Source organism: Eulemur rufifrons, chromosome 8 (assembly GCF_041146395.1).
Source record: "Eulemur rufifrons isolate Redbay chromosome 8, OSU_ERuf_1, whole genome shotgun sequence".
Taxonomy (NCBI): domain Eukaryota; kingdom Metazoa; phylum Chordata; class Mammalia; order Primates; family Lemuridae; genus Eulemur; species Eulemur rufifrons.
Genome location: NC_090990.1, coordinates 21,523,854 through 21,592,108, shown reverse-complemented (window position 1 = coordinate 21,592,108; position 68,255 = coordinate 21,523,854). Strand labels below are relative to the sequence as shown.

Genomic DNA, 68,255 nt, shown 5'->3' with positions numbered 1-68,255 from the left:
CCAGAGTCCGTGTGTGTGTCGTTGGTAGGCCTGTCAGCCCCTCGTGTGGACTGTGTACGGAAGAGGAGCCAAGGATGACGCTCGGACTTCTGTCCCATATACCTGCCTGGACAACCATGCCATTGGCTTAGGGGCACAGAAAGAGGACCAACTTTGGGGGAGACCATCATGAATTTGGCCTTGGGCATTGTCTTAGTCTGGTTTGTATTGCTATAACAGAATACCAGAGGCTGGGTAATTTATAAAGAACAGAGATTTATTTCTTACAGTTCTAGATGCTGAGAAGTCCAAGGTCAAGGGCCTGCCTCTGGTGAGGACCTTCTCACTGTGTCATCTTATGGCAGAAGGTGAAGGGCAAGAGAGCACAAGAGACCGAACGCACGGCCTTGAGAACTTTTACAATCAGCATTAATCCATTTGTGAGGGTGGAGCCCTCATGACCTAAACACCTCCATCAGGCCCCGCCTCCCAACACTGTTCCATCGGGGATCAAATTTCCAACACGTGCGTCTGGGGGGACACATGCCAACCATAGCAGGCATCCTAACTTTGACACGGTCAAGGGGAGACATCAAGGAGAAGGTAGGCGGTTGGACACACAGGGCTGGAACCCAGGAGAGGGGGCTGGGCTAGAGTCATTAACACGGCAGGAAGCCAGGTTGAAGTGGGCTGTAGACTGGGTGGGAGGTGAAGAAATGCAGGCCGTGTAGACAATTCTTGACATGAAGCTCTGAAAGGAGGAGGGAACGCTCAGGGTCTACCGTAGTCTCTGTACTGAATTAGCTGAAGAGGACAGTGGAAGGTCTCCAGGAATGGAGAGGCTGTCCTTACCCTCACCCCAAGATCCTACATAATGACAGACCAAAAATAACCAGCCCTGCCGCCCTGGAGGCAGGGTCCTGAGACCCAGTAATGGACATCATCACACAGACTGACTCTGCTGGTTTGCTGGGCTGCAGGCCAGCCACAGTTCCTGGAGGTGGGGTGGGAGGGTATTGGGGGTGGGGACCCTCAACACCTGGACTCTAAGACCTTCTGGGAGGAGAGGAGTTGACTCCATGGGGAAGATGGAGATGCAGGAACCGTACCCAGGCCCCTGCAGCCCTCGCCCTGCTCCTCCTTTCCCCCTGGCCTCAGCTTCCCACTGGGCCTGCTCCAGGCTGGTATGTCCCCATCTCCTGTGGTGGCACAGCACAGCCCCAGCCATCAATCCAAGTGTCCCTAGAGTCAACCAAGAAAGTCAATATTTAATTTGGGCACCATGTTAATGCCATTGATCGCCAGCTCCCCCCACCCCCCCATCCTCAGGCTCATTTGTCACTTCCCACTCTCTGGGGGTGGGGTGGGGTGGGGTGCTGGAACCTGGTGGAGGCGGAGCTCAGCCTGACGTGGCTTGGGAAGGCTGGCCTGCCTGTGGGGGTGCCACCCTGGGCCACCAGCTTCCCCTTGCCCCTGAGAATCTCTGATCTGCTTGTCTGAGTTTCCTGAGCCCCACCCTGGGGAGGGCGGTGAGGTAAGGAGGGGAGGTCAGCTTCTCTCCCAGGCAGGGACTGAGTCTGGTTCCCTGTGGGGCCCCTACACAGAGCGGGTGTAGCTGGGGGCTGAATGGGTGGGGGAGGCTGGAACCTGTGGAAGGTGCTGCTGTGAGAGAGAAGTGACAGCAGATCCCGAGACCCAGCGCCTGTCTTCTGTCCAGGCCCTGGTGTCTGTGTGATGCTGCGGAACCCACACGTGGCCCCTGAGCTAAGGGTTCATCTCCAGTTCCCAGAGAGGGGCTTGGGGGAGCATTGAGCTTAGAGGCTTAGGCCCCACCTGGGCAGGCAGGCTGGGGGAAGGGCAGGGCCCACTTCCAGGCTGGGTTGGGTCCAGCCCGCTGTTTGCTCCCATCAGCTCTGTGGATCCGGGTGGGGCAGATGGGCTGTGCCCTCAGCCTTACTCCCCAGCCAGGCCCACCACCCTCGAGGGAAGGGGGTCTGCTTTGGGGGCCAGGCTTGGGCTCTGGTTGCAACTCTACCCCCAAATTGCTGAGTGCCCTTGGGCAAATTAAGTAACCTCTCCAAGACTTAGATGCCTCCTCTGAGAGGTCTCTTAGGCCTTGGTCACTTTGTACAGTTTTTAGAGAGTCAAGGATGGGCAAGGGCAAGCCTTGTTCATCCAAGGGGGTGTCCCCAGAGTTCTCACATTGAGCAGCTGCCAAACCTGGTGTGATCTCGAGAAGCTGCCAAAATGCTACTGTCTTTTTCCTGCCTTTGGGGCCGCTTGCTACCAGTCAGGCCTGGGCCACAACGGCCTCATTATCTCAAGCCCACAAGCCATGACCATGTCTCTATGGGGACGTTAGGCAAGCCCTGCCATCTAGCACTGGGTGACCCAATGGGCAGACCGACTCCAGCTTGGGACACCAGCAAGGCAGTAACAACACATGTGCACAACACACACGCACAGAAAGAAATTCTGCTTCAAGGAACTTAACCTGAATTTTGCAATTGAGAATCCAAAGGGAAGTTGTTTTCATTTCAGCATGCGTGCCAGTGTTATGCTTCATGGATTAGTATTATTTCTATTATGAATTATGGGATGCCAGACTCTTTTCAATGGGCAGGACATGTAAACATCTTAATCTGGCCCAGATGACTGTTATCCTGAGCTGCCCAACGACTCCTCAGCAGCCTTGCTGAGCCACTCTGAGCCACCGAGTCAAGCCTCGAGCCAGGAGAACTTGGTCATTTATTTATTCAGCAAACATCTGATGCCAGCCCTGTGCTGGGACTCGGGCTGGGCACCGACCACGTGAGAGTGAGGAAGACAGTCTGTGAGCAGGACGCCAGGGTGGAGAAGCTGAGGGAAGGGATGGATTTTGTCTCCAGGGGCCTCCGGTTGCTCTTTGACTAAAGTGAAGGCGCCTCACTGTGACCCGGCTTGCTCTGGTCCCTGCACACTGCTCCAGGTCTCCTGCACCCTCTCCCTCAGGGAGCGAGCTCCAGCCGGGGCCTCCCGTCTGCTCCTCCAGCCCCAAGGCCTTTGCATTTGCTGTCCCCTCCCCTTGAAAGGCTCTCTGCTTTGCTGGCTCCTCAAGCTTTGATTACTGCTCCAATGCCACCTCCTCAGAAAGGCTTTCCTTGACTACTCTTTGCCACCTCTGAGTCACTTTTTATCACATCACCTTAATCCGTGCATGGTACTATTTCTCCTGATCTAAACTTATATCATCTGTTTCCCATTTACTGTCTGTCTCCCCCACTGGACTGTGAGCCCCTGAGGGCAGGACAGGGTCATACTCACGTATATACTGTCGCCTGGCACATGACAGGAACTTACTAGACATCGCTGAATGAATGAGCGGACATCGGGAGGGGGGTGTCCAGGAAGCAGTAAGAGCTGAAGGTCTGGGCCTCGGCGCCCTGCCACAGGCAGGCTGTGTCTGGGTCTGTGCCTCTGGTGGGGTGGGGTGGGGAGGGCGTTGCATGCGTAGGCCTGGGAAGGGGAGAGCCCCATAGGACACCAGCCTCAGGGCATGCATATTGCAGAAGGCTCATTCCTTGAATATTAACTTGCTGCTGGACTGGCATCTCTGACTCCTGCTGAATTTTTTGCTGTCAGGGCCAGTGGTTGATTGGGGATGGGGGTTGGGAGGACAGAGCAGCCAGAAGGCTACATACACTTTCGTGTGAGGGGGCTATGTGCAGTTGTTTAGGCAGGGGTTTGCTCCCAGGTGGCCGTGCATGGGTGTAACATGTGCACCTCAATATCTGAGCATGTTCTGCCCTTAGCTGGCCTGCACACAGGTGAACTGTGTTTTACATGCCAACACTTCCAAGCTCAGCTGAGGGAAGAAAGGGCCCTTAGAGACCATTCAGTTCTACTCCCCCCATTGTGCAGAGAGGCAAACTGAGGCCCAGAAGGGAGAGGTTGCTTGAGGTCACACCATGAGTCCACGGAGGATCAGAGCTAAAGCCCAGTGAACAGTGAGCATTTATTGAGAACCCATGGTGTACCTGGCTCTATGCTGGGCACTGGGGACTCGCTGTACTGGAGAAGCCCACGTCCAGGAAGCCGGGGTTGGGGAAGAGGCAGACAGAACTGGGCCTCAGCTCCAGAGCAGGAGCGGTCTCCCCTGCCTTGCGGAGGGTGTCAGGGAAACACGTGCTCTGAGCTCCGAAGACTAATTGAAAGCTCAGCAGGCAGAGAAAGGGGAAGGGGCACCCCAGGCAGAGGGTGCGACGTAAGCAAAGGCACGAGGCATGAAACAACCTGGCAAGTTTGGGGAATTGCAAACAGTGCAGTTCAGCTGGAGAGGAGCAGGCAGGAGGACGGGCTGCAGAGATGAGGAGGGAGGCTGGCTCCGATCACAGTGGGCCATGTGGGCCATGTGGGCCATGGTAGTGGTGTGGAATTTAATCTGAGGGCCGTGGGGGGACCACTAAAGCAGATTTGGTTTTAGAAGGATCTGTAGCTACAGAGGAAAAGTGAATTCAACAAACACATTTTGAGCACTTACTATGTGCCAGGCACCATGCTGGGTCCTGAGGATGCAATTCTGAATGAGGCACACACAGGCTCAGCTCTGTACTGCAGCAGGGCTACACAGAGACAGGTGTAGCAGGTAGGAATCTTGGCACATAAACAAGAAATATCCTGTTTCCGTATTCCCTTTAAACCAACTGCAATCTGACTCACTCAACCCTTTCCTACGAGCTGGCAGAAAATTTCATCTCAACCATTACTGGGGCCCCCTGCCACCTCCTCTGTAGGCTTGAGCAAGGACCTGCTGGTCCCACCTGCACCTCGGCACGGAGGAGGTGCCCCCGTCTTTGGTCTACATTAGTCACATAGAAATGACCATTGTCCTAGCAGTCTATGTGGTCTCTTGAGGTTCAGTGACTCCGCTGTTCCCCTGCTACTTTGGGGCACTGAGGCTCATACCCTAGTGCCTGGGCACCACCCATCCCCACAGCTCCCGGTGCCTGCCAGGGGAGGGGATGCTGGACACAGGACCCCCACTTCTGCGCTCTCTGCTGCTAATTTCTGTCTCTCCTTTCTCTGTCCTCTTCTCCCCATCCCTTGGGAACACCGAGCACAGCTGCTTCCAGAAGGTTAACTTTTTCAAAAGTCAGGATGAGCCATCAGACTTCAAGCAGCTTTTGTGTTCAGCCTGCACGGTCCCCGAGGCTAGGGAAATCAAAGGGCTTGGCTCCGCTTGCAAGTGGGAGGGGAGAATACAGGGGAGCAAAGCAATTAATATCTCAATCAATTGTCTGCCACTAGCGTGAACGGGCCACCAGAGACCCAGGCAGGCACTGCTCTGAGAGGGGCACGTATGTACTGCGGGCTGTGGGAGCTCAGACGAGGGGCACCTAACTCACACCTGGGGGTCAGGAGAGGCCCCCCAAGAGGGGAATTTCGACCAGACTAAGCCCTGAAGACAGCAAGGATTAGGCCGGGAGAGGGTTCCCAGAAAAGGGACGAAGAGCTTTCAGTTGCCCTGTACGGATGGAATGTGGGAAGACCCGGTGAGAGCCACTAGGGCTGAGGGAGGCAGAGCCGGGTGGTGAAGAGCCTGAGTCCCAAGTCCAGGTCTGGAGTTTATGTGGACCATGGGAAGCCACTGAAAGATCCCACTCAAGGAAATGACACAACCGGATTCCTGTTTAGAAACACCACTTGGCTACGAAGAGCGAATGGAGTAGAGGGTGAAATCTGCAGCATTGGCAGGTGCTGCAGGGACCAGTCGCTGGGATGGACAGAAGACAGGTCCCAGAGACAATCGGGAGGAAGGAGGGAAGGGACAGGGCCTGGAGCTATGGGGAAGAGGGGAGGACAGATGTTAGAATGACTCCCGTTTCTATGTGGGCCAATCCCAGAGATGGAGCCGACTGAGCAGGATGGTGGCGTGTGGGCGCCGGGACATTCACGGAGAGGAAGGAGTCCCGGTGCAGTAGACTCCCCCTCCGCACCCCGCGATTCCCAAGCTTCCCACTAGGTGGAGGGCTGGAGCCGAGAGACTGGCTCTCCTCCCCTCTCCGCCCCTCACCCCACGCCTGGATTTGGGCCTTCGAAAACCCCGCGTCCCTGAACTCGCCATGAGAGCTTCTGTGTTTTGGACCATCAGATGCCCCCACTCTCCAGGACTGTGGCCTCAACCTCCAGGGCTCAGCGGTGGGGTATCACCGCAGAGATCTCTGCCCAGGTGCCTCCCTCCGTGTGCCCCGGTGCGTCCCTGTATACGTGCCCATGTACATAGGGTTGTTTCCGCGCTGGGGCAGCCTCAGACTCCAGCCTCCAAGACTGCCCCGCTCCAGCAGATACGTCCTGCAGCCTAGAGGCTTCCCGCCACTGTCGTCCACCCCCAAGCTCTCCTTCTCCCTGACCCCACGTGGGGTGTGTGTCCCATTCCTCTCACGCCTGTGCCAGCCCCCAGAGGGAGGCTGCCCCGCAGCTAGGCCTCTCTGGACCTACAGGTTGACCAGGGCTGCGTGGGGCCAGATGGCGGGCGGGGGGGCCTAGAGTGGAGCATAGAGTGGAGCCCGGGAAACTACCCGCCACGGGTGTAGCCCCGGGCGCGGCAGGGGCGGGGCCAAATGGGGGCGTGGCCAGAATTGCTGGCGGGGTGGGGTCGGGATCCCCTAAACCCGGCAGCTTCTTCCCGCCTGCTACCCTAGCCAGCTTTGTCGCCCCAGCCCCGCCCGCCCGGCCCTCCAGTCCAACGGGCAGACAGCGCGGCCTTGGGGAGGCTCCTGGTCCCACTTAACAGAGACCGTTTCTTGGGAGGCCGCGCCCAGTTCTCTGGAACTGCCAGGCTTTGCGGGGAGGGGACCAGGGGGACGCGTTCTCTGGGCCTGCGCCGCACCCCCTGCGCAGAGGATGACACCCACCCGACACGTGCTTCCATCCTGTTCTAGGTAGACAGCTGGAGGGCCTGGGGCTTGGGCCCGGAGAGGGAGGAGCTGGTCAGGCGCTCACGCCCCGCGAGGCCCCCCTTCCCTGCCCGTCTGCTCTCAGGCCTGGAGCCGGCTCTAAAAATAGACGGAGCCGCCTGAACGTGCCCACCCAGGAGGAGGTCAGGGAGGCCTGAGTCACTGTCAGGAGGGCGATAGCCACCCCCGGCCCTCCGCGCCATCCAGGAGCTGAGGACGCCCTGATGGCCGGGCATTACTCCGACTCCCCTGGCCGGACTCTGCGCTCTTGGCCGTGCCATGTCCCTCTCCCAGGCAGGGCGAGCGGTAGCAGCCACAGCCGGGAAGGATTAGGAGTTCCTGGGCCTGATTTATTTGGTTGTTTTTGTGTGTCTGGCGGCGGCGCCCCCGCCTGGCGGGACAGTCACGTCTGCACCTGCCCTTCTCTCCCGCCCAAGCTCAAGGGACTACTGTTCTGGATTTCAGGGTGGGGACTCAGGCTCCCAGCAGCGCAAAGTCCCAGCTTGGATCTTAGAGGTTCCCATTCTACAGATGAGAAAACTGAGTTCCAAGGGAGGAAGGGGCCCATCACACAGCAGAGTGTGCTGTGATAGCCTTGGGTTCAAATCCCAGCTCTGCCTCTTGGCAGGCCACTTGCTTAACTTCTTAGGGCCTGTTTCCTGCTATAAAGTGCCCAAGTTAAGGATGACACCCAGGTTTATGGCTCATTCACCCGTCAAATGGGAATAATGATCCATACACAGGATTGTCCTGATGATTAAAATAATTTTCTAAAAAGCAGTGGTGGCATATTGGGAGTTACACACACCTGGCTTCGATCCCAGTTCAGCAAGTTACCATCTCTGACAGCTATTTTTCTCCCCTTCCAGATGTACAGAGGAGGATTAATGAGCGGGGTGTGGTGAGTTCCTCTCCCCCAGGGGCTCAGCTAGGGTGGTGTGGGGGCTGGTCACAGGGGCACCTGGATGAATGTGGAACACCTGGTAAACTGAGGCATGTACCAGGCCTGAGGAGGGGATGTTCGGTGGCGTCCTGGGCCTCACAGACCTCGCTCACTTCACCCCATTCCCCATCCTGAGGAGTGGACATATTTGGGTCATTGCAAGTTTAAGACCCTCAGACGTGGGGAACTGAAGAGGCTGAGGAGTCCCCCAGTTCAGCCTTCCCTTGTTGCCAAAGGGCAGGAGACTGCTAAAGCCAAATAATGCATCAAGGCAGACCCTGGCCTTGAACCCAGGCCCCAGTCCCAGGCTCTTTCCCCCCACCTTTCAACCACCTGTCTTCTTTTGTTTTGAATGGTGGAAGCTGATGAATGCTCCAATTGGCTTTATTTCTTTCTTTACATATTATTAATATTACTTAGGCCACTGCATGGAAAAAACTATCTTATATCTGTCAGAAATGTTATTGATCTCATAAAGCTACATGAAAAATGAGCTATGCAAATAGTGAAGTGTGGGGGCAGGGCAAACGTCAGAGATGAACACGGACGTGAGATGCAGGCTGAGAGTCCCTGGTGAATTATAAGCTCACTCTAATAATAATACAGTTCGTGACAGCATGTCTGAGTGTTTACTACAGGCTTGGCTAAGTCTCATGCATTATCTCATTTAATTCTCACAGCAGTTCCATGTGGCTAGGTGTTTTTATTATCACCCCATTTTGTAGATAGGGGAACTAGCCTCAGAGAGGTGAAGGAATTTGTCTAAGAGAACAAAGCCAGCAAGTAGCAGAGCCGGGATCAAACCCTCGCTGACCTCTGATTTTATTTTCTGCTTTGGTGAACGAGTTGGGGTTTCACCCTGAACGTTCCCTTCTCCTGCCCCACCCTCTCAGCCCCCCCTTTCTAGCCAGGTCGGTGAAAGCCTCCCCCGCCCAGCCTGGGCCCTGCTGGGAGGAGACAGGCCTGGGCCGCAGCCAAAGTTTCTCTCCACCCAGAGATTCCAGGATTCGAAGAATTTACGAGTCCAACTGTCTGAGGCTCTTGCATGCAAAGAAAGAATCTGGGAGTCCCTGAATACTGCCCTCATCACCAAGCCTCACCCAGGAGACTCCTTGGTTTGCACTTCATGGAGAGGAGTCTGTCCGCAGAAAGAGCCGGGCCCCCTCTTTCATTCATGCAGCAAATATTTATAAAGCACTTAGTATCCTAGTCTCTGTCACAGGCTCCGGGAAGAAAGTGGTAGCACAAGCAGTTCCTTCTGTGACTTACAGTTTAACAAGGCACAGAGACACCCAAACAAATCAATACTTGATTATACCCCTCCCTCCCCCAAGCTTTTGCTCAGATCTACCCCCAGGGTGGGGGGACTGTTTCCAATTGCCTTCCCCACCCCAAGTGAAGACAGTTTCAAAACTAAATGTTGGGGGGAGGGAGGAAGGACGCCAGCCAACAACAGCAGACTGTGTGTGCGGTGGTGGTGAGGGTGACACACTCTCATTGTGGTGGTGGTGGTGGGGGTTACACACTGTCACTGTATGTCCGGAATAGCCAGTGTTCATTGAGTTCCTGGAACCACGCTCTGCACTTTAAATGTATCATCAGAAGTCACCCTCACAGCATCCTTGTGAGGTAGGGACAATTCTATTTTATCAACAAAGAAACTGAGGCTCACCCCAAGAGGTGAAGTAATTTGTCAGAAGTCACACAGCTAGCAAGTAGTAGAGGTGGGATTTGAACCCAGTTATCCTGGGGCTGAAGCCCCTACGCCTAGCCACTATGCTGAGCTCTTATTTGATTTTTAGGTAAAGAAAGTAAAGCCCAGAGAAGCCTAGGGATTGGCTCAAGGTCACACAGCACAGCAAGGCTGACTTGCATTGGTTGGTAGCCAAAGAGATCTTGGGCAAGGGTGTACAAACTATGCCACCAGGGTCTTAGGAGGGCAACTCTTGCCCCGAAAGGCTGGGATCATTAGGTTGGGACAGCGTCTGGAGGAAGGCTGGGGGCCAGGCCAGCCTGGGGATTCTCAATGCTGCCTCTGTGCCAACCCTCGCCCCTCCTCCAGGAGGCCCTGTGCCCCAGCAGATGTAGGCTGTCTCTCACTGCCCTCCTGTGCTGGTCCGAGATGTCATCTCTGGGCCGGGCACGGTGGCTCATGCCTGTAATCCTAGCACTCTGGGAGGCCGAGGCAGGAGGATCGCTTGAGCTCAGGAGCTCAAGACCAGCCCGAGCAAGAGTGAGACCCCTGTCTCTACTAAAAGTAGAAAAAATTAGCTGGGCATGGTGGCAAGCACCTGTAGTTCCAGCTACTCAGGAGGCTGAGGCAGGAGGATCGCTTGAGCCCAGGAGTTTGAGGTTGCTGTGGGCTAGGCTGACATCACGACACTCTAGCGAGACTCTGTCTCAAAAAACAAAAAAAAGAGGAAGAGATGTCATCTCTGGGCCCTGCTCTGTACAGGCCTGGGGAGGTGGCAACTAGACAGGAGAAGAAGCAGTTTTAGTCCTTTGCCCTCTGGGGGCGTCTTCTGTCTGGGGAGGGGGAGAGGAGCCTGGGTCAGGGGTCCTGGTGCTGGCAAGAATTTATGAGCGATCGCTAGGTGCTGGCACCACAGAGGGACCTGCCCTTTGTCACTATCTCCTTTAATCCTTTCAGCAACCCTAAGTGGTAGGAATCACTGCTATCTCTGCTTTCAGAGGGAAGGTTGGGTGATATCCCGAGTTAAAGCGTCTGCAAGGGCTGGAGTCAGGATTTGAATCCAGGTGCTCTATTGCAGGGGCTCTCACACGCGGCCCCCGGGTCGGCAGCCTCCGCAGAGCCTGGGAACTTGTCAGAAAAGCAAACTCTGCTGAATCAGAAACTCCGGGGGCGGCCTGACCATCTGGGGTTAACAGGTCCTCCACGCCTGCTCTCCCGCGTGACAGTACTTCGGGGGCTGCGGTGACCTGATTAAGATCATGGGCCCTGGGGTCAGGCAGAGCTGAGTTCAAATTTCTGTCCCACCACTTCCCAGCCCTGTGACATTGAGACATCTTGACTCCTCGCCGTCCTCATGAAGCGGAGGTGATAACTGAGCCTTACCTCCTAGAGTCGTTGCAGGATTTGATGAGATGGTGGATCCCATTTAGCAGATGAGAGAAAGGAGTCTCCGGGAGGGGGGAGGCCATGTCCCGGTGTCTGCCTGTGAGCTCTTTCCCAGAGGGGACCCTGCCCCATGGGCCTGTCCCAAAATGACCAGTTCAAACCCGGGCCCCAGCTGTGGCAGCTGTGTGACCTCGAGCTGATTAGTCACCTTCTTTCACCATTTCCTCGTCCTCAGAATGGGGATGGCGACAGCGCCAGGCCTGCGGTGGTTGTGACACTGTGTGTGGTGCCGGCCAGCACGTTAGAGGGCTCGGTACACGTCAGCTGCTGTTATTAAAGCCAGAGCCGGATCAAACTCTGGTGTCTCCAGTATTCTAATGCCCCCCACCCCGGTCAGAGAATAATCAGGAGTTTAAAGGAGGTCAGAGACATCTGGGGCCAGCTCATTCTTGATCGTGAGGGGCTGTCCTGTGCACCATAGGACGTTTAGTGACATCCTTGGCTTCTGCCCTCCAGACCCTGGGGGTAATCCATCCCTTATGATGACAATCGAAACTGTCTCCAGACACTGCCAAATGTCCCTCGGGGGTAAAACCGCACCCCATTGAGACCACTGGGGCAATCAGGCAATTTCATTTTTTAAATTTTCTTTTTTAGACAGAGTCTTGTTTTGCTGCCTGGGTCAGAGTGCAGTGGTGTCATCATAATTCACTGCAACCTCCAACTCCTGGGATCTAGCGATCCTCTCACCTCGGCCTCCTGAATAGTTGGGATTAGAGGCATGTGTCACTGTGCCTGGCTAATTTTTCTATTTTTAGTAGAAACGGGGTCTTGCTCTTGCTTGGGCTGGTCTTGAACTCCTGAGCTCAAGCGATCCTCCTGTCTCGGCCTCCCAGAGTGTTAGGACTACAGGTGTGAGCCTCCGTGCCCAGCCCACAAGTTTCTTTTAGATGTTTAACACACCAGGCTAGGAGGGTTAAGCTGGGGTCCCACTGTTTACCTCATGGTGCAGTGGGGGCTGGGGCCCAGGTCCCACAGTGGGCAGAGGGGAGACGGGAATCCAGGGCTTCGTGCCCGCCACCACTCTATGAGTCCCTCAGAACAGGTGAGCAGGGGGTCCCAGGATACCTGGAGGGTCTCCTTCCTGCAAGTTCAACTGCCCTGGCCATTGCCACTGCCACAGCAGTTCCCATCAGAGTCTGGACTCACCTCTCAAGAAACTCCAGGGTGGTCAAACCCAGCAGGAGCCTGGTGATGTGAACTGCTTGAAGTACGACATCCTGCCTGGGCTGGGTGGCTGGTGAAAGTTGCCAGGGCCTGGGGTGTCCTAGAGGAGCTCGCCATGGCCCTGCAGGGGAGGTGGGGCGTTAGCGGAGAGGAGCGCTGGCCCTTCCACTAGGACCATAAAGCTGCCAGCCAGAGGCGAAAGATGGGTCTCCCTGGCACAGGGACGGGGACAGCCGTGGAGACGTGGAGACGTGGTGGCAGGGCTGATTTGGGGAAGGGAGGGAGTGGGGGGAGTGAAAGACAGAGATACAGAGTCAGAGAGACGGAGACCAGATCCAGAAACAAGAGACATGGACAGACAGAGATAAAGACAGAGAGATAGAGACGGGGAGAGGAGAGATAAACACAGAAGCAGAGAGAGAGTGACAGTGAAGTCAGAGATAAAGAGAGACAGGAGATGGGGACATAAAGATGCAGAAAGTGCGAGAAAAAGACAAAGATGAGACCAAGACACAAAGAGACAGAGATGCAGAGTTAGAGACCCAGATGCAAAAACAGGGGGAACCAGAGACACAGGTGAGACAGAGCTGGAGAGAGGGACGAACAGGGGCATGGAAGGGAAAAGAGAACCAGAGAGGCTTTACACAGACGCAGAGGAAAAAAGACAGAGACAGTGAGAGAGACAGCTGGGCGCCATACAGAGAGACAGGACAGAGACACCCGGAGAGACCCTGGTCCTCTGGTCCCGGTTTCTCCTCCCTGACCCAGAAGCAGCAGGGTGTGTCTGCACGCGTGCACGTTCACGTGTGTGCTGATGGTGCACCTCCTGCAGGTGCGGGTCTGTGTCTGGGAGCTTGGACAGGGCTCGTGTGCATGGACCCACTCATTCTCTCGTGGGCGCCTGGGGGTGCCAGGCTCTGCTGTGGGGCAGTAGTGACAATGGAATGGACGGGTCACTCAGGGAGCCTTCATGCTTATTAGTGGAGAAAGACAACAAACAAATGCCCGAGCTATGCAGAGATTTAAAACAGGGTTGTGTGAGCGACTGGGGACTCCTTTAATCTGGTGGTCAGGGAGGCCAGTCTGAGGAACTGGCTTAGGAGGTGACACCTGGGTATCACAGAGCCAACCTGGCAAAGACTAGGGGCAATCCTTCCCTGCAGAGGGAAGAGTTGGTGCACACGCCTCAGGAGGAAAACCACCTTGGAGCATTCAGGGCTGAGAAAGGACGTGAGGGAGCCACAGCTTTTGGGGTCAGGTGGCTGGACAGAAAGGCAGAGGCCAGACCACGAAGGACTGGGCAAGGCCAAAGGAAAGACTCTGGGTTTTACAGAGAGCTGGAAGAAGGAAGCAAGAGAGCGAAACCAACTGACACAGGTTGGGAAAGGTCTCCCTGGCAGCCCGGCGGGAACTAAGGGTGGTGGACCCCAAGGCGGCAGGCGCATCAGCTGGGAGGCTCTTGCCACAGTGCAGGCAGAAGATGGTGTGGCTTGGGCAAGGGTGGTCGCAGCGGAGGAGCAGAGAAGTGAATGGATGTGGCCTGTATTTTGCGGGTAGAATTGACAGGGTGAGATGGGGGTGGTAGAGGAAAGGAAGTCGCCAAGCTTAGGTTTTTGGCCTGAGAATCTGAATGAATGATGGTGGCATTTACCAGGATGAGGAACAAGGAGGTGCAGATCTGTGAAGAGTAATCAATCATGTGTGGTATGTCCGTGTGTGTGCGTGCGTGTGTGTACGCGTGCACCCGTGTGCATGTGTGCGTGTGGGGGTTCCAATCTGCTGTGCAAGCCTAAGACACTCAGACCACCTCTGCTTGGATGCATGGGGGCTCCTGGGCCTGTCCTGGGACAAGGCCCTGCGTTGGCTCTTCACCCTCCCGCAGCCCCTGGGGCCGCCCCTGCCAGATGGGGGTCCCCCGTGTTCAGCTGGGGTAGTGGGAGGCCCTCAGGCGCTGTCAACATCTGGGCACACTACCCCAGGCGGCCTTGGTAGCCCCAGCCGGCAGCGGCAGGCAGGCTCCGGGGCAGCTGGTGGCGATTAGCAGCATTGATTACCTTGATGCGCTGCCATCTGGGGTGAGGGCACTGAGCCCAGCCCCACGGGATACCCAGCTTGCTGGCATGCGGGGCTTTCTGGGGCTGAAGGCCCCAGAACATGTAAATAGCTACATGTTGCATATGTGTATGTGTGTCAGTGTGTGCATGTCTGTGTGGCCACCTGTGTCTGTGTGCACACAGGTATGTGCTGCAGAACTGCAGGCTTCCCTGCTTGCATAGGAGTAATTATGCCTGTGGGTACATGTCTGTGCTTCTGTGTGTATGCTTGTCTGCTCATGCCTGTACATGCATGTGTTTGTGCGTGCACCTTCAAATACATGCAGCGCTGTATGTGTGCATTCTGAATGTCATGCACCTGTCTGTGTTTGGGTATGTCCAGGGATATATTTCTGTGGGGTCATCTGGGATCATACACATGTCTTTGTGTACCTGTTTATGTGGCGGTATATCATGTGTGTACACGTGTCTGTGTGTAAATGTGTTTGGGGTCAGCGTGTTTCAGTGTGAACATGAGTAAATACGCGTGTGCTGTCTGCATACCTGAGCAGTATGAGGGAACACAGCTGACTGCAGGTTTCTGGATGTGTGCACTTACCCGGCAGAGGGAGGAAGGGCCGTGAGCACAGTTCTAGACTGTGTCTATGACAGTGTATCCAGGAGTAGGGTGTATCCCACGAGTGGCTGTTCTTGTGAGCACCCTTAGGTGCCATGGGAGGGCATCTGGACCCCCCTCCTCAGGTTCCTCCGTCCTTGCCTTGGGCTGCTCTGGCCCAGCCATCCCCCCCTGCCTAGGGCACAAGCCGGGGGAGGGTGGGAGTTGCCAGGACAGCGCCAGGTGACGAGTCCAGGCCAGCTGGGCATGATGCCCGCTCTGCACCCACTAGCTGTGTGATCCTGGGCTCGCTGTGTCGTTCCTGTGTTCCATGTTTCCCCGTGGGTAAGATGGGGATAAGAATAGAATGCTGTCTCTTAGCGTTATTGTAAAGATTAAAGGCGTTAGTTAGCACATGTGAAGCTCTTAGAACAGAGCCTGACCTATATGTGTTTCCTATTTTTCCCAAGCTTCCACCACGGAGGCAGCACCCTTATGGGCAGGCAGCTGTGCCTGCCACCCCTCCGTCCACAGCTTGGGGAGCCCCACCCCTCCACTTCCTGCCTGCTGACTCAGCACTTCCCAGGCCCAGCCACCGCTGCCACCGCCACATCTGGGCCCGCTGCTCGCAGGGACCACAGTGGGGCGCCTCCATGGCTGGTTGGGGTTTCCACTGACTCAGCGGCTCTGGGTCTGGAGGCGGGAAATCCCAGGCCCGCCCTCCCTCCATGCCCGAGGCCGGGTTAGACGGGGCCACTGGGCCACAGCACGTCGCTTCCACAGGGAGCCCTATCAGGGCACTTCAGTTGCTCCCCCTTCAACGCCCACAGCTCAAGGGCCTCTTCCCCCGTGGGTCCTCGGCCTTGGTGCCAAGAAATTTGTTTGCAGCCTCCAGGGGGAGACCCTTGGTAGGGGGTTCACCATGATCAGCCCCCCTGCTTCTGGCTAGAACTGGAAACATTACCTGCTTTTTCCTCCTCAGAAGTCCAGTCTTTCATCCAACCTCAACTCTGCTTGCTTCCTGGGACCCTGAATATGAAGCAAGCCCCTCCCACCCGCACCCCTGCCAGGGATCACAGTGATGATGACAATAGCAGCAAATGCTCAGGGAGCTCCTCCTGGGTGCCCGACCACGGGCTAAGCACTTGACAGACGTTAACTCGTTTCCTCTCACCACACAGGTCTATGGGGCACATAGTATCACGATCCCGTCTTACAGATGAGAAGATGAAGTTATGGTTAAATATTAATAGTGAACTCCAAGCCACGAAGCTAGAGCACGGGCCAGGGATTTGCGCCCATCTGACATGGAACAAGGAGAGGGAATATACAGGCTCCCTCGGTCCTACTTCTCTGGGATTCAGGCCAGAAGGGGTTAATTTAGCAAACCGCCCCCATCCCTCCCACCCCCAGTGCAGACAGACCGAGGGACAGACTGACTGGGAATGTCAGGCCTGGGAACTGGAAAAAGCTGACCACCGAGGCTTGGGCGTCAGCCACGTCATGGGTGCCACGGAACTTGGGAGGAGGGTCCCTACCCCCCTCCCCCGCAGGCTTCTGGGGGCCCAGCCAGGGAAGTGGAAGGGGGGGCACTTCAAACCCCAGGCCTGGCTCTTAAAGGGCCCGCAGGTGCCCCCTTCCAGGGCAGCTCCAGGCACGCAGGGTCCTGCCTAGCTCCTGCTCGCTCACCTGGCGGGGAAGTGGGAGGGGCGGGCCTGGGAGCCGGGCCAGGCCAGGGGCGGGGCTGTGCGCCCTGCAGCCCGCCTGCCTCTGCCTCCCGAGCCCCCTCCCGGCCCTCCTCCTCCCCTGCCTGGCGGCTGGTCCAGCTGTGTTCCATTAGCGGCCCTGGCAGGCCCCCAGCCCCCTGGAACCGCCCCTCTTCCCCCACCCGGAGTGGCCGGCAGTCCCGGCAGGCGTGCGCCGGGCAGCACTCAGCCGGGAGAGATTCAGGGCCAGGAAGCTGGGGACCAGTGGCCGTCACGGAGAGATGGAGGACCCCCAGAGGGCCTGAGGAACCTTGGCCCTGCTTCCCTTGGATGGCTGCCAGGGCTTCCTGGATTGCTCAGTGAGTTGAGGGGATCCCAGGCCACCGGTAAGTGGAGACGCATTGGGCTGCCTCAGGGCTCTGGACTGATGGGCCCTTGCTGTGTGACCTGGGGCAAGTGGCATCCCCTCTCTGGGCCTCAGTCACTTTATAGCAGGATGAGCTCTAAATTCCATCTTGGTTCTGACTCTTCCTGCCCCTAAATCTATGCCTCTGTCTTGGGGTGGGACATCTCCTTGAAAGCTTCTCTCTCTCTATCCCTGTAGCTCTCCACTCTGGCTGGGGCCTGGGGAGTGGAGGCCAGAGATTGGGAGCCGGAAGGGGACCTGAGCACATCCATGTTCACGCCTCCACATGTACCCACATGCCTCCCGCAGTTGGCAGCCCTTCCATTGGCTGGCGGGAGGGGAAGGCTGGGATGGGGCTTGAGAGGTGGGATGTATGCACCACGAGGATAGGAGACGAGTAGGGTGGGGCATGGTTCTGTGCCAGGGAGAAAGGGGCTGGAGTCCGATATATCTCCAAATATATTGGGGTGAGGGGTCCTTTCTGTTCTCATTCCCTATCCACAACTGAGGGAGGGGCAGTAGGATTCCTTTACAGTCAGAAGGAATGAGGTCAGACTTGCTTAAAGAACTTCCCAACAAGAAGGCCTGCTGGAGGGGTGGTCATGGGCTGGCTGTGTGCATGTGTGTATGTACAAGCTGGTGTGTCTGGATATGTCTGTGAGCATGCCTGTGTGCAGGTATGTTTGTATGCATGCTGGTGCCATGTATGTGTCTGCATGTATGTATACCTGTGCATCTGAGTATGTTACGCTGACACATGCATCGCTCTGTGTTAGTGCGTGTGAGCTGCCTGTCCTGGGGGAGCCCAGATGATGTATGGCCCTGCTGGCCGCTTGCTGAGCCTGCATCGATTTATCTGCGGCCATCCATCAGGGTTTAATAAAACTAAAAGACGAGCATCCATCAGCAGGGGGCTTGGCAATGAGGTCCTGAGCCCTGGCGACCTGCTCTCCCACCCACGGTACCCATGGGGGAAGATTCCTTGGCCCACTCACAGCCCTAGGATACCTGCCAGGAGACTCAGCCCAGTCGTCAGCCCCTGCCCTTGTGGGTGCCTGGCAGGGCTGCCTGGGCTGAGCTGGGTGCAGCTAGCCAGGCACTAGGCTGGCATATACCAACACAGGGCACAAGCTGTTAAAATATTCCAACTGTCTAAATGAATAGCTTCTGCCTGAAGCTTGAGCCCCCTCACTATCCCAATTTCTCTGGCCTTCTAGGACCTTCTAGACCTCTTCTCAATCCAGCAACTATGCACTGGCACAGCCAGATGCTGCCTGGACCCTGTTTTAGTGCTCCGGCCAGAATTCTGCCCTGCCGAGTCGGTGTCTGTGCCATACCGGTGGTTAAATATTTTGAATATCACCCCTGCCCGAATCCTAGCCCAAGGCTTGTGGTTGGCCAGACTTCCTGCCACCCCAAGACTAGTGCCTGGGCCCCATGGGCTGGCCACTACTGGCCCAGGTGTGGAGGTGTGCTATGTGAACTCAGGAATCCTCCTTCCCGGTCTCTGTGGTTTTCAGGTGCTGTGGCTGTAGCTGACCTCTTTGGACCAGGATGTGGGTATCTTGGGCTCCTGGCCTGTGGCTGCTCGGTCTCTGGGCTACCTTCAGCCATGGGGCAAATGCAGGTGAGATGACACAGGAGGGTTAGAGTGCCACAGGCCTGCGGCTGGCTCCCTGGTGTGCTAGGGTCTTTGCACATATATGACCATGTATGTGCAATTATGTGGCCATTTAGGGGAGAGCCTAGGGGCTGGGCTCAGGGTGGCCTGAGGTGTTTGCACACTGGAGTATGTGCAATCATGTGACCATTTAGGGGAGAGCCTAGGGGCTAGGCTCAGGGTGGCCTGAGGTGTTTGCACACTGGAGGCTGTGCAAGGTGAGCGGGAGAGTGTGTGTGTGTGTTTCTGCATATGTTTATGTCTCTGGGCAGCTCTGTGCTTGCATTTCAGAGTCATTTGTATGAATTCCTGTGTCTCTGTGTGGGAGAGAACAGCCCCTTCCCCAACATATAAACCTATTCTGTGCTCACATCGCTGGTAGGGCCAGCGGGTGGTGGGAGCAAGCAGTGAGCTTTCCTTGCAGAAAGAAGCTGCATCCCCAAAGAGGCCCGACCCCCTCTGATCCTCTTCATGCTGGAGAGTCCATCCTCCAGCTCACGTGCTCTTCCTCCTCCAGGGCTGGCCCTGGATCTCCAATAAAGGGCCCGCCCCAAGGCCCAGACTCTGGATGAGACAGAGGGTGCAGCTTTCCAGGGCCCAAAGCCAGGGGAAGTTAACCGGGCAACTCGCCCAGCCCTGCTGGGTGCCCTCTGGGCTCCGTAGCTCAGCCACCTCGCCAAGCAGGAACAGAACTCCCAGACCCAAATCCAGCTAAAAGAGGCAGAAAACCCAAGGTGCTAAAGTGAGAGGGCTTGTGCACTGGTGTGTGACCGCCTGCCGGTTGTGTGTGCTGCATGTGTGTGTGCACGTACGTGTTTCTTCATGTGTGTGCGTGAGCTTTGCTCTCCTCTCCCTCACCAGGTCCCCTGGGGGGATGGGGCAGAGAATTTCAACATGTGTAAGGAATCTGGGCCCATTGCCAAGGGGTGAGTCACCCATTGCTGCTGTGATGCTGAAGACAGTGATGGTCTTTCTGGCCAGACCTGGGGGAGGGAGACTCCACTGGGGTCACTGGGCCCAGGGACCCAGGATTCCTTCTTCCGGCAAGGCTAGCCAGGGAGTCCAATGCCAGCTTCTAGGAGCTGTCTTCACTGTCTTGTCCTCCCTCTGCGTTGATGGGAAGGCCTTTTTGATCCTGGCTTCTGTATGTCTGGTTATAGCACCTCCTCCAACACTTTTACTCAGTCAGCCCCAGGGAGAGGGAGGCTCATGGCTGCCCACCTGTCCTTTCGGGGCTTTGGAGACCTGAGTTAAGCTATCCCCTTCTCCAGGGGCCCTTACCCCCTTAATATATCCTGCCTGGAGCTTGTGGTCTCCTCAGATCCTTGGTCTCTTCTCACTGTTTCACAGGACAGTTATTCAGGTAAAAAGACTGTTGGCTCAAACTTGAGTCTAGCATGCTTGTCTGCTTTGGATGCAGGAAATTTGACCCCACCGTTTGCTGAGAACATGTGTACCAGCGGCACATGTCATCCCCAGAGGCACGGGCATCCCCAACTCACACATATGCAATTGTACATAACACAGGGTACATGAACCTGACATTTCCTTGCCCCTGAAGTGCTCCTCATCCCCCACCTGGGTGTACATCGTGGCGGGGGCGCACGTACATACACAGCTCCCCCCCATCTGTGCACTGAGGCTGCACAGAGTTCCTTTTGTTCTCTCCCTCGCTGGCCTGGCCCCTGACTTGGAGTGTTGGGAGATTTGGGTTCCTGGAGTCTGGTCCTGCTCTGCTGTTGACTCACTTAGTGGCCTTGGGCCAGGCTTCATCTCTGGCCTCAGTCTTCCCAACTGCTTGCTGGGGGCCCTCCTGGCTGCCTGCGTAGCCAGGGCCAGAAGGCAAGCGGTGAAAGCAGGCTCCAGGCAGAGCGGGGGGGCGGGGGGGGGGGGGAGATATACACTTTTCCTTCCCAGGTTCCCGGGAGCCCTGCTGTGCAGCTGCCTCAGCCCGAGCCCATCTAACGCCCCACTGCCAATTCCCTTCCAGGTGAGCAGTGCCCACCTTCTCAGCAGGAAGGACTCAAGCTGGAACACAGTAGTGGTTTATCAGCCAATGTGACTGGTGAGTGCCCGTCTCCTCCCACTGTCCCCCTCTACCCTCTTCTGGGGAGTGGTCTGTACCCCTCCCTCCTCCCCTGCCCGGCTGAGTTCTTCACCTGGTGTCTCCCCCCAAGGCTTCAACCTCATCCGCAGACTCAGCCTCTTGAAGACATCTGCCATCAAGAAGATCCGCAACCCCAAGGGGCCACTCATCCTGCGGCTGGGGGCCGCCCCGCTGACCCAGCCCACGCGGTAACGGCAGTAGCGTGACGGCCGGGAATCAACACTGACCTCAGCTACACTCCCCGGCAACTGCGGGTGTGGGGCCCCTCTGTGGGTCATTTCATCCCGCCCCTGCCAGGGGTCAACCTGGTCTCCACCTCTAGGGCTTGCAGGGGGGCTGAAAGGGGGTGCCTGGGAGACATGCCCTCTGTCCCTCCCCTGTCTCTAGCTAGCGGTAGGTGGGAACAGGTCTGTATCCTACGGGTGCTGTGAGAACACAGGACGTGAGCGGGAAGCTGGCAAGAGTGGCGTGTGTGTGCACGTGTGTGCACGTGTGTGTGTGCACGTGTGTGTGTGCACCCATACGTGTGAAGTCCGAACTCCCACAGGTCCCTGGGTGGTCTGGCCTGCTTACCTCTCTGACATCAACTCCCAAAGTGTTCCTTTCTTTCTTGCTGCTCTAGTCATTCTGAACCCTTTCCATCTTTTTTTGCTTTTGGGCCTCTCTCCTTCCACCCCAGGTATTCACCCCAGGGCATCCTGGATTCCTTAGAAGCACTTCCAAAGTTGCATGCAATAGTGAAATAGTCATTCTGGGGATTGTCGGTCTAAGTCCTCCCACCCCCATCGGACTTGAGGGCTGCGTGAGGGCAGGCAGCTCTCTGTGCCTAACCACTGTTACGCCCAGCGGCCAGCCCCGCACGGGCACGTAGAAGGCACCCGATAAAGGTGTGGAGGATGAATGAGCGTGTATACGACGCTTGGAGCGTGTGCCTGTGCGTATCTGGGGGAGGCCCAGTAGTCCCGAGGGCCCAGGGTGGGCACTGTCGGGCCCTCCCCCGAGCCTCAGGGCACCCTCCCTGCTCCCGCTGCAGACGAGTGTTCCCTCGGGGCCTCCCCGAGGAGTTTGCCCTGGTGCTCACGCTGCTGCTGAAGAAACACACCCACCAGAATACGTGGTATCTCTTTCAAGTGACCGATGGCGACGGGTATCCACAGGTGAACCCCCACCCTGCTTATTCTTGGGGCATCAGGTAGCATCAGTCCCGGCCACCTTCTGTCCCAGCTTGTGATTTCTAGGGTCTTCCTGCTCCATCCAGTGCCCACCGCCAAGGCGACCTCCAGCCCACCAGGACCTGTCTCCTTTTAGGATGTACTGTTCCCTGACCCCCGCCAGCTTTCTTCCCTTCCTGGGCCTCAGTTTCCCCTCTTGTGAAATGAGCTTGAAGGCTCCTGGCTTTGTCGTGCTACAGCTCCGGATCTCTGACTCTGTCCTGCCCCTTTTCCCAACACCACACAGATTTCCCTGGAAGTCAACAGCCAAGAGCAGAGCCTGGAGCTCCGGGCCCGGGGCCAGGATGGCGACTTTGTGTCCTGCATCTTCCTGGTGCCCCAGCTCTTCGACCTGCGTTGGCACAAGCTGATGCTGAGTGTGGCTGGACGCGTGGCCTCTGTGCATGTGGACTGTATCTCAGCCTCCTCCCAGCCTCTGGGGCCCCGGCGACCCACAAAGCCCGTGGGCCACGTGTTTCTGGGCTTGGACGCTGAGCAGGGCAAGCCCGTCTCGGTGAGTGCTGGGTTGGGCCCCAATCTCCCATTCTGCCTTCTGGGAGCCTGAGTGAGCATCCCAGAGTCTGTAACTGAACAGGGCTTTCCCTTGCTCAGAATCCTCCCATGGCTCCCCATTGCCTTCCAGATGCAGCCTGAACATATTAACCTGGCATTCAAGGCCCTTCACGATCTGGACCTTATAAGTGCCTGCAGCATCGTCTTCCTTTACTTCTCTCTGTGCAGCTCGGCTCTGGTCACTTCCATCCTAGTCATCCAGCTCACCTAGTTCTTTCATGCCTCCATGCCTTTGCCTGTGCTGTTACCTCAGCCTGGAATGCCTTTCCCTGCGTTCTCATCTGCTGAATGTCTACTGGCACTTCAAAGCCCAGCATGAAGGGAACCTCCTCCTCCCTTGTTCCTCTCGGCTGCCGCTCCCACTCTCCTGCACGTGCAGTTTTGTTCCGTTTTTGGTGACAATTGTATTTTTGATGTCTCCCAGGGCAGAGCAGAAACACCCTGAGGTCAAATCCTGGGGCAGAGACATCTCTGTGCCTCACTGGGGGCCGGGACACAGAGTTGTTTGATACAATGAAGTGAAATTGACATACGTGTCCCCTGCAGTTTGACCTTCAGCAGGCGCACATCTACTGTGACCCGGAGCTCGTGCTGGAAGAGGGCTGCTGTGAGATTTTACCGGGAGGGGTGAGTGGCTCGGCCTCGGCGTAGCTGGTGAAGGTTGGGGCACTGCCCAGGGCCGCAGTGTGCTGGAGATGGGGGTCTGAAAGTGGGTGCCTGGAGGTCTTAGCATGAGTCTGCCTCTGTACTGACCCCAGCCCTTCCCCCACATCGAGCAGTGCCCCCCAGAGACCTCCAAGGCCCGCCGGGACACCCAGAACAATGAGCTCATCGAGATCAATCCACAAACCGAGGGCAAGGTCTACACCCGCTGTTTCTGCCTGGAAGAGCCTCAAAACAGCAAGGTAGGTGGGTAGGGCAGACAGACATGGGCACAGGCGGGCACAAGTGGGACTACTCCTCCCCTGACCTGACTGAGATCTGCCACCAGGGTCAGTTGGCCATGTGCCCAACTGGAAGCCCCACCTACTTGCATACTGCCCCTACAGGATTCAGGGAGGCAGGGAGACAGCCCACTGGGTGACCCTGTGCCTGCCTACCTGTTGGCATTGAGAGCTATGCCCATCCAGTTCTGGCACTGCCCAAACCCTCACAGATGCCACCCAGACCCATCTGATGAGGGCAGGACCAGGCTCGACCCCAAAGGCAGTTTCTCCAGGACAGAGACACCTGGGGTTGAAGGCCGGGTGTCGCTGCTTCCCCAGGGCTGGCTCACTGTCCTGGGCCCAGCACCAGCCAATGCTCGATGGGTTCTGTGCCCAGCACCGTGGCCAGCTGCCCTGGCCATCCCAGGCTCTCTGGAGGCGGCAGGGAAGCCCAGTTCCTCCCTCAGCCCGCCCCCTGGCTGGGCAGCCTCCCTGCCCACCAGGCATCCTGCCCGGCCTTCGGCTGCAGGAACACAGGACCCCATTGATTCACGGCCTTGTTTTCTCCGACATCACATGGGTGGGGGAAGAAAGGGGGGGCTTTGGGGGTGGCCTCAGGGACCTGAGCCGGCCCTTGATAACCTGCGAGGTGCCAGATGCCAGGGTGAAGAGTCCCTGGGGTCCGTGCCCCTCCTGGGTGTTCCTTTCCAGTGTGGAGCCCAGAATTTCCCCGTCCTTAAAGGTTCCCCTTTGCCTGTCTGCCCAGGTGGATGCCCAGCTGATGGGAAGAACCAGCCAGAAGGCAGAAAGGGGAGCAAAGGTAGATGCGGAGGGCAAGGGAGGGGCCCTCTGTAACCCCCTTGGATAAGGCACTCCACCCCCGCTCTCTTCTCGCCTGCCCCCACTCCTGGACAGAGCTTAGGATGTGTAGGTGCCAGCTCTGAGATGGACAGACAGATGGGGTGAGACAGACACAGGGCCTGGCATGCGCTAGAGTGCCCACCCTTGCTGGTTCTCGGGTGGGGGTGTTGGCAGCAGTGCCTGATCCCCCGAGCTCCCTGCCCATTCCCACGTCCCCTCTCTTCCCAGGCCCATCGGGAGGCGGCAGGCGATGAGGTGAGCCTCCCATTGGCCCTGGCACGACAGGCACAGTTGAGGAGGTGTCAGCACAACCCTTTGGGCCGGGCTTTGGGCTCGGGGCCTGGGCATGGCATGCAGGATGACTGCACGGCTCCTGGCACACCTTGGGGGCCCAGTGCTGGGGTTGGTGGCCTAGCCCGGGAGGACACTCCTGCCGAGCTGACAGCAAACGGCCCTGGCCATCACAGGGAGAGCCCCACCCCCAGCCACAGTATCCCTGGGTTGGGACCCTCACTCTGTCCCTACATGCTGTGTGACCCGGGGCCCACTGCTGTTCCTCTCTGGGCTTCAGTTTCCTCATCTGAAAAATGGCTGTGTGTCTGGGTTGGTGGAAAGTGAGGGGCGAGGCTTGTTTTCTAGGATTGCTGTCTTCATGGCACCCTCAATTCCACCCGAGACCGCCGTGATGTCCCGTGGGCTTGGTGGTGGTGGAGAGTGAGGGCGGGAGGAAGGGTCATCCCGGGGCTCAGAATTGACCTCCCGGCCGGATCTTCCTTTTCAGTGCCCACCCTGTGTTCCTGGTGCCCAGGAGAGCAATGTGAGTGAATGGCGGGGGTGCGGGTGCAGTGGGCGAGGGCTGGGAATGGGCGTTGCCCAGACCTGACGTGGCAGCTTCCTGGTTGAGGACAAGGGGGTCTTTGTGCGCTTTCGCACTCCCTCTCTGCCTGTCTCCCAGAGCTGGGCTTGACCCCCAGCCCTGGCCCCACCAAGCCAGGGCTGCGTGGGAGCGCGCCCCCTCCTCTGTGATCTGGCCGTGTGCTGGGTCCAGGGTGGAGTGGGCATGGGGTGGAAGTGGCGGGCTCAGGGCCGTGGTTGCTGATCGCAGCTGTGCAGTCCCCGCAGTCTCAGGCCTGCTCTGTTTGGAGGCTTCACACGTCATCTCGGGGGCCTGGAGAAGGGGAAGGGCTGCTCAGGGTTACACAGCCCTGCAGTGTAACTTTGGGTTACACCCCAAAAGCCACATGTTGGCTTGGGGCTCCCTACCCCTCCCTAGCTGGCTGTGGCCCAGCCTCCCTCTGAGGGTCTAGAAGGATGAGGGAGAGGAGCTTAGTGTGAGCCCAGCTGGTACCCACCTGTGCCTCTCCCGTGGGCGGCATGAGTCCCCAGTTTCCCATGACCTGCCATTCTGAGTTGATGTGCCACATTGGTCCCCCCAGGGTACAACCCCAGCTCCCCACAGCTCCCCTCAGCTCCAAGCCCCCCAACTTTGGGAGATACCAGGAAGTATCTGCTCTGTTTTCTGCCCCTCTTTCAATCCAGCCCCCCATGAAATCTGGTAAGGCTGATGGTCCACAGATGTGCAGGGGTAACCATGGCAACTGAGCAGCCATGTTATCCTAGCAACTGAGGGGCGGGGCTAGCCAAAGCCAGGCAAGTTAGAGAAGGCAGATTAGATCCTCTGCAAGTTTCACAGCCTTAGGAAATAGAGTCAGCATGTGGACTGACCCGTGAGGCAGAGCAGGGGCTGGGATTCAGGCTGTTGGTCCTGCCATCATGCTGTGTGACCCTGGCTAAATTGCTTACCCTCTCTGGGCCCCTAGTTTTCTCTCCCTCCCTAAGGTATAATGCTCTCTCCTCTGTCCCCTCAGGTCACACTTGGTCCCTCTGGCCCCAAGGTGAGTCTTAATAGAGAACAGGACACTCCCGTCCTCTTTGGTGGCCCCAGCCCATTCCATAGCACGTGACCCTGTGGCTGTGTGTTTATCTCTGGACTACTGGAGCTTTACATGTGTGGGGTGATTAGGTGTATGTGTGTTGGAGAGAGTGGGGGTTGTGTGTATACAAAATGTTAAGAGCTGCCCTTTCCTGGGGCCCTACTGTGCACCAGGCCCTGGGCCACACCTGTGCACATCTGTTACCTAAGGTCCCTCGATTCTCATCCTTTGGGGCGAGAGCTATCATTTTACTGCAGGGGAAACTGAGGCCAAGCTGTGCCCACGTGTGTGATTGGGTGTGTCAGAGTGATTGAGTGTGGGTGTGGCTACAGGCATCTCTGGGATGCATGTTTTCATGCACGTGGCCCACTGGGGCTGGGTTGAACCCATAGACCTGTGAGCCTAACGGGGCTACAGAGCTTGTGTGTGATGGGGAGGGAGTATGTGCTCGGGAACCCCATTTTATTGATGAGGAAGTGGAGGCTCACAGAGGTGACCTGACTTGCCCTGACTCACACACTAGCAGGCACAAGATTTGAGCTCAGGCAGCCCGACACTCAGCCATGGTGGGTTTCTGCCACTCTACACGTGTCTGTCCATGCGCACGCGTCCACATGCCTCTAGATGTGCGGCGTGTGGGCGGCGTGCCTGGGTATGGGTGTGGGGAAGGCGTACCCTCTGCCTGCGACCGCAGATTTGCCACTGCAGACTCTTGGGGTGGGGCATGTGGATGGATGCCGTGTGCATGTTGGGGGTTGGGGTGGGCTGGGCACTGCCTGTGCGTGTGCATGTTTGCACACCTGTGTGTGCAGGATGGCTGGAGGAGACCAGGGGTGGGGACCACTTCCTTGAGGTTCCGGTGTGTCCCCAGCCTCCATTCTGGTTTCACTCACAGGGAGGGAAGGGTGAGCAGGGCCCGCCTGGTCCGTCAGGCCCCAAGGGAGAGAAGGGAGCACGGGTAAGTGCCCCGGCCGGCCGTGCCCACGGCAGGACCCTTCCCAGCTGTGCCCTGGGGCGGGGGGGCGGGGGGGCCATGAGCCATTATCTCGGCCCAAAGCCTGCAGCCTGGCCCAAAGTGGGGCTGAGGGCCAGGGGCTTTCTAGGGGTTAGTGTGTGGAAGCCTCTATTTTCTAGGGACATTTGGGACTGTGGGATGTGGGATTCCTGGGCCTGTCCTCTTCACAACAGGTCTAGGGTGACCCCACCCGGGAGGCCCCCTGATCCCTTGTTCCCCACCCCCAGGGCAAAGACTGTGTTCGAATCTCCCCGGATGCCCCACTTCAGGTAAGACCTGGAGGTGAGGCCTGCCTCGGGGCCACTATGGGCAGTCCCTGGGGAGAGAGCTGCACCCTTGGCAGCCCACTGGGTGACCCTGGGCCCCTCTCAACACCTTGTCTCCCTGTTCAGTGTGCAGAAGGCCCGAAGGGAGAAAAGGGGGAGTCAGGAGCTTTGGTGAGTGTGGGGCCAGGGGTAGGGCGGGGGGCGGGGGGCCTGGCCCAATCTCACCCTCCCTTCCTCACCCCTTCTTTTGTGTCCCCCCCCTCATCTCAGGGACCCTCAGGACTCCCGGGTTCCACAGGCCAGAAGGTAACAGGCCTGGACTGGCGGAGTGGGTGCCAGGGAGGTCTGCGGGCCCTACAAACTCGGGAAAGGAGGTGTCCAGAGTCCCCCTGGCGGCGCTGTCAGTGCACAGAGTTGGCAGGACCCGGCCCCTCCTGCCTTGTCCAAATACCTGCCAGTCCCAGAGAGTGGCCTGGCTGGTCTGGAAGTTCTTCCTGTTATCTACCCTCTCGTGGTGACTGAAGCCATTTACCTCCCGGGAGGCAGACACCAGGGGTCTAGAAGGCAGTTGTCCCTTCCCCAGTGGAGCTGTCCTAGTTGTTCCAGTCTCTTCTCTCAAGCCTGATCGCTTTGTCTCTTCCTTCCGCCAGGGCCAGAAAGGCGAGAAGGGCGACGGAGGCACGACGGGCCTGCCGGGAAAGCCAGGCCGAGACGTACGGAGCTCGGGGCCCTTCCCCCGCCATGACCCCAGTGCTGGGATTGACCCATGGCCCTACGCCCCTCTCCTGGCTCAGACAGGAGAACGGGGATGGGGTGTGGGGGGGGTGGGAGCTGGGTGTCTCCTGGCTCCCAGCCTCTGAGCCCTGACCTCTAAGGCCCTGGGGTTGACATGTGATGACATTGAGGCACTGGGGTGGGCTCTGGCTTGGGGAGAGGCAGGGAGGTGGGACAGATGGGTGGGAGGAGCTGGGTCTCAGCGGTTCTCACGCCCTGCTCCTTCCCCACAGGGCCGGCCGGGAGAGATCTGTGTCATCGGGCCCAAAGGGCAGAAGGTGAGTGTGGGCGTCCGTGGGGTGGAGAGGAGGTGGCAGGGTTGAGGCGGCCGCTCTCTCACGCGCACCTATGTCTGTGCCAGGGAGATCCTGGCTTTGTTGGGCCTGAGGGGCTGGCAGGAGAGCCCGGGCCCCCCGGCCGCCCTGGGCCCCCTGGGATAGGACTGCCTGGGACCCCGGTGAGTACCCCCTTGCCTCTCCTGCTGTCCTTTTCTCAGGGACCTCTCTCCCACCCTGGCCAGGGGTGCAGGAGGTAAGGTCTTTCTCGGGGTCCTGGTTGGAGGAAGGGGTGAGGGTAGAAGGTCTCACTACCTAACGACAGGCCCCTGGGAGACTTCCACCTGACCCTGTTTCTGCCCTCAGGGGGATCCAGGTGGCCCGCCAGGCCCTAAGGGCGACAAGGTAAGCAGAGGCAGGAGTGCGGCCCATGGGGGGCTTGATGCATGGCAGGAGGAGAGAGGAGACTGCGTCAGGGCAGCAAGCATGTCCCCGGGAGGAGGCTGGGCATGTGGCTGAGGAGGCCGCGCCCCCAGCTGGGGGAGTGTCCTCACCCTGCACCTGCTGAGGTGGGAGCCCGCCTGTGTTCCAGGCACGGGGTGGGTGGGTCTAGTCTAGTAATGACCAGAGTGGCCTTAACCAGAGGGCCCAAGCTCATTTTAGGGCCCTGTGTCCTGAGCAGAAAGCCTTGAAATGTCTGTCTGTCTATCTGACTGCTGTGGTTCCTCCGGGGTCACTCAGGTCACCTTCTAACTTGCTGCACAGAGGCCCATACTCTTCCTTCTTTTGCAACCCGGAAGGGCTTGGGTTAGATGTGAAGAAGGACTGGCACCAGGAAGGAGGGTTTACTGACCAAATGGAGATGGGAGAGTTGGCAGAGATTGTCCTGCCACCCGGAGAGGGGACCCGATGGGGAAGGGGAATGGGCTGAGGTCACGTTGGCCAGGAGGGTCCCCCTTAACCTTTCTTCTGACCACAGGGCAGCTCTGGGATTCCAGGAAAGGAAGGCCCTGGTGGGAAACCCGTGAGTGACCCTGGTCTGGAGGGGAGGGTGTCACGGCCACATGCTCTTCCAACGCTCCAGGGGGAGGGGCTGGGTCCTCGGGCCCTCTGTGGGCACACCAGCCCTCTGCCCTGGGGTGACGCCCACTGCCTCTTCTCCAACAGGGGAAGCCGGGGCTGAAGGGAGAGAAGGTGAGTCCCAGGCCTGGTTGCCCCAGGTCAGGGTGGGAATGGGAGCCGCTCTCTGCAGGTGACACTGAGCATCAGGGCCCTGGGTTGCTGGACCTTCCGCAGGGACACCCAGCCTTCTTTATTCCTGTGGTGTGCAGGTGTGATCGGTACATAAAGAGCCTGGCTTGGGGGTTAGCTGGGTTCAAGTCCTGCCTCTGCCACACACATACGTTATGAATGCCCCAAGTCAATTAGCTTCTCTCTCAGTGCAAGCTTTCACCTGTCAATGGGACGCAGTTATTTCTTACGGCTTGTTGGGAGGATGTAGCTTTGTGATGTCTGAGAATCCTAGGTTGAGCGAGTCAGTTGGACAGGAAGTCTCTGCAGGGCTCCTGCTGTCCACTTTGATGCTGGGGGTAGGGCACTGGCCTACCGATGTCTAGAGTTGGTGTGGACGGCAGGCTCCTTGCCTCCCCGGATCTCAGCCCCACCCCCTCCACTCACAGTCTCTCCCTTCTGCCAGGGTGACCCCTGTGAAGTGTGCCCAACACTGCCTGAAGGCCCCCAGAACTTTGTGGGGCTCCCTGGAAAACCAGGGCCCAAGGGGGAACCAGGTGATCCTGCACCAGCCAGGGTGAGTGCCCGAGGGACCCCCCAACACACACAAAGAAACCTGGGGGCATGATCATAGAGAGGAACTGGGCAGAAGGACTGGGTACTTCTCATGGCCACAGAGAGACTGTGGGCAGAGGGTCTAGCTGTACAGTGGTGGCGGGGGTCTGAACCATAGAGCTGGGAGCTGGGCTAGAGTGCTATCCCAGGTCTCCATGGCAACCTTCCAGGGCTCTCCAGGAGACTCTAGGATGCCTTTTGGGCAAGCTGGGGTGGAGCCCACCCTTATTGTGAGTGAGGCTGTGCCCTGGGATTGGGTATTGGCTGGGGGTGGAGGAGAGGCATGGGCAGGGCTGGCTTAGGGTCTTGGCCTGGACTCCCCACCCCATGCCCTCACAGACTCTCTCTTTCAGGAGCGCCTGGGAACTGTTGGACAAAAAGGTGACCGGGTATGTGTGGGAACTTCCCGTCGGAGTAGTTTAGCCTGGCCTCATTTCTCCCGCTTGTTACATGGGTTGATAAGCCCTGCTGCTGGGGTGCTGGCCTTGAACCCCATGGGACCAGTGTACATATATTAACACTCAGTGGGGTGTATGATGGGTTTGTGTGTGTGTGACATTGATGTCCTTATATATGGCTAGGGAGTTTGGGACGTCCCAACGTGCCCAGTGTCAGCTTACAAACCTTTTTTCCCTGCAGGGAATCCAAGGCATCCAAGGCATCAAAGGAGAGAAGGTGAGGGAGCCCTGGTCCCCTGCTGCCCTCCTCTGCCTACCTGGGAGCCTTTCTGAACCTTTCTCTTTCTTCCCCAGGGGGAGCCCTGCTTGTCTTGCGGCACAGTTGTAGGGGCCCAGCATCTCGAGCTGTCTGCAGGGGACGGCGGAGAGGTGGGCTCTCCAGGCTTTGGTTTGCCTGGCCTCCCGGTGAGTGACTGCTTTCCCCCAGCTGGTCCAGCCCGTCCTTGCCATGCTGGTGACCTCCCTGGCTTTCCCGGTCCTAAGTCTGAGGGTAGGGACCAGGAGGGAAGCCATGAGGCGGGTGTCCCAGGCCTGCATCCTGGTCCCTCCCTCCATCCCTGTGCTGCCCAAGCTACTTGCCCTGGGACTTCTTCTTAGCACTTCAGAGTGTCCGATTGTCTAACTGAGGAAACTGTCCAGCCAGGGTTGTGGGATTCCTAATTCCAATCTTGCCTTCCTCTTTCTGGCTGGATGCTGGGACCCAGGGGACCTTGGAGGGGTGGCAGTAGGGAGATGCTGTGACTCGGTCTTGGTTGTTTTTCAGGGGAAACCTGGGACTCCGGGGCTAACGGGGCTGAAAGGAGAGAAGGTGAGACCTGGATTAGATGTCAGGGACACCAGGGCTTCTTGGCAGAGTGGCAGGGGAGGGGTGGCCCTGGGTAGGGAATGGGGGCAGTATAGACAGGAGATCAGACTGTCAAATCATAGTGAAATAAATTTATCAGTATTTTGCACACTGGAGTCAAAGAACTTATTTCTGAGAGCCCCTATGTTCTCCAAGAGAATTTCTTAGTGTTTTATTTTTAATATAATGATAATCTAAAACTATTAAGCACATTCAAGACTACCTTATAATAAAATAATATTTAGCACTTCTTTACTGATTATTATGTGCTGGGCACTGTTCCAAGTCTTAACGTGTATTAACCTGTTTTGTCCTCCCCAAACCTTGTGGGGCCGATTCTCCATTATTCCCATCTGTGGATGAGGAAACGGAGGCAAAGAAAGGCCGAGTAGATCACCCAAGGTCAGGCAGGTGTTTAGATGCGGACCTAAGATTGAGCCCAGGCAGGCTGGCTCCAGAGCCTGTGGTCTTCACTGCGCAGCTGGGTCACCCAATCTCAGCGCCTGTGTTAACATTTCTATTTACGATTGCGTTGGAGACAAACGGCAGCCTTGAACTTCTAACGCAGTGTTACTCGGGTGAAGGGTTCTGTGGGTGTACGCGTGCTCAAGTGTGAGAAACACTGCCGTGTGTGCAGACTCGACCCCAACAGGCAACCCCGCTCGTCATTTCTCACGCGGAGCCTTTGCACCGCCCCCCCCACTGCCTGCTGCCTCTTCCCTGCTTCTCCGCCTCTCCCCACAGCAGCCCTCCCTCCAGCCACCAGCACGTCCTGACAGTTCTGCCAGGGACACCTCCCTCAACCCCTCTGCCTCTCTCCACTTCCACCGCCACGGGCTGGGGCCCCCTCGCCTCTCACCTGGACGGTGGCACCGCCTCTGTCCAGCCTGCCTGTGGCCCCGGCAGCCCTTCGATGGTTCCTTTTTCATCCGGTAGCTACCGTGGCTTTGTAGCAGAACTCAGATGACACATTACATTCTTCCCCTGCTTAGTGTCCCTCTGGGACTGGACCAGGTGCCACAGCCCCCCCCCCCCCCCCCCGCCCCGTGCTTCACAGGAGCCTGGGCGGCCCTGTCCTGCCTTTGTTTCCAAACTCATCTGCGTCTTCTCTCCCTCCTCTGGTTTACTGGCCCTTCTTTTGCTCTAGAACATCAAGACTCTTCCCACCTCTCAGCTTTTGTACTTGTGTTTCCCACTAGAAACATCTGGAACGTTTGTCCTCCCCCTCCCCCGTTCGTTCATCGCTGACCCTCTCCTCATCTCTGTGACAGTAACCAGTGACACTCCTCTGACCACCCTGTCTAGAGTGGTGCCCCCCTCCCTCTGCCTCCTCACCTTGTCTACGTCCTCGACAGCACTCAGCGCTGTTTAAAATCACTATTCAGAAAGTTCTAGGTGTGTAAGCTGCACGTCACTGCTGTGTACCCAGCACCTAGCCCCGTGTGGAAAGGCGTCCGGGGAATAGCTGCTGGAAAGATGAATAAACAATCTCTGTGCGCCGGGTCAGGGCTGGGGGAGGGGCTGGGATGCTGTGACGTGAGGCTGGGCGTGGAAATACGGCTTCTAGCACTGCTGGCCACACACTCCCTGGGGCATCCTCGGGAGAGCCCTTTCCCTCTCTGGGCCTCAGTTTCCCTAGCCAGGAAAGGAGAGGGTAGTCCAGAGGTCCCAGGGGGCAGCTTTTGATCGTAAATTCTCTGCTTTGCTCTCAGGGTAATTTGGGGGCGGCAGGGCCAGCCGGTGGTCCGGTAAGTATGTTTCGGATGGCAACAGCTCGGGTGGTGGGCAGGTGGGAGGTACGGCCCCCTTGGGGAGCTGATAGGCCTAGGCTGTGCCTCAGCAGGGCCCAGGAAGACGCTGGGCATCACGTGATCCTTCTTACCATGTAGGGACCACCAGGGCCAGTGGGACCAACAGGCATCAAAGGGGCAAAGGTGAGTCTGGGGCATTCTCCACATGCAGCCAGGGTGAGCTTCCTAGGCACACACTCCTCTTGCTCTACCTCGAGCCTTCTGCAGCTCCTCACTGCCTGGCGGGCAAAGCCTGACTCCTCAGCACAGCGTCGAGACCCCTGAAGACTTGGCCCTGCCCTTGTCACTCCCCTGCTCTCCCTCAGTCTCCTCTGAGATACCCATCGCCTAGCAGAGGGGCTGTGTCAGGCCTGGCTGCATTCCCTGGGCCCAGACGCCAAGCTAGCTCTAATGCACCCGGCCTGGGGACGCCCTGACCCAGCGTCCTCGCTCGGCAGGGGGAGCCTTGTGAGCCATGCGCAGCCCTGTCCAGCCCTCAGGATGGGGACGTCCGTGTGGTGGCCTTGCCTGGTCCGGCAGGAGAAAAGGGGGAGCCTGGGCCTCCCGGCTTCGGCCTGCCAGGAAAACAGGTGAGGTGGGACGGAGGGAGGGCTCGGGAGGGGAGGAGTCCTGCCTGGGTCGCTTGACCTCCTGGGCGGTGGGGGTAGGTGGGAGTATGTGGAGGGGTCACAGCACGGGCCAGAAAGAGCATCAGCCCAGGACCAGCCAGACTGGGTTCCAATCCCAGTTCTGCGTCTTACCAGATCTTTGACTTGAGCAAATTGCTTTTCTTTCTGGACCTCTCTTCCGCCGCACGGCCTGGTTGTGAAGCGTAGGAATGGTGTGCGTGAAGCACTGAGCAGCACGTATTAGTCACTCAGGAAACAGCCGTTGCCACCGTGGTTATCGGTATTGTCACTGCTGTAGCAGGAGCAGCAGGCACTGGCACAGTGGCCGCCACGTGCCACGCGCTGCTTCGCACATATCAGCTGGTCTAGCCCCACGAGCAGATCGGAATATACTGTATATTGTTATCACCCCCCTTGACAGATGAGGAACCTGAAGCACAAAGATAGGTGAGGTCACCTGCCCAGCTCACCCAGGCGGGCTCTGGCACAGTCTCTTCTTCTCTTAACCCTTGGGAGATTGCTTCAAGGCACGAGAGCAGAGATTTCGTCTGCTTTGCCTGCTGCTGTGTCCCCTGGCCGGACACAGCTGGCGCTGAGGGAGGCCCAGTGTGAGTGAGTGGTGCCGCCATCTTTCTCCTCAGGGCAAGGCTGGAGAGCGCGGGCTGAAGGGGCAGAAGGTGAGAGAACCTCGCTGGGCACGTGGGTGGGCACCGCCTCCTCTCCGATGCCCTCCCACCTCCTTTCCCTGGTGGCCTGTGCCCACCCTCCGCTCCCCTCCCAGCCCCGGCCCTCGGCCCCTGGCAGGTCCTGAAGGGCAACCTGCCCCCAGCTGGGCCCCTGGGCCCCCCTTCCCGCCCTCCTTGAACCCCACTCCTTACAGGGTGATGCTGGGAATCCTGGAGACCCTGGAACCCCGGGCACCATGGGGCGGCCGGGACTATCCGGAGAGCCTGGAGTTCGGGGCCCTGCGGGGCCAAAAGGAGAAAAGGTCAGTCAGGTGGTGGGGGGGCAGCTCACTGCATGAGCAGAAAGAAACCAGCTGGCACGCCAGTGAGGAATGGGTTGCAGGGTCCACCAGAGCCATCAGCGGTGCCAGGGCCACTGGGTGGAGGCCAGGGGCGGCAGGGCCTGTTCGACTTCCCTGGCTGAGGTGGGGGCAGCAAAGGGGCAGAGATCCCAGGGGACACAAGGACCCCTCTGCGATACCTCCTGGCTGCCGGCCCTGGCTCACTGGCTCCTGCCTGTGCCCGTCTCTGACCAGGGCGATGGCTGCACTGCCTGCCCCAGCCTGCAAGGGGCGCTGACCAACATGGCGGGACTGCCTGGGAAGCCGGGCCCCAAAGGAGATCAGGGGCCCGAAGGCGTGGGCCGACCTGGTAAACCCGTGAGTTGCCTTGCCCCCTGGCCCCTCCCTGCCGGGGCTTCGCCTTCTCTTCCTCCTGTCCCCCGTCCCCCATGGGGACTCCATGGGCCACCTTGTACCTTTTAGGGCCAGCCTGGTCTACCGGGAGTTCAAGGGCCCCCAGGACTGAAGGGCGTACAGGTGCGTCTGAGTCTGGGGGCCTTGGCTGCGGCTGTGTGTGGGCAAGGGGGCGAGGGGAGATACATGGGGGCGGGGGCTGCTGTGGCGAATGGAGGCAGGGTAATAGCAGGCAGAAGGTGGGGCAGAAGGGGCTGGGAGAAGGGTGAAGGGAGAATGGGTAACCTTGAACCAGGGATTGTCCTTCTGCCTCTCCAGGGAGAGCCAGGGCCTCCAGGAAGGGGAGCGCAGGGGCCCCAGGTGAGTCTCCGGCCTTACCTTTGCCTGCCCTGCCCCCCCACCCTCATTAGCCAGCTGCCACTCCCACCTGCCTCCAAATGCTCAAGGGCACAGCTCTGGGACTGGGGCCCAGGCAGCAGCCCTGGCCTGCTGTTGCTTCTGTCGGGGTCTTGGCTTCGACCCCCACCTCTCTGACTCTCAGGGTCTCCTTGGGAGCTCCTCTGAGTTTCAGGGGGGGCAGATGCCTCACCCAGACAGGTCTGCCAGCAGGGCAGGGCCAGTGGGGCAGTTTGGTGCAGGCTGCTGTGCCCCATGGCCCTTTCTGACTTGCAGGGGGAGCCTGGAGCCCAGGGTTTGCCTGGCATTCAGGTACGTCTGCCTTGGACCTGGAGGAGGCTGGCAGGGGAAGGGACCACTGCAGGTAAGGGGTGACTAATTGTGCTTTCATCTGCAGGGACTTCCGGGACCTCGGGGACCACCTGGCTCCACTGGAGAGAAGGGTGCCCAGGTGAGCCTCTGCCTGCGTGGGCATCAGGCCTGCAGTGCTGCAGAGCTCCCTGACAGTGGGCTCAGGGGACGCGGGGGCCGAGGGAGGCCCATCAGAGTGCTGCCCGGGACCTGGTCTGATGCGTCTTGCCTGCCGGATCATAGCTAGCTTCCAATTCTGCCCCCGCAACCTTTGTACCCTCTCTTGCTTAGGGACCCCCAGGGGTGAAAGGAGCCACGGGACCTGTGGGACCTCCTGGTGCTGGTGTCTCCGGGCCTCCGGTGAGTCTTCTCTGCCTTCTGTGCTGAGGGCGCTGCTGGGACCAAGGACGTTGCTGCTGGGAAGAGGGCACGGGGCTGACCCGCCTGTCCCAGCAGCCTTGGGGATGGGAGGAGAGAGGCCTCAGCCCGCCCAGCCTCAGAGAGGGTCGACTGCACAGTTTGGGGAAGTGACTGAATAATGACAATAGAGGTCACCACTGTTTTTTGAGCAGCGAGGATGCTGAGGCCCTGTGCTAAGTGCTACACACAAAGAAGTTCACTTAATCCTCACAGCAGCCCAGCCGGGGGCTGCTCTCATTGTCCCATTTCATAGATAAGGAAGCTGAAGGCCAGAGAGCGAGGAGGCAGAGCCACGGACTTGACCCCGGTCTGTCTGACCCCACGCCCGTCCCCGGCTGCGAACCCTGGAGTCATTGGGGGCGCTGCCCGGCAGAGCCATCGGTGACGGTGGAATGTTCTGTCTGCACTGCCCAAGACAGGAGCCACATGTGGCAGCTGAGCACCTGAAACGTGGCTGTTGTGACTGAGCAGCTCAATTTTAAGTTTCTTTTTATCGTAATTAATTTAAATTTAAATAGCCACGTGTGGCTACTGGCTACCGCAGGGGAGAGCACAGACCTGGACCCACTACGTCCAGTGTCATTACCCTCAAAGACCTCCCCTCGGCCACTGTTCCCCCAGTGACTCCCGTGTTTTAAAAGATGTGCCTATTGAGCAAATTACATAGATTAAGTAATCCTAAGTGCATTTTCTCATTTTTAGTCATCAAAGACCTGTGTAATAGTCAGCTTCCACTCCACATGAACCCACTAGGATTTTACAAGATGATATAATTTTGGTCTGAATCAAAGAAATGCTGCCTTCCAGCCCGCCTCTGCCGTGCCAGGTGGTGGGCAAATGTATAATTTTTCTTGGGCTTTTGATAATGTTGAAAATAGCCCAGTGAATTGTATTCTCTTCTATCTTTGCGGATCCCTAGAGAAATTCTAGTTCCAGTTTGGGAAGCACTGCTGGATCGGGAGGGCACCGGCGTCCGGAGGGGACGAGGACTTGCCTGAGTGTCCTATGCAGCCAGGCCGTGTTGTCCAGCACAGCCACAGTCAGGGGCGACTGTCCCGGGGAGCCCCAGGGTCAGGGGACAGACGTGGTCCCGGTCCTCAGGGAGCTTCGAGTCCCACGTGTGAAGGTGGCGGGTCCCCTAGGACAGCAGCCACGAGGACATCCTCTGAGTGGCCAGCCTGGCCTCTCCTGGCCTGAGCAGATCCCCTGCCTCTGCCCAAGCTGCCTGCCTTTCCAGAACTCTCCAGACCTCCCCTCAAGCTGAATCCCATCCAGGAGGTTTCCTAATCCCAGCCCCACACTTGCTAGTTGTGTGACCTTAGGCAAATGACAGCTTCCCAGAGTCTCCAGTCCCTGGTGGATAAAATCGGGGCTGAAACGCCTTTCTCCCAGTGACGTCAACAGAGGTAACTTCGTGGTAGAGAGAGTGTGTCGCAAGCACGGAAGGGAGACAGGAAAGAGCAGGGACTTCGGGCTGGACAGACCTGGGCGCAGTTGTGCTGTTGGGTCTGTTATGAAATTTCTTCAAGCCTCAATTTCCTCACCTAAAAAACACAACGATACCATCCTGCCGGGCTGGGAGTGGGGTTCCAGTCAATGTTCCCAGACAGGTGCGTGGCCTGGTGTCTGGGACCCAGAGGTGCTCAGGAAATGCCGGTCTCCTTCCTCCCCACCTCATCTCCTGTGGCTCCGTCTCCTCCTCTAGAACATGGGCACTGGACCTGGCCCCAGGGGAGCTGGCGCTGCTTCTGTTTGTCCTACTGCCCTTCTCTGCAAGCGGCCAGGTGGCTGACTCTGGGCTCTCTCCCTTCAGGGCCGTGATGGGCAACAGGGACAGAGTGGACTTCCAGGAGCCAGAGGGATGCCAGTGAGTACCGTGTCCCGGGGCAGCAGGACACCACGGCCGGCCCTGCCTCCACACCCCTGTCTACTCACCTTCCTGTGTTGCTTCTCTGCAGGGTGAAAAGGGATCGCAAGGAGAAAAGGTAAGTCCCGAGAACCTGTAACCGATACCTGGGGGGAATTAGCAGCCCCTCCCACCCGCCACCCAGGGGAAACTGTGCACACGGTGGCTGCCTTGGATTGGAGAACAGGGACAGAGGAGACATCCTGGTCTCCTTGCTACCCCCCAGCTCCCTGATTCCAGGGGCCCCAGATACTCCCAACTTCACCTGGTTGCTGGCCCAGGACTCACGCACCATCACAGGAGACCGGAGACCTCCAAGGCCCCCTCAGTGGGCAGCTGCATTTTCAGATGGGGGCTGAGTGAGAGGCTGGGGTAGTAAGTGAGCTGGGAGGGACTAGTGGGGAGTGGGCAGAGAGCTGGGGGCCCCAGGAGAAGGGCACGGAAGCCAGGCTGGGCCCAGAGGAGCGGGGCTGCAGCGGGTCGAGCTGTGACCATCCTGGAGGCGAGAATCCCTGAGCAGCAGCAGACAATGATGTAACTAAGTGACGACTTTAACAGCAGTGGCCGCCACTTGCTGAATACTGGCCGTGCAATAAGACCCCAGTGCACAGCAGTCCATCCCATCCTCCAGACAGCCTATGCGTTTGGAATCATCCCTGTTTTACCGGCAAGGAGGCTGAGATGCAGAGAGGTTAAACAGGTTGCAAAGGGCACAGTCTTAAGCGGCAGGTCCTGGATTTAAACCCTGGCCCCTCCATCTCCAAAGCCCGTGCCATCTCCAGGATGTCGGTTTCCAGAGGGCCCTTTGTCCTGCCTGTCTCTCACAGCAGCTCTTGTCTTTTCAGGGCGAGCCCGGGGAGTGCTCCTGCCCCTCGCGAGGAGACCCCGTCTTCTCTGGCATGCCGGTAAGTGGTGCTGAGAGCCTTCTCCCCAGCCCCGGGGAGAGGCCCCGCTTCCAGCCTCACCTGGTGCCCAACGTGCAAGGGCCCCGCAGGGCTTTGCAACCCAGCCAGCCACCTCCTCACGCAGCCCTGCGCTTGGTGTGGACGTTGCCTATAACTTCGTCCCTTCTTTTGCGACCCCCACTCCCACCCAGGGTGCTCCGGGACTGTGGATGGGCAACTCCTGGCAGCCGGGCCCGCAGGTGTGTGTTGCTTGTCTCCTCCGTCTCTCCTCTTGTCTGCCAGCGCCCCACGGCTTGCCCACCCTAACCTGCTGCCCCCAGCCACGGGGCAGAGCGCCCTTCTGGCTCTGATTCCTTCTTCTCTCCCTCAGGGTCCCCCAGGTGTTCCCGGACCACCAGGCCCCCCCGGAGTACCTGGGCTGCAGGTAAGGGGCAGGAGAGAATGAGGGGTTTTGGTGGCAGGGCTCATGCTCCATGCTGGACCCCAAGGATGCTGCTCCCCGGCCCCAACCACATACACGTGTCATTTCTCACTTCTCTATGCATCTGCTTCCCAGCATGGCATGCAGGGCCCGCTGGTCCCTCAGGCCAGGCTGCGTGCACTCCCAGCCATTTTTCGAGGAATGCCCTGTTGTGTCAGCTGCCAGGAACTCAGAATCTGGGTCAGATAAAAATCCTTTACACTGGTATAGCGCCCCGCCGTTTGGGAGCAGCATTCAACCTTCATTCATGCAACACATATTTTTGCACATCTGCTATTTTCCAGGTACTGTTTTAGGTGCTGGGGATATAGCAGGGCACAAAAATAAAAATCCATCCCCTTTTGGAGCTTGCATTCTAGTTGGAGAGAAAAACAATACACAAGATAAAATACAGTATGTTAGAAAGTGATACTCACTCAGGAGAAAGATAGAGCAGGGAATGGAGATAGAAAATTGAAGGAGGCTGGAAAGATACTTGCAAAATGTGCTATAAAGAAGGTGACATTTGAATCAAAACTTAAAGGAAACAAGGAACAAGGGAGAGCCTTCCTGGCAGAGAAAGCAGCAGGTGCAAAGGCCCAGAGGTAGGAACATGCCTGGCATGTTTGGGGAACACAAGGAGGCCACAGGGAGTGAGAAGAGAGCATCAGGATTTGAGGTCTGTGTGGCATTTGTGATTAGAGAGTGCATTCCAGAGCCAGTAGCCTGAACTTGAATCCCAGCTCTGCCATGTGTTAGCTGTGTGGTGCTGGGCGAGTTCCGTAACCTCTCTGTGTCTCTCTGCCTTCATCTGTTAAGTGCACCTGCCCAATAGGGCTTTTGTGAGTAGTAAACAAATTAATGCATGTGAAATATATAGAATCGGGCCTGACCCATAATAAAGGCTTGGAAGGCGTTGGCTGTCATTATTAGCATGACGATGACTACTATTATAATTTTACATCCATTCTTTTCTTCGTTTGAGCCATACATCACTCCCAAAAGGAAGGAGTTGTTATTCCTAAGCCACAGCTGGGCAAGCTGAAGCTCCGAGAGGTAGGGTATCTTGTCCAAGGTCACCCAGCTAGGAATTGGCAGCACTGGACTGGGGCTTCCCTGTGCAGAGCACTTTTTGCTCCCTGCCTTTCAGGTCAGCTCCCCAGTGGTTTGCATACCGGCCCACCTTTTCTGGAGATTCTAGAAGACACAGATAGCGCCTTCCATGTGTCTGGCTCCCCGCTCCAGAGACAGTGATTCTTACTCAAAGAAGCAGGGCAGAATCACACGAAAGCTTTTTATAAGCTGCTCCTCCCTGCCCCATTGATTTTATACATTTTGTCTCTATAACCCCACTTCCTGCCACCCCCCCCCCCCCCCCCGCCGCATGCCTTGCCTGCCACCCTGGGCTGGGCATCTGCTGTGCTGAGCCACCACTGCTGATGGGAGTCTCCACCGGGATCCCAGTTCCCCCTGTCCCAGTCCGGAGTGCTGAGTCCCACGCCACGCATTTGCAGCCACGCATTTGCCGAGTGTCCCGGGCTTCCTGCCACACTGCCGGGAAACAGGAATCTGTCTGCAGAGGGCTTGCAATTTTGCTTGGGGAAGCATGAGAGTCATTTCAAAGTGACCCATTAACGAGTGAGAGTGATGTCGTATGAACCCTGCCAAGACATGCGAGGGGGAATGAGGCAGAAAGAGTGACTTATGAGTCTGGTCCCAGGCACCAGCGTCCTCGTCTAGTGCCAGTGCCTGAGACCGAGCCGAGGCTGCCGCTAGCAGGCACCTCCCCATCTCTGTGGGGACAGAAAGAGGCTCAGAGACGCACAGCACTTACCCACGCAAGGCTGCATCGTCCCAATGCTCCGTTATCTCATTTCGTCCTGATCCTTCTCTCAGATGACAAAACTGAGGCACGGAGGTTAAGAAATGTGCCTGAGCCTGTGTAGCTAGTGGGCCGTTGAGCCTCGGTTTAAACTGGGGCTGGACTGTCCACTCCTGTGGTAGAACAGCAGGTGGAACGCTTAGACCTGGGAGGGCAGAGTGCCAGGCTTGAACTGCCACACTGGCCATGGAGACAGGGGCAGGGGGTGGATAACAATTTAGGGGCCTCATAATTAAGGCATTTTCCCCGTGCCAGGCACTGCTGTAAGCCCGATGGGGGTGCTAGAGGGGGCTGGGTGACCCAGGGGTGACCCAGGCCTGGTAGGGTCTGCCCTGGCTGCTCCGTGGCAGGTGATGTGTCCCATTGCTGGAGCTGGGACGGGAAGGGAGGCCGGATTGCAGAGCGAGCCAAGGAAATCCTACCCAGGGACGAATGGGCCGAGCAGCGGTGCGTTCACTGGACACGTACTTACCTCCTACGTGTCGGGCACCGGGGATTTAACACTGAGCACACTCCCTGCCGCCACGGAGTGTTTAATATGCAAATGTGCCTTGTGAGTCTGCAAGAGGAACAGAGTCTGGGTGGCAGACGTTTAACTTGAACATCCTGACAGCCATTGTCTCCTTGAAGCCTCACCATAAACTATCCCTGTTTTACAGATAGGGAAACTGAGGCACTGATTTTTTTTTTTCCTAAGTAACCTGCCAAAGTTATACAGGTATTCAGGATTTGCACCTAGATGAGTCTGATTGGCAAGAATCCACCCTTGCTGTGTACATGAACGATTTGGGGATATCTTTTGAGAAATGGTGCTGAGATAGTGGTTATGAGAGGGGTTGGATAGATTCCTCACTCTGAATGTCAGCTGGGTGCCTTGCTCAGCTTGTGACCTTTGGCAAGTTACTTACCCCCTCTGAGTTTTTTGTGCTGTTTTTAAGATGGAGATAATACCTAGATCACCAAGATAACTGTGATGATGAAATGAGAAAATATAGAAAAACTACTTAGCACAGAAAGAAACAGCAGTTACTTAAGGAAGACCTTCTGCCCGATTTCTGAGCTTCCCCTAACGTGGGGGAAACACTCCCTGTCGGACTGGTTTTGGGGTCCTTCCTCTGGGCCCACTCAGCTTCCCTACAAAGGGTCTGCAGGCTTGCAAGCTAAGAATAGACGTCAGCCTCATGCCAGCCGGGTCTCTCAGCTCTGCAGGACGAGGGGAAGAGGCGGGAGGGATGAGGAGAAGGAAGCGGGCTGACCAGCGGGCTAGAGAAGGCTCACCCGTGTCTCCTCTTGGCTGCAGGGAGTGCCTGGAAACAACGGCCTGCCGGGACAGCCTGGGCTGACTGCAGAGCTGGTGGGTACTGGCCGGGGCTCACTGTCCATCTCCTCCCTGCCTTCTCCCGGGGCTGAGCGGGCCATGCAGCTGGCCCTCTAGCTGCAGTGGGGGGCCCTCTTTGCTCCCCTGCTGAGGCTGGGAGAAGCCCAGACAGCATGGCACGACCCTATAAGTCCCCATCCCTTCCCTCAGCCGCCTGAGCCCACACATCTGTCTCTTGCAGGGCTCCTTGCCGATTGAACAGCACCTCCTTAAGGTAAGAGGTACCAGGGAGGGGAGCAGGAGCAGGCGGGGGAGTCTCCTAAGGAGATTCCCTTAGTGAGTACTCAGCTGCGTGGCACCTCACAGAGAGAGCAGCAGTTTGCAGGGAATGTGCGTTCCAAGCATCTGTCGAAGAGGGCCTAGCTGGTGCCTGGCTTGTGACAGACCCCCAGGCAACATTTGCTGAACGAGTGCTTAAAGGAGTCCCGTGAAGGCACCCACATGGCACATGCTGTCGGCAGAACCCAGCCCCGAAGCCTGCCTGCAGCAGCTGGCGATGAGGCCCGGTGGCACCCAGGTCACACCAGGGCAGGGCCCCGCAGCTTCCAGAGCAGAGCGGAGTGGGTGAAGGGCAGTGGGAGGTGGCCGTGCAGGTCACGTTCTCTGATGGGACTGGGCAGGGCCTGGAAGAAGGCTTCAGCCGTTCTCTGGTCAATCCAGAAAGAATCCCGGGGGGGAGATGGGGTTTGAGAAGCTGCTCTAATGGTGAGAGAAAGGGTGCCTGCGGCCTGGTCAGAGAGTTGGCCCGCGCCAGGGCCTGCAAACAGCCTGAAGAACACACCAGAGGGCTGTGGCCGGGTCTGGCTTACCCAGGCTGGGCGGAGCATCCCGGGGGGAACCAAGGGTCACACAGCCCTTCTTTGCTCAGTCACCTCAGAGATGAAAGCGCAGTAATTCCTCAGGCTGCCTTTAGGTTTCTGAAGGTGGCCCTCATGTTGCTGGACTTCATTCTCCCCCAGCTCAGTGTCTTTAGGAGTCCCTCCCATGCCTTGGCCACCAGAGCCCCCCTCCCTGCAGTCCTAGCCACGCTCTTCTGGCGAGGGCTAGTCAGTGCCCTGGACACCGCACTGCCCAGCGGGCCCTGTCTGCCCTGTCCTTGCTCTGAACGGCAGATGCCTCCGGAAGCAGCCAGAGGAGGGCAGGGTAACCTCCTGGCAGCAGTGACATGTTGGGTCACAGTGGGGTTGTGGCAACGAAACCCCCAGCTCTTCTCCCCTAAGCTTCTGTCAGCCTGGGGGCCCAGGTCCTGCCGTGATTGTGGGGCTCCCGGCTTCCCCCGTAACGTTTCCTCTGTTGGCTTCCCACGCAAGTGCTCCGCCGAGGGCCCAAGTAGGACCTGAGTGTGGCCTGGAGAAGGGGCCAGATGGCACCTCAGGGGGTGCTGACCAGGACCCCCGGCCACCACACGCACCCACAGCGTAGAGGAGGCAGGGCCTGCGGAGGGAGCGCTGGCTCTGGCCTAGGGCCTGCGCTTAGCTTAGACAAGTGGCACGGCCGCTGCGTGTCAGCTTCCTCCTCCCCACAATGCTTATGAGATGTCAGGACTGGATGTGGTAATGTGCACAGGCTTATCATGATACGTGGCATCTGGGTGCTGAGTAAATGACGGCCATTGTCATTGGGCTTGGCAGTGAACAGCGAAGGTGGGTGCGGAGGCGCCTGCCTGGGCGTCCAGGGCCACCGCAGCGGGCCATGGATAGGCTCCGGGCTCCCCAGGGCCTCCGAAATTGCAGGCTGGCTTTTACCAGCGGGGGTGTTTTTCTGGGAAGAGTACCCAGAGCTTCCGTCAAACTCTCAGAGGGATCTGTGATCCAAAGAATGTTAAGCCCCCGGGTAAGAGGAAGACCTTCCTGTTGGGAAGGCCGGTCAGGCACGGCGACGTGGGAAACCCGTGGGCAGTCAGGCCTGCTCTGGGGAAGGAGGGCAGGCCTGTCCCAGAGGGTGTCTGTGAAGGGCCTGGCTCCTCCCGCAGCTGTGCCCCGGCCCCCCTGGGCAGAGAGGCTGGCGTTTGGAGCCAGCCTCTTCAGCCTAACTCCTCGTGGCTTGTCCTCGCAGTGGGTGCAGGTTGCAGGAACAGCCGGGACAGATGGTCCCTCCGTGGGCCCCTCCGCCTCCTCCCACACGCCTGTCTGGAAAGTGGCTTTGGCTTAGCCCTACCCGAGCTTCTTCCTGCAGGAAACTCAAAGCCAATTTTTGGGAGTGGGTCCCCCAGGGATGGAGCAAAGCTGCGGCAGGGACGTGGCTGGGGAGGGAGAGAATGTGGGTGGAGGGCTGCGGGCAGGGGCCCCGCTGTGGGCTCTGAGTGGGGCTGCCCCACTCGCCGTCTCTGCTCCGTGCCCCACTGCTCTCCCTGCTCCGTGCCCCACTGCTCTCCCTGCTCCCTCCTCAGAGCATCTGTGGGGACTGTGCCCAGGGGCAGATGGCCCACCCAGCGTCCCTCCTGCAGAAAGGCGAAAAGGGGGACCAGGGCATCCCCGGTGTGCCAGGCCTTGACAGCTGTGCCCGGGTAGGGACTGGGCTTGGGGCAGCCGGTGTGGGGGGCGGAAGGGGGCCTCCCCATCCACCTCGCCTGATGCCTGACATCTCCTTGCCCTTCCCTTCACAGTGCTTCTCAGAGCGGGAGCGCCCGAGAGCCGAGGAGGCCCGGGTGAGTGGGGCCTGCTCTCCCCAGCCCAGCCCACGCCCCACGGGGAGGCCCTGGCCGCTCACTCTCACTGTCTCCATCGCCCCCCAGGGAGACAACATCGACGGAGATCCTGACTGTCCTGGGAGCCCCGGCCTGCCTGGTCCTCCGGGACTGCCGGGCCAGAGAGGAGAAGAGGTAAGAGCTTCCCGTCTGCCTTTGAGACCTGTCAGGACCCTCCGAGGCCTCACGTGACTGGCGCCCTTTACTGCTCTGGCCTCATCTGTGCTCCCGGAGCACTGGCTCCTCTGGGGTACACAGCACATGTTCCCCTGCCCCAGGCCCAGCCACATCCTCCTCCTGCAACACCCTTCTCCAGGGCTCATTCCCGCACTGCTGCAGCTCTGCTCAAATGTCACCTTCTCAGTGAGACCTCCCCTCACCACCCTCTTTATAACTGAGCCCCCACACCAGCCTCAGGGCCTCCACCCTGCTTACCTGCATCCCACTCATCACCCTCCAACATACCGGGTACTTACTTCATTCAGGAACATTCCACATAATTGGTCAAGCACCAAGTACGTGCCAGCCCTGCTCTGTTTGTTACTGTGTCCATCCCCTGCTAGGACATATGTGCTGCGAGGCAGGCATTTTTATCTGTTTGGTTTATTCTGTGTTCCCAGCCCTTGGACCAGTGCCTGGTACATAATAATTGCTCAATAAATGCGTGTTGCATGATGAAATGAACCAAATGAAAGGTGGTTTTAACCTCCACTAAATGGTGACCCTGGCTGTGGCCAGCCAGGAGGAAGGCCACCGAGGTCCTGGGCTCTGTGGGGCCCAAGCTCTTCATCCTCGTCCCTTGGCTTCCTTTGCAGGGTCCGCCCGGCATGAGGGGCTCTCCGGGTCCTCCCGGCCCTATTGTAAGTATCTGTGCTTCCCTAGTCACCTTGAAAAGCTCTCAAAGGGGTCATGACATTCACACACCATTCGGCTGCCTTGTCCCCAAGAAGCAGGGCAAGGCAGAAAGAGGGAAGTTCCAGCGTCCTCCCCAGCCCCTCAGCAGGGCATCTGCGGGGACTGTGGTGTCCCACCACGGAATCCTGGAACTGCCCTGCTCTGCTCCACGGCCCAAGGTCCTGCTTAGGGGCCGCCCTCAGGGGCACAGCTTTGCTTCCCTGTGCACCTCCCTGCTGCGTTTTACTCGGGGGACCCTGGCCGCCCGGAGCAGGGGGCCGAGCTACTGGCTCACAGTCTGGGCAGGCAGGGTGGCGCGGGGCATCCTGGCCACATCTCTCCATGTGACACGGTCCCTACAAGGGCCAGGGGCTACGGTGGAGCTGCCCTCCCTCGCTCTGTTGCCATCTCTGGGCAAGTCTACAAAGTCCAGACCAGGGGCGTCCTTTGTGGTGTTGCTACTGCAGGAAAATAGACGTGACTAGGAAAGACTGGAAGAACTGAAAGGGCTTTTTTGGAGGAAAACTGGCTGGTGGAAGCCACCTTAGAGACAGGGAGCTGCCATTCGGAGGGCGTGCGGAGGCCAGGTGGCAGGTGTGATGGGCCAGCAGGAAGAAGGGGGCTTCCACTCCAGCAGGGGCACTCGGTTAGACCCTGGAAGACTCGGGGAGGACGCTGGCGCTGGCGGCTGTTTCGCGTCTCTGCTGGCGGAGCAGCCCTTCTTCCCGGAGCGAGGGCAGGAGCAGTTGTCTTCTGGGCCAAGACCGTCAATGAGTCTCTCTTCTAGCTGCCTTGACAATACTCCCATGACCTCCTCTCCCCACGGCCCCCCCGGCCCTAGACTGTGCCCCCCAGGCTGCCCCAGGGTTACCGTGCTTGTGAGATGTGACCTGCCTGTTTCTCCCACCAGGGCCCCCCAGGTTTTCCTGGTGCTGTTGGCTCCCCCGGATTGCCTGTAAGAACCTAGCGCTGCTCGACCTCCCCTCCCCCGCCAGCCAGGTCTCTGTGGCTTTTGCTTGTGTCCCTTCCGTCATTGTGCCCTCACCTCCGTCCTCCGTGTTTGTTGTCCGCCTTCAGGCTCGGTAGCTAACGACACAGGTTCCCTGAGGTCCAGGCAGCTTGGACATCCTCCCAGCCTCTGACTTTTTCCATTCCCCTCTCTCTCCTCTCCTGCTCTCTTTCTCTCGTCTTCTCTCTCACTCCCCCGTCTTCCTGATCCTTTCCTCCCACCGTCCACGCCACCCCCAGGTCCTCCGGAGCCATCGGGCTCTCGTACCTTCTTATGTCAGGCTGTGCCTCTAGGGCCCTTTTCCCTCCCTTCTCACTCTGCCTCCTGCTTCTCACCACCTTTGGTGTTGACTAAAGATTCACTGAAAGTAGTTCTTGGGTCCCTGCCAGGCACCTGGCTCAGAGCCCGGCAGAGACGCCAACGCTTTAGGCTTCACATTGCAGGTTTGCTGCCCTGCTGCTGGCAGGGCTGTCGAGGGGCACCCAGGGATTTAAAGGCAGCCCTGCCCACACCTTGTCCACCGTGCTGGAGGGAACTGTCCACTTCCTCCTCTCCCCTTCCTCTTCCCTGGCTCCAGTCCCAGCCTGCTCCGGGGCTGGCATGTGATACCAGCCGGTTGGGTTTCTGGGTGTCGGGGGGCGCTGCCCCTCTGTGCCTGGCACCGTGGCCTGCTCCTTCTGCCAGGTGTCGTTAATTGCTCTGCCTTCGTCATCGTCACAGGTGTGTTTAAACCACCCCCATCCTCACTGTTGCTCCCTCGTGGGTCACAGAAACTAACCTCCTGTTTGTCAGATGTCATGTTCCCATGACCCGGGTCCCGGCTCCTCTCCTCCCAGGCCTGGCGATGGAGGCTCAGGGAGCAGGGCCCCTCCTTGTCGCAGCTCCATCTGTCCCCACATCCTCCTCTCTGGCCGGGCCTTGTCTGTTTCTGCTTGCTTGGGTGAAGGGGCCATCTGTCCGTCTAGCCATCTGTCTTGTGTTGTGGAAAGGTTTGGGCGCCGTCTCTTGAGGGCATGAGGGAGAAGGGGCCGAAGAGGTGTCCTTACGGTGTGGTGCATCTTCGAAGGCCACAGTGAGCAGTGAGGGGTGGGGGCTCCGGCTTTGATTGCTAGTGATACCCCCTTTCACCCTGCAAAGTGACAGGGACTGCTCTGGAGGGAGCCTTCCTGTGTCTCTCTCTGCATCCCGAAAAGAAGGTGATTTTTGGCTTGGGGTGGGGGGACTTGGGCAGGTAAGTGCTGGGTGTCGGGTGATACACTCTGGTGGGGGACAACACGCTGGGGCACCTCTCCTGACAGTTGCCCCTCAGAAAGGACACACATCTCATCTGTCACCCTCCCAAAGCAGCACCCACTTACCAGGGTAGGGCACACCGACGACAGGCACCTGAGAGGTCCCCTCTCAGTCACCCACCTGGGGGGCGTATATCTGCAGTTACCTGTCTTGGAGGGTACGCTCCTGCAAAGCACGCATAGGTGGGGGTTTTCACCTCTCACAGTCACCCTTTGGAGCACACCCCCTATGGTCACTTTGCTAGGGACACCAGGACAGTCACTAGTGACCTCCCCCTTTGCCCAGAATGGGGACAGAGGGCCGGAGGTGGAAGAGGGGAGTCGGGACTGGGTGGGGATTGCCCTCGTGGGCGGTTTCTCATGATTGTTCTTCCCAAGGGCCTTCAAGGAGAACGAGGCCCCACAGGCCTGACGGGAGACAAGGGGGAACCGGTAAGAGGAGGGGGCAGGGCGGCAGAGGAAGAGCCCAGGGAGCCCAGAGGCTGGGCCCCGAGGGGCGGCCCGGTCGCCCAGTGGAGGTTGGGAGGCGGATCCTTTGGGAACGCTCTGCCCCTCTGTCCTGACTCCCTCAGTGTGGGGTCTTCACACGCCCTCGGGATCAGAGAAGCCGATCTCCGTGTCCTGAGCACACCCCGTCCTCACCAGCACCCCTGGGGTCTCCTCTTCCCTCTGCCCACAGCACAGGGCATGCCCCTCCCCCCTCATCCCTGGGCCCCACCGGCTCAGCTCCCGGGGTCCTAGTCCCAGGTCCGTGGCAGTGGTCACGGCCGAGGGAGCCTGGGGCTGGGGAAAATGGCCCAGGGTGGCTGTGCTGGGGGCCCAGTGCCTGCTGGATGGCAGGTCCAGATATCACTCAGGGAGGGGGAACAGAAATGTTGGGGGAAGGTCTACCATGTCTGCCTTTCTTTGCAGGGTCCTCCAGGGCAACCTGGTTACCCAGGTGCCATGGGCCCCCCAGGACTACCTGTGAGTAAGGGGTCCCTGGCTACGGGGGCACCGGACAGGGCTGGGCTGGGTGTCCCTCAGCAGGCTCCCCGTCCCAGGCATTTCGGCCTTGGCCTCTGCCGGCAGTCTGTGCTGCCCCCACTGTAGGCCCCCTGGGTAGCACGGCTTGGCCCCACGACTCTGCCTTCAGGGTGGCCAGACTCTCAGAGCACTGTGCTAGTCCCAGACACGCATGAACTGAGATCTGTCTCCTTAGGGGGTTGGCAGAGCTGGGGAGACAGCGGGGAGGTGCCACCCCCCACAGGAGCCCACTGGGTGGGCATGTCCCCACTTTCCACGGAGGACCACGGTGGCGTGGTGGGTGGGAGTCTTCCCCTCCCCAGCCGTCCTCCTCGGTGCCATCTGCCTCAGAGCCAGTGTGGGTGCCAGCTGCAGTCTCCACCCCTCGCATTAGCGCCGTGACTGGCTGGCCACGGGGCTAATTCTGCTCTCTCTTTGCGGCTTGTCAGGGCATCAAGGGGGAGCGCGGCTACACGGGGCCAGCAGGAGAGAAGGGGGAATCGGTGAGTCGCAGCTCTGCGGGGGCGGGAGGAAGGGCTTCAAACAGAGCCGCCTCTGCCTGCCACTGCCACCGCCACTGTGGGCTGGAGATTTCCTAGCAGCCTGCGAAGGAGGAGATGCGACCCCTGCTACCCCTGCCCCTGGGCCAGCGTAGTCGCTCCAGCTGCGTCTGCGGCAGCCAGCATGGCTGGTGGGGCTGGTCACTGCCCAAGCAGGGTGAGGCGGCCGCGGGAGGAGAATCCCAGGGGTTTGTGGGGGAAGGGGCCAGGAGTCAGCTGGCAGAACCCCTCCCCCTCCTCCTGCAAAGGAGGGCCCGGCACTCTAGCCCCAGCCCCACCGATGGCCTCCGTCCGCAGCAGAGCCACTCTCCGCAGAGCCAGGGTGTGCCAGGCCCCAGGCTGAGCACAGGAGCTGGGCTATTACCAGAGGATTCTGAACCCCACAAAATGATGAAGTGACGTGACTCACCCAGGGCCCCGCAGCTAGTTAGTGAGTTAGTGGTAGAACCTGGACTTGAACCCAGGTCCGTCCTGGTGACCAACCTCACAAACCCCAGGTCTGGGATCAGCCAGACTGGGACTGGAGTCTTAAAAATTCACCAAGTGCAGTGAGGCCTCAGCGGGATTCAGCAGACACGGTCACGCGTTTATTCAATAAGTGCGCTTTGTCCAGGGCCTGCGGGTGCAGGGCTCCTGAGGACACTGCGGCGACCAGAGCAGGCAGGTGCACCCCTTGCCCTGCAGTGGGGGAGGCGGACAGCAGACAAATGAACCAGTACCTGTGAATGAGGGGACCCATGAAGGAGGCAGGGCAGGGTCAGAGGCGGGAGCGGGGTGCAGGGTGCCCTTTAGACAGAAGGTCAGGGAAGGCCACTTGGAGGAGGAGGCCTTTGAGCTGAGATCTGAATGGCAGGAGGCAGGGGGCCCTGTGGTGGTCTGCACTGGGGAATTCCGGGGGGAGAGGCCGGGGGGTGGGGTGGGAGGGTGTGTGGACTGCAGCAACAGCCGGGAGCAAGGACACTTTGAAGGGGTCGGGAAGGGAGGGCATCCCAGGTAAAGAGGACAGCCGTGCAAAGGCCCGGGGCTGCAAATGCACAGTGCATGTTCAGGGGTTGGTGGTCTCACTGAGCAAGGTGGAAGATAAGAAGGGGAGAGGGAATGAAGCGGGAAAGGGTGGCTGGTGCCAGATCATGGGCTGCCTCAAAGTCCAGCGTTGGTGGAAAGTGTGTGCCTCATTCAATTGGCAGAGGGAGCCATGGAAGGTGTTTGAGCAAGAGAGTGACATATCAGAGCTGTGCTTGAAGAAGAGAATATGGCAGCCCTTTGCTGGCTGGCTTGGAGTGAGCCAGGAGGTGACAGGACTAGTTAGGAGGCTGGTCCAGTAGCTCAGGCACTAGAGGGGAAGCCCGAACGAACAGGCAGAGGAGTCCTGCCAGCTTAGGCAGCCCCCGCCGCATGCTCTGCCTCTGCTCTGTGCCTCGTCCCCTGCCCCCTTCTCCCCTAGGCAGCGTGTCTGATTCTGTTCCTTTGTGTCCCCAGGGTCCCCCAGGATCCGAAGGCCTCCCAGGTCCCACAGGCCCAGCGGTGAGTGAGGAACGGGGTAGGGAGATGTGAACGTGGACCCCTGGTCCTGCCCTGGGCTCTGAGGACAGGGTTCCAGCTGCATTGTTCTCTTTGGGTGACAGGGTCCCCGAGGAGAGCGAGGACCCCAAGGGAACTCGGGTGAGAAGGGCGACCAGGTAAGTGACAATTGGGACCTGGCTGAGGGGAGGCAGAGAAGGGGCAGCTCTAGTGTCCCCTTGAGTTGTGACCTCCCACCTGGTGCCCTCACCTGCCGACCGTCTCTGGCAGACCGGAGGGCAAGGCCCGTGGGCTTGAGGCTGCCTCACCCCTCACTCTTTCCACCTGGGCAGCCAGGCAGGAAAGAGGGGGTGGCACAGAACTCTGTCCCTTGCTTCTTCCCCTAGGGATTTCAAGGCCAACCAGGCTTTCCGGGCCCGCCGGTGAGTGAAGGCACAACGCCGGCTCTGTGTGATGTGGTCCCATCAGGAGCAGTGGCCTGACCAGGCCAGGCTGGGGGAGGACGGTCATGGGGAGGAGGGGGAAGAGGCAGGGGAGGAACAGCCTGGGTGGCCAGGCCTGGTTCCAGGAACCAGACCTGGAGAGCAGGGCCTCCTGGGTGGGCCCCAGCCCAGCGGGTCAGGCAGACGTAATGCTCCTGGGTGGTGTTTCTAGGAAGTCAAAATGAATCACTTTAACAACAGTGCAACACGCACAGGAGGAAGAAGGAAGGGGAGCTCCTCCTCCAGCTCCGCTTTTATTCCCACTTGCTCCTTTGTTGGTATAGGGTCCCCCCGGATTCCCAGGCAAAGCTGGAGCACCTGGCCCACCTGGCCCCCAAGCAGAGAAGGTGAGCAGGACCCCAAGTTGGCCCAAGTCATGGATCTGAGCCACGCAGCTCCCATGCCCCGCACCCCTCTAGCATCAGACCTTCAGGAAATTCCAAGACTGACCCAGCTGCATCAGGGCTGGGGAACGAGGCCTCTAGATGTGCTCTGTGACTGCTGGCTGGCAGCAGGGGCTGTGTCAGACCAGTGGGCTCCTGGGGACAGCTGCTGAGCCCAGAATGCCTAGCAGCCCGGGACAGCAGGGAGCTCAGGGAACGGGGAAGCACTGCTAAGACTGGGAACCCCCAAAGGAGGACGCCAACCTGGTGGGAGAGTGGCCTCCCTCCCGGGCAGCCATGCTCAGGGTGTTCCCAAGGGCCCAGAGAGGGCAGGGGAGCCCCCACACTGGCTGCCTTGAGTTTGGCTTGACCAACTCTAGACACGCGGCTCTGCCTTGGTAGAGGGGGCTGAAGTCCCTGTCTCGGCCCAACTTCTGGGCTCTCTGTATGTGCTGGGTGGTGGCATACAAGGCCCCAAGATTAACTTCTGAGCTTGGGGTGGGGGGATCGGGGCCCAGAGGGAGGGGCTCTTTCCTCTGAGAGCACACACATTAACTTCTCACTGTGCAGGTGAGGAAACTGAGGTCCAAAAGGCCGGGCGCAGTGGCTAACGCCTGTCATCCTAGCACCCTGGGAGGCTGAAGCACTTGAGCTCATAAGTTCATGACCAGCCTGAGCAAGAGCAAGACCCTGACTCTATTAAAAATAGAAAGATGAGCTGGGCATTGTGGCGTTCACCTGTATTCCCATCTACTGGGGAGGCTGAGGCAGGAGGATGGCTTGAGCCCAGGAGTTTGAGGTTGCTGTGGGCTATGATCGTACTGCTGCACTCTAGCCTGGGGCAATAGAGTGAGAGTCTGTCTCCCAGGCTGGGGGCAGCCCAGGGGCACACAGTGTGTTCGCAGCAGAGCTAACTTCTCTCCCAGCTCCAGGAGGGCCTGGGTCCCTCACTGCCTCCTCGGGGCCAGTGTCCATCAGCCATGGTTGGGGCGATAGTGGTTGCCAGCTCCCTTCCTTCCTCCCCTTCCCTGTGAAGGACCTAGGTGGCAGCCCCTGCTCTCCTTAGGCTGGTCATTGCAGGGATCCCAAACCTCTGGCCAGTGGTTCTCCATCCAGACTCCCAGTGGGGGCTGAGTTTGGCTGGGGCTGTGCTGACCCCTCCTGGTGGCTGGTGGCATTGCATTGTCCCCTGAGCTCTTTTTCCCCTTTGCTGGGTCTCTGGCAGGATCCCTTCCCTTAGACCACCCCACAGCCACTGATCCCGGCAGCCACCCTGTCCCCACTGGGAATGCAGCAGCCCCCCAGCCCCAAGCAGATGAAGCATCTTGCTCCCCTCCTTTTCTGATAAACATTACAATTCATGCATCTGTTCTCATCATTCCCCTGCTTTGAACCTTCGATGGCTCCCTAGTACCTGTAGCAGTTGTTTTCAGACTTTATTTTAAAGTCCTTGAGCCTTTTTATCACACAAAAGCCCATATAAAGCCTCAATCTATAAAATAGATACAAGTGGAGTTGCTCTGGCTAAAACAAGGGTAGGGGTCCTGGAGTCCACCCTCTGGGTCCCCACTTCTTGGCCCCAGCTTTGAGGCTCCCCAGGAGCCCCCGGGCTCTGAGAAATACAGTTTGAAAACCACTGGGCTGTGTGATAAAGTTGAGCACGGCATTCAGGGCCCTCGCCAACCAGGCTCAGACTTCTCCACCCTCTTCTCCCGCCCACCCAACCCCAGGCTCCCCCAGATACCCTGGCCAGAACAGGCATGTGACCACTTCCAAATCTCTATCCTTCTCTTAGGTTCCCTCTGGCATGCGCTTTTCTCCTCTACCTTCCCAATCCCAAATGTCCTTCAGAGTCTAGCGTCTGGTGACGCTCTGTGGCACTTTCCCTGACCCCCTGCCAGAATGAGCCGCCCCCTCTTCTGAACTCCCCCCCCACCCCCGCCCTTCCACACACAGCACATGGTGTTGCTTTGCCTTGGATTGTGGCAGGCCTGTGACCCTCACTGGACTGTGTTCTCCTTGGGGACAGGGGCCACCCACTTTTTTCATCTTGGGGAACCAGAGCCCACATGGCTCTCGGCGTGCTGTTGGGGCCCACCGAACGTGTGCTTTCAGCTCAGCACACGCCACTGAGCAGCCATCGCGCCACCCTGGGTGCACCCTGAAGCTGCTCTGTCCCTTCCTGCTGGAGCAGTGAGGAAAGGGGGACACTTTGCAGAGGAAGACAGAACCTCTTGGGGAGGGGGGGCAGAATACATCCAGTTAGGCCAGGACCAAACTGGGTCAGAAGCCAGCTGTCCTGGTGCCCGGTGGTCACCAGAAGCCCTGGCCCAGGCCTAGTCTCCAAGGATGGGGCAAGGCCCTGCTGACTGTGTCGTGGGGGCTGGTTTCCAGGGCAGCGAAGGGATCCGAGGCCCAGCAGGCATACCTGGTTCCCCTGGGCCACCAGGACCTCCTGGGATTCAGGTGAGTGTGTGCCCTCTTAGTGTGGCAGGCATGTGGGGGATTTGTGTGTGTGTATGCATGTGTGCACATGTATGTGTGTGTGTGCACATGAGTGTGTGTGTGTGTTAGGGGTGGGAGTTGGTGGGGGGCTTGGTCAGGTCCCCTGTCCCCCAGGCCCCCGCACAGGCGTGCAGAAATGCCCTTTTCCTGTTTGCAGGGCCCGGCCGGGCTGGACGGTCTGGATGGGAAGGACGGCAAGCCCGGCCTGCGGGTGAGACGATGCGCCGGGAGGGCAGGCACTCCTCCTCTCCCTCCTTCCCCAGGAGCCAGTCAAGGGAACCCTGAAGAAAGGAACTGGAGTGTCCCCTCCTTGTCAGGGGCGGCCCTGCCTTCTCTTGGCCTGTCTCCCACTGCACCCACCTCCCCATGGCACCAGAGCCCCTCAGTTTCCCAGTCTTCCTGGCGGCCTTATCCAGCCTGGATGAGCTGGGCCTCATCAAAGGCAGCAGTGACGGGAATAAATTTATACCCAGAAGCTCAGGCAACTGGGGAGCTCGGCTGGGTTTCAGGAAGAATCAGGCTGCAGACATGGAAGGACTTGAGCAAGCCCTGGCTCCTTGGGTCCCATTTTGCTGGGGAATCCGAAAGGAATGGGGCCACGGCAAAGGGCAGAACATCAAGGTCAAACCCCTTCTGTACCCAAAAGGAGGAATAGTGAGGCCTGGGGAGGGGCTGGGGTTCGCTGAGGACCCACAGGCAGTCAGAGGCCGGGCCAGGCTTGAGTTCTTCCCTCTTCCGTGTGACAATCCCTCTGTCCTGGGACAGCTGGGGAGGGGCTGGGGGTGGGGAGGCAGAATGTGGCGAATGACTTGGGTACCAGCTGTACAAAGCTCCTATCTCATGCCCCGGTCTCTTTCCCTAGGGGGACCCTGGTCCCGCTGGCCCCCCTGGACTCATGGGACCCCCGGTAAGTGGAGCTGCAGGAAGGAGTTGGGAGCTGAGCAGTTGCAGCCTCTGCCTGGCGGGGTGTGGCATCTCCAATCCAGGCCCTCGGTGGGCCACGTGTTCACGTTGGATTGGTTTGATTTGTTTAACCTGAGGGAGAAGGAGCGGGAAGAGGCCCCTGGCGAGGGGCATGAGGGCTCCTGCTTTTTCTTCCAGGGCTTTAAGGGGAAGACAGGACATCCCGGCCTCCCGGGACCTAAGGTAAGGGTCTGGTGGCCTCTGCCACACAGGTTTTCTCTGCTCTCCTGAAGGCCTGACCCCAGGCAGACATGGCAGCCTAGGGGTCGGGGTGGAGGTGCCACCTGCCCCTTGGTTGAGAAGACATCCCCGCATCGGAGCCTCCTGAGGCCACCAGTGTCTGGCAGACTGGGTCAGGGCTTCGCTGCCTACCAGCCTGAGGGCATCAGATGGCCCCTGGCAGGGCCCCTCTGCTGTGGGGTTGACTTGGGGTGGGGGTGCCATATGAAGGTCTGGTGAGCTCCAGCTGTCCCTCTCTCTTCTAGGGTGACTGTGGCAAACCAGGTCCCCCTGGCAGCAGTGGCCGGCCCGGAGCGGAGGTAAGGTCCAGGGACCTCACGCTGCCTTGAGTTGTCCTTTGGACTCTTCTGAGTCTCCTGCTCACTGGCAGTGTGGCTGCCTTCTCTGCTCGGCGCCCTGGGGGAGGTTGCACCCACCCCTGCACATCTTGAACTTCCTCCTTCCTCTTAAGGGTTGTAACTGGTTTTGCTCCCTGGAGGCTGCTGGGTCACCAACCTAAAAAGGCAGGGCCTGGCCTGCTCAGGCCGGGGGCTGCGCTTTCCCTACCCAGCAGTTCTCACGGGGCAGAGCTGGTCCCTCGGGCCCTGGAGGGCTCAGGTCTTGGAGGCTGGGACTTGGCCCAGCTCCTCTGGCCATTGGCCTTCCCACCTGCCCTGCTCAGCCCTCTCCCACCTCACAGCCACGCGTGTACAAGTCAGTCCATTTCCGTGTCACCTCTTCCTTTTTCTGGCTCCTGCAGGGTGAGCCTGGTGCCATGGGACCCCAGGGAAGACCCGGCCCTCCAGGCCATGTTGTGAGTTAAACTGTTTCTGTCTCTGCCCCTGCGCGAGTCGGGATTCTGTTGGGGTTGGGGGGCAGGCCGGGAGGACCTGAAAGGACTGACCGGGGAAGCTGTCCCAACTGCCCAGTTCCTGATTCCCAGGTTTTTCACCATTTTCTTATTTTCTGGGCACATTCAAGTTCATGTATCAGATGAAGGTCATTCAGTTAGTCAACAAATAATTACTGAGCACCTGCCCCATACCAGGCACTGCTCCAAGCATTGGGCAATAGCAATGAGCAAGACAGACAAGGTCCCCTGATGTCATAGGGCTTTCAGGCAGACACAACAAGCAAACTAATATGATGTTATAGGGAGGGCCAGGGAGGGGACTTCATAGGAACCCTTGCTAGAGAAGTGACACTTGAGCTGAGGCCCGAATAAAAGGAGGAGCCAGCTAGTGAGCCGAGGGATGGGGGGGTCCCAGGCAGGGGGCAGCTGGGACAAGGGGCCTAAGGCCAGGAGGAGCTTGGTGTGTTTGGGGAACCCCAAGAAGGTCAGTGTGGCTGGAGTGTGGTTTGGGGACGGTGCGAGAGGGAAGGAGAGCTGGCCTGGTGCTGGTGGGGGAGGCCCCCAGCGGCGTGGCCGGGAGTGTGGGAGGGCGCGTCCGTGGGTGCAGTGGCTGCGTGGCTGTGGGGCCGAGGGGCAGCGTGGACGGAGCTGGGGTGTGTTTGGAGGTGGAGGACTTGCCGATGGCCTGTCGGGGGCCGGCGGAGTGGTAGAAAGAGGGGAATCGGGATGAGGCCTGCGTTTGGCTTGGACAACTGGGTGAGTAGGTGGTGTGTTTACTGAGATGGGGCGACTTGGAGAGGATGTTTATTAAGCAGTAATGAATTTCCCATCTCCTTTACTCATCAGTAACGCAGACGACTGCCAGGCGTGCCTTTGATCAGTGTGACAGACCGAGCGGATAGGCTCTGAGGAAAGCGAATGTGCTAGCGTGTTGTCGCAGCCCTGTCGGGGCTGGCTGTGTAACTTCCAGGAGGCTTTTGGAAATGTTAAAAATAGTTCATGACCAAAAAAAGGAATTCTCAGGTCCCCATACTATTTTCATGCATCTCAAGGGGTCCCGGGGCCCTGGATTGGGAGCACCAGGTCCCCCTCACATTATGGATGAAAGACAGTGTTGCATACTCTGAATTGTGGCCCCGCTGCAGACTCAGCAGGGGCTGGGGACGAGGTGGGTGCAGGCCTCCCCGTCTCACCTCTGTCCGTCCGGCCCGGTTCCCCTGCTGTGTGACGGGCCTGGTGCTGGGCATTTCTGTCCCAGGAGACCTGAGATGAGTACAGTAGAGGCCGTGGCCTCTGGAGCTTTCTGTCTGCGAGTGTGGAGGGAAGTGCTCTGAGAGAGACCCCAGTGCCCCGGGATTCAGAGAAGGTGTCACTCTGGCCAGGGAGGTGACATTTGAGCTGTGCCTCGGGGGCAAAGATGTGGACCCAAAGGTGGGGGAGGGCGTTTTAGATGCAGCGCAGGCAGGAGGGAGCAGCCACGTGTTGGAGTCTCACTGCTCTCTGGAGCGTGTCCCTGGGGACGTTGGGATGTATGCTGAGCCCCTGCCCCCACCCCGCTAGGCCTGGTCTTGCCTCCTCTCTAGAACAGCAGGAAGTGGGCTGCCTTTGGGGAAGAAGGGGTCTCACCCCAGGCCAGGCAGTTAACTCCCCAGGCCTTTGCCCTCTGCACTTGGCCTCTGGCGGTGGCTCCCACACCAGCCCCTCTCCGCACAGCCCCAGATGGCACCACTCAGCATGGGGAGGCAGGCGGGTCCCCAGCCTCAGCTCTGGGTACACGTCTTCTGGCAGAAGCCCAAGTGCAGGGCCAGAAGGGCAGGAAGGGTTTCGGAAGGAGAGCAGAGCTGCTGGACTTTAGGGCTTGTTCCTGCTGCCAGGCCCTCCGCCTCCCGGGGGCTTGTTATTAGAGCCAGTTTCTATCCCACTGACGCTTCTCTCTTTAGGGGCCACCGGGGCCTCCAGGCCAGCCAGGACCCGCTGGGATCTCAGCCATGGTGAGTGACATGCTCCCCTCCTTGTTCCCTCCCAGGAGCTCTGCCCTGCTCTGCGGTGGCTCCTTCAGAGGAAGCTGGAGGGATGGAGGACAGTGTACCCCCACCCCCTCCTTCCCTGGCATCAGCCCCTCCTGTCTCCAGATATCTCCCCTTCCAGGAGGTGGTGAAGGGCTGCTGAGAGGGCTAGAGGCCATCCCAGGGCCCTGCTGCAAGTTCAGGCAGCGCCACCTCCCCCTCTGGGGCCTGGGAGGTGGGGGACGCGGTCCCTGGCACACGATGGGGTGTCTGCCTCTGGCTGTGTGGGGTCCACTTTACCCCCTCCCGCCCCCTCACCGTCGCCCTTCCTGTTCTCTAGGGCCTGAAAGGAGACCGAGGAGCCACCGGAGAAAGGGGCCTTGCAGGCCTCCCAGGCCAGCCTGGCCCTCCTGGGCACCCCGGCCCCCCGGTAAGACCCCACATCTATGGCGCGGCCGAAAGGGAAGGGGTCAGTTGGCTGAAGGGCAGCGGAGCGCAGCGCTGCACATCTGGGGTCTCCGAGGAAGGAGAGGCTGTTAGCATGGCAGGAGGCAGGGCATGAACACATGCGCCTGAGGATCACGTCATACTTGGAAAGACAGGCTCTGCACGCCAGGGCTGTGCCAGCTGCACACAAGGTCACTGCCTCTGACCGTGCACCAGCATCAACCTCGTGCAGACCCCTCGTCCGGTGTCAGACAGGGGAGACTTGTCCCTGTCTGCCCCTGCCCCTGCCCCTGGGAGCTTGTCCGTAACCACAGAAAATCTTTGTAAATGTCAGGAACCAGAAACGCGGTGCTGTTGCTGTAACTTTCTGAGCTCTTCGGAGACCAGACTTGGTCTCAGCTAATGTTTAACACTAAGAGCGATGATGTATTGATCCCCGACCATGTGCTGCATGGCCAACTAAGTGCCTGACGTGCACTTGGTCTCAATCTGCACTGCAGCCCCGTTTAGTAAATACGATTGTCCCCGTTGCACAGGTGAGGACGCCGAGGCTTGGCAAGGCTAAGGAGGTTGCTCAGAGTCCCACAGCCAGTGAGAGGAAGAGCTGGGACTTGGTCCCTAGCCTGCCCCATTCCAGAACTTGTGTCCTTAGCCACTCTGCAAAACTACCCCTTTCTGAAGTTCCAGACGTCGGGTGGAACTAGTTTGCTGGACTCAGGGATGAAAAGTCCTGTGGGAAACCTCAGGGACCCAGGTCTCCTAGCCTTGTCACAGCAGACTTTCTCCCTGGGAGCAGGACCTGTGGCCTGCAGTGGGCTGGCGGGGGCTGGTGGGGACTGGCGGGGGCTGGCGGGGGCCCGGGGGTTTGTGACATCTGCCAGGAGGGCCTGGTCTCACCATGTGGGCAACTCTGCCTCCTGCCAAGGACCCCGCCTCCCTCCCTGCCTGCAGTCTCAGGAGCCTCCAGGGCCCCTGGAAAAGTCCACCCCTTGCCTTGCAGTCACTGATTCCTCTTCCTCAGCATCCCTCAGATGGGGGCTGGCCCAAGGAGGCAGCCTCTCCTGTCGTGGGGAGGGAGCAGCTCAGGCCGGCCCCAGTCAATCTCTGGGACCTCACTGGCGTGCATATGTTCACTCAGCAAACAGCAACGTGTACTCAGAGCCAGGGAGTGTGCAAGGTGCTGGATCCCAAGCGCAGAGCAAGGCAGGCTCGGTCTGTCCTCCCTTGGAGAGCTCGGTAGGGGTGCAGCCGGGAGCCGTCAGGATGGGGCTCTGGGACTAGGCTGCAGCGTGGGCTGGGGTCTGAGTTTCCACAGCCTGTGTCCAGAGTGCCAGACGGTGAGGGCTGGAGGATCGTGGCTTCTTGGCGGAAGCCAGCAGCCAAAGTGAGGCATGTGACCCCAAACTGGGCTGGAGCTCATCACGTCTCCACTGTTCTCTACTCCCCAGGGGGAGCCTGGCGCAGATGGCGCGGCCGGCAAAGAGGTACCGTCGTGCTGCTCTTCTCCTGTTCCTTGGGGACACTTCTAGCACCCCTCCCGCACCCCCCCGACCTCCCCCCGTCTTGCCCTGACCCCTCTTTCTTCACTCGGCAGCCTTCCCTGTTTGTCCAGACTGTCTCTGGGCAGATAGACAGGAAACTGTTAACACTCGCTCTGGGCTAGAAACTGGGGACTGGGGGACAAGAATGGGAGTGAGACTTGTTTTACTTTTTTTTTTCACCCTGTACCTGGTCAAAAAGAGACAATAATATTAATAAACTCCAAACAAATGTTTCCTGGGCACCAGCTCTTTCCAGGCTTACAATATGCCACAGACTGGCCCTCCCATTCTGACTTCTCACCTTTCATCTGTGATCGGGGACAGCCAACATGATCAGACAAGGCCATGCCTTGGGGGACATCATTCTCCCCGCCAGCTGCCAGCCCCTGAGGGCAGGGAAGCTGTCGTCCATCCTCACACAGAGCCCAGCTGGATGCAGCCGGGGCTAAGGTGGTCTTTCACGGCACCTTCCCCCCTCCCCGGGACACTGCAGAGATGCTGCCCAGAATTGACACCCCCCCTTTTGCTTTCCTTTAGGGACCCCCTGGGAAGCAGGGACTCTACGGGCCTCCTGGTCTCAAGGTGAGAGTGGGCACTGGCTGGGCTCGAGAAGAGAAGCTCGTGAGCTGTTTGAGCCCAGCTCCAAGTTACGACTTTAGCCACAGAGAGGAGACTTGGGAAGGCCAGTGGGCAGGAAAAAGTGGGCAGACCTTGGTGCAACCTCGTGTCTGAAGACTTCTCTCGTGGGGCTTAGCTGTGGTTGAGGGAATGGAAATCTCCAGTTCATTCGCTTGTTGATCGATGGATTCATTCATTTTTTTCATTCCACAAACATCCACTTGCTCGTGTTCCAGGCCCTCTGTCCTGGCTTTGGGTAAACAGAGGTCTCTGAACAATAGGTGCTGGCAGTAGTCTAGTCACATTCACGCTAGCGTGCAGCAAGTTTTACAGAAGAAGATTAGACACAGCACTGTGGGGCCAGAGGAAGGGAGCACGCCCGTCGGCCCAGGGTGTCAGGAAGGCTGTGAAAAGAACTGGAACACTTACTGGGGGAGGAGGAGGCGTGCGCTGGGTAGGGATGAGGGGAGGGCATTGCAGGCAGGGAGGACCAAGACAGCATGGCCGAATCAGAGGATTATAACCAGTGATGGCTGCCAGGAGGTGGGGACAGGGAGAGGAGGCTAAGGAAGGGATGATCAGGACCACGTCGTGAAGGGCCCTGAATGCCTGACCTAAGAATTAGGCCTTTATCCTGAGGGGAGTCGGGAGCCGTCAGAACCTCTAAGCAGGGAGTGATGCCACGAGAACTGTCTTCTAGAAGGACCACCCTGGGGGCAGTGAGGCAGAATGACCTGTCAGGATGCTGTGACCACAGTCCCGAGGGTGATCCAGGGCCCGGGGGAGGGTGAGAGGAAGGGGCAGATTGCTGAGACATCATGACGCAGATCTGACAGCACTTGGTGACCTGTCCTTGTAGGGGGATCCGGGATCTCCAGGACAGAAGGGCCAGGCAGGAGAGAAGGGGAGATCCGGCATGCCTGGCGGGCCTGGCAAGAGTGGCTCCATGGGGCCTGTTGGGCCACCAGGTCCTGCAGGAGAGAGGGGCCACCCTGGATCTCCGGGCCCCGCGGGGAGCCCTGGATTGCCCGGTGTTCCTGGCTCCATGGTAAGCGGGGAGGCTGGTGGCCGTGGGCACTGTCCCACAGAGCAGGCATGTGGGGTGGAGCATGGGTGGTTTTAGAAGCTTCTGCTGACATTCTACGGGAGACAGCATGACTCCATATAGGTGGTTCTTGACTGGGGGGGGTGGGGGGTTAAGGGGTCCTCTCCCCAGAAAAATGCACTTAGGCACAAAATGTCTTGTACCGTTTTGGGGTGCTTAGGACTTTGGATGAAGACTCCGTGGGAAGCTCCTGGGACCTTTGCCCTCCTCCCCACCCTTTATTTCCATAAAGTCTCTCCCAGGGGGAAAGCACCAGGCTTGGAAGTATAATTGAGGCACGTTTTCTTCTCTTTCCTCAGGGAGACATGGTGAATTATGATGAAATCAAGAGGTTCATCAGACAAGAGATCATTAAAATGTTTGATGGTAACTGGCAGTGGGTGCCACTCGCCCTTCCTCGCCACTTCTCCGCCCTGCCTTGGCCTCCTTTTCCTTAAAGCTCAGCGTCCTCCCCCTTTCACCCCCGCACACTTCTGGGCCTGGGGTTGACAGGCACATGTCCAATTATCCGTCAGACCTTCCTTGTCACCTGCTCTGTTCAGAGATGAAATGGTTCCCTCCTGCCCTCCCGAGCCCCCACTTGAGCAAAGGAGACAGACAAGAAAATTGATATCAAACGAGTCTGCATGAAGTGAGCTCTAAATAGAGGGGCGAGCGGCCACTGGAAGAGGGTGGTGTGGGTTTATTTGAAGCTTTTTTTCTTTTCATTTGTTCATCCAACATTGATGTGCCAGGGACTGGGGAAAACACAGACCCAGTTTCCGGAAGGGGCTGGACTTCTTGCTTGGGAAGCAGACCTTGAACGCCAGGCAAGAAGTCTGGACTTTATTCTGAAGCCGGCAGTGAACCCACAAAGGGTGATGGAGCAGAGATGCCATGGTCAGAATTGTGCTTCAGAAGGGTCTCCGTGGAGGCCAGGGCACGAGACCCCACTTAGGAGACCAACCCCCATATTCCTTGCCCAAATGTCCCTCTGAAGAAAGGCTGCTTTGGACTCCAAGCTGGCGACCTGGCCGCAGCATCTGCAGTCATTCTGAGTCCCTGGGGCTCCCTGTGACCCGTCCTTTTCCTGTCTTGCAGAGAGGATGGCTTACTACACCTCCAGGATGCAGTTCCCCGTGGAAATGGCGGCAGCTCCGGGACGACCAGGGCCTCCAGGGAAGGACGGTGCTCCGGGCCGGCCGGGTGCTCCGGGGTCCCCTGGCCTCCCTGGTCAGATTGGCAGAGAAGGACGGCAGGGCTTGCCAGGAATGAGAGGTAGCTCTGCTTTCTGGTTCCCAAGGGACACACGTAGCTCTCTGGGGCAGGCCTGACCATTCCATGTTGTGAATGTGGGATTTGTGTGTATGTGTGTGTTTCAAGTAATCCAACTGGCTGTGTCATTTTTCTGCTCAGGGATAGGACTTCTTATTTTATTTGTTTTGTCCCAGGATTGCCTGGTACCAAAGGTGAAAAGGGAGATGTTGGCGTTGGTGTTGCAGGAGAAAATGGTCTTCCCGGCCCTCCAGGTAAGAAAAAGCAGCATTTGAGACCACGAAGCCAGAGCAGCAGACACCCCCTTTCTTTCTGTTCCTTCCGCGACACAGTTGTGTCGAACTCCAAGTAACTACAGGTCAATGAACCACCTTTTATACAAATGCCACTGTGGGGATTGGGGAGTGGAGGACTCAGTGCCTGTTCCTACGTCCTAGGCTGGGCTAGCGTGACGCAGTGGGAGGGAGCTGCCCGTGGTCAGGGCCAGGGAACTCGAGTTCAAGTCCTGCTCGGCATCTTACCGGCTGCGTAACCTTGAAGAGGTCATTTATGCCCTTGGAGTCACTCTGTAAGATGCATGCTTGGCTGGAGAGCCTGCAAGAGAATGGCCGAAGCCTGATGTTCTGGCTCTGAGCCCCAGCTGCTCTACTTACCAGATGTGCAACCTCTCTGAGCCTGTGTCCTCATCTGCAAAATTAGATAATAGCTCCTTTCTCAGGGAATTGTTGTGCAGATTCAATGAATCATGCATCAGAGGCACTCAGCCCCGTGCCTGGCACACAGACTCTCTCAGTAAAGTTAGCCAGTGGTATCGTCACTGTTAAATCAACGTGAAGATCAGATCAGGTCCTCATGAGAACATGAGGTGACGTGGGAACTACTCATCATATGTCGGGCAGTGTTTACCATGCCTGTTACTGCTTTTTTTCTTATGATCTGGGTCTCCTGATTTCCCTTCTGTGTCGCTTCCCTCCCTAGGTCCTCAAGGCCCTCCAGGGTATGGGAAGATGGGAGCAACAGGACCCATGGGCCAGCAGGGCATCCCTGGCATCCCTGGCCCCCCGGGCCCCATGGGCCAGCCGGGCAAGGCTGGCCACTGTACCCCCTCTGACTGCTTCGGGGCCATGCCCATGGAGCAGCAGTACCCGCCCATGAAAAACATGAAGGGGCCTTTCGGCTGAAATCCCCACCTGCCACCAGACGAAGGACTCCATTGGGAATAAATGGCCAAAGCTCACAGGACTCTGTGATGGGTTGTGAATGTTTTTGTTGTTTTTAATTGCTGTTAATATTTTTTAAATAATAAAATAAGGAAACGAAACTCGCTGCCATTCCCTTCCAGCGGGGCTCCTCTGGTGCTGCAGCTCCAGCTCCCTGTCATCCTCCTTTTCTCAACTGGTCCCAGGGTCAAAAAAGGGCATTTCCCTTGCGGCCTGTGGCCAGCCAGTGCAGCTGTGGGGTGCTGCCGTGCAGGGAGCACTCCTCTCTCGGTGCTCCTGATTCACCCTGTGGTCCTCTACACCCCGTGCCCTGTCCTGCACGCACGCTTCTCTCGAGCTAGAGAAGAGGCGTTGCTCAGGTTTGAAGACCCTATTTCCCGGTTATAAAGGCCCCTCCCTATTTGCTTCCCTAAATAAACTGGTGTTCCGTACCCCGCCCACCCATTGCCCACCTGCTTCACTTCGTGAGTGTGACCCAAAGCCAACCCAGGTTGCACCCTGGGAAATGCCACTCAGTGCTGAGGTGTGTTCATTTGCCTGGAAGCCCCTCCAAGCATGCAGCCTTACGTTGATGCTCCAGTAATTCTGTGATTAGAAAACCTGTGCAAACAGGAGAAAAGATAGGCTCCGGCTCCTGGCCTAGGCGACCAGGGAATGCTTCTCTGGGAAATGAGATGGAACCTCCCGCCTGTACCAATGCATGGCCCTGTCACCAGCTCTCCGTAAGTGCTTTGGGTAATGACTTTGTGGATTGCAGATGGCATCCTTTGTGATTCTTTGTTATTCTAATGTATATGGTACTTTTCCTCTACATCCTAGCCTAGGCCTTCAGAAACAGCCAGGTCGTATCAGTGCAAAGGGGTCGCAGGCAAGCCATGATCAGATCTAAGTTCTTGGTCCTTAAAGTCCACTGGGAGTTTGGTGATCTATCTGCTGTCTCCTTCTTTCTATGTATAAAGGCTAGACATTTAAAAAAAGGCAGCCAGTTGAACATTATAAAACCATTCTGTCTCAAGCTTCTTTCTCTACTTTTCAGATCGCCTGTCCTTATGGGCTGGCTGCCCTGTGAGAGAGCAACAGGGCACTTCCAGGGGGAATTCCAAAGAAAGCCTTTTTACTGGCCCCAGCTTTCTGGAAGGTTTATTCAAGTTGGACGAACTTCAAAGGATCACAGAGCAGGCTCAGAAATGCACCCAAAGTCTAGATGCTTATCCAAACTGCCTGAAGCCTTCAAACCGGCTGTCAAATCTCTTCTGAGCTGGCATTCCAGCACATTTCTGAAAATTCCCTTCTCTGGTTGGGCCCCAAATACCAGGAGATCAGCCTATTGATGGTTTTTCAGAACCTTTGCCCTATTTTTTTCCTGCCAGGAGCAGAGGTGTGCTGGCGGCCAGAGGAATGAAATCAGGCAGGCTCCTGAGCACGCCCGGGTGTTTCACATGATGTTTTAGATAAAGGAGGGGTCTATTCCTTTTTCATCCCGCACCAGCTATTCTCAGTTAACCCTGGTTCTAACACAAAACGTTAAAAAGCAAATGCATCATCTCTGCATTGAAGTAGCAGCCAGGTTTTGGACAGGGGCTGAGGACAGATGTTAAAGCGCTCCCGTCGGAGGGCCAGCTCCCGCTTTCGGGCCAGCCTGTGAGCACTAACCGATGATGGGCTTCATGACCAGGGGCTTGTTGGCGCGAGTAGAGAGAAAGAGAAGCAAGGACCAGCTGTGGAATTGAGCAGGGCTGGCTTTGAAGGCCAGAGGGGAAAATTGCTATGAGGAAACATCAAACTCATCCCCTGTAAGGGTCCCCAGGGAATCAATCCTTACAGAGTAAATGATGCTTTCTTCACTTTTCTTCGTGAGTCAAATTCACGCCACTCTTAGGGGATTCTCCGACAGGCTAGGTTTAGGCTTTCATCATTTGAATGCCTGTCTCCCTGGAGTTTGAAATTGCTGTATTTTCCTGGACCATGAAGAACCAGATGGAAAGCTGAATTTTATAGTCGCTTCTGTTACCGCGGTCAGCAAAAAATCCATGGCTTTCCCTCATCTGTTCAGGAGCTGGGAAGTCTGAAGAGAAAGAAGGGAGGGGCACATGCCTTCCATTCCTCCCAGGCTGCTTTTTCCTATTCCAGCCCTGGTACTCTTTTGCCTGCAGTTCTTAGTCTATTCCAGGCTTTTAAGGCAACACACAGATCAGATTGGCAAAGTCTAACTTGAGTCCATTTCCTCTTCCTACTTTGTGCCAGGAACTGTATTAGACTATGTGGATCCCGAGTCGAGCTAGACAGCTATGGTCCCTGCCCCCACAGTGTCTGTGGGGAGAGCACACAGTTACACAATTGCAATGAAGGGGGAGGACAGGGCAGGACCAGGTGCTGGGGACTGCACAGCCGGAGGACCTAGCCGTGTCTAGGCAAAGAGAGATGGAGCAGAGGGAACAGCACGGGCCAAGGTCCAGCGATGACTGGGTGTAGCAGGCTGAGT

At 58.3% G+C, this 68,255-nt stretch overlaps 1 protein-coding gene across 1 annotated transcript; it reads left to right on the top strand.

Moving 5' to 3' along the window:
• Window positions 1-16,736: 16,736 nt before the first annotated feature.
• On the top strand, window positions 16,737-65,832 carry COL16A1 (collagen type XVI alpha 1 chain). The gene is made up of 71 exons (XM_069479696.1): window positions 16,737-16,904; window positions 18,445-18,551; window positions 20,575-20,649; window positions 20,762-20,879; window positions 21,725-21,848; window positions 22,150-22,416; window positions 23,022-23,102; window positions 23,255-23,380; window positions 24,168-24,221; window positions 24,491-24,517; window positions 25,044-25,079; window positions 26,131-26,157; window positions 27,092-27,154; window positions 27,439-27,480; window positions 27,604-27,648; window positions 27,748-27,783; window positions 28,128-28,190; window positions 28,485-28,529; window positions 28,613-28,708; window positions 28,893-28,931; window positions 29,506-29,550; window positions 29,694-29,720; window positions 30,223-30,333; window positions 31,011-31,046; window positions 31,124-31,234; window positions 31,593-31,637; window positions 33,386-33,421; window positions 33,563-33,607; window positions 33,922-34,053; window positions 34,734-34,769; window positions 34,973-35,080; window positions 35,354-35,476; window positions 35,582-35,635; window positions 35,831-35,872; window positions 36,185-36,220; window positions 36,306-36,359; window positions 36,551-36,619; window positions 38,493-38,546; window positions 38,638-38,664; window positions 39,431-39,490; window positions 39,682-39,729; window positions 39,861-39,914; window positions 43,133-43,186; window positions 43,392-43,424; window positions 45,600-45,716; window positions 45,816-45,857; window positions 45,945-46,031; window positions 46,712-46,756; window positions 47,701-47,745; window positions 49,470-49,523; window positions 50,004-50,057; window positions 50,546-50,599; window positions 52,136-52,180; window positions 52,282-52,335; window positions 52,564-52,599; window positions 52,944-53,006; window positions 55,437-55,508; window positions 55,705-55,758; window positions 56,410-56,454; window positions 56,649-56,693; window positions 56,996-57,049; window positions 57,490-57,543; window positions 59,523-59,573; window positions 59,929-60,018; window positions 61,484-61,519; window positions 62,114-62,158; window positions 63,054-63,242; window positions 63,599-63,665; window positions 64,380-64,556; window positions 64,730-64,807; window positions 65,532-65,832. Exons 2-71 carry the CDS (start codon window positions 18,479-18,481, stop codon window positions 65,732-65,734), a joined length of 4,833 nt encoding a protein of 1,610 aa, XP_069335797.1. The 5' UTR covers window positions 16,737-16,904; window positions 18,445-18,478; the 3' UTR covers window positions 65,735-65,832.
• Window positions 65,833-68,255: the final 2,423 nt, after the last annotated feature.

Excerpts from the sequence above, each read along its gene's own strand:
- COL16A1 (XM_069479696.1), top strand. The coding sequence starts at position 18,479 with ATGTGGGTATCTTGGGCTCCTGGCCTGTGGCTGCTCGGTCTCTGGGCT. Across the intron at positions 35,081-35,353 it reads CGGGGCCAAAAGGAGAAAAG|GGCGATGGCTGCACTGCCTG; the intron begins GTCAGTCAGGTG and ends GTCTCTGACCAG. Across the intron at positions 39,730-39,860 it reads CCTGGCAGCCGGGCCCGCAG|GGTCCCCCAGGTGTTCCCGG; the intron begins GTGTGTGTTGCT and ends TCTCTCCCTCAG.